This window comes from Miscanthus floridulus, chromosome 1, assembly GCF_019320115.1.
Source record: "Miscanthus floridulus cultivar M001 chromosome 1, ASM1932011v1, whole genome shotgun sequence".
NCBI lineage: Eukaryota > Viridiplantae > Streptophyta > Magnoliopsida > Poales > Poaceae > Miscanthus > Miscanthus floridulus.
Window position 1 is genome coordinate 189,920,498 of NC_089580.1, and position 60,948 is coordinate 189,981,445.

Here is a 60,948-nt window from a genome sequence, read left to right on the forward strand (position 1 = left end):
GGTGCGAGGGCTCGCTCATGGCTGCCGCCGACCGCAAGGGGGGTTGGAAGCCCATCGAGGGCACCCTAGACCACTTTGAGAAGCTGCTCAAAGGACCATGTTTGAACCATGCTTTTCCTATCAAGCATCTATACAAGGACTGCAGTCTCATAAAGCGGTTCTTTTTTAGAGGCTCCAACAAGGGGGAGCATAGGAAGGACCCTAAGCCATCCACAGACGACGCCGAGGGGAAAGATGACAACTTTTTGACACTGGATGGCTGCCTCATGATCTTCGGAGGGTCAGCGACCTATGACTCCAAGCATCGCTAGAAGCTCACGCGTTGTGAGATCTATATGACCGAGCCGGCCATGCCTACCTTCCTTCGATGGTCGGAGTCCGTCGTAACCTTTGATCGGACTGATTACTCAGAGAGCATCCCACAACTAGGAAGATATCCACTCATGGTCGACCTGATCATTGGCATGAAGCAGCTCACCAAGGTACTAATGGATGGAGGCAGTGGCCTCATCATCATGTATGCCAAAATGCTCGACACCATGGGCATTGACCGATCACGCATCCGACCAACTGGAGCGCCTTTCCATGGCATCGTGCCTAGAAAGCAGACCATGCCAGTTGGGCAGATCGATCTGCCCATCACCTTTGGGGATTCGACCAATTATAGGACGGAGACCCTTACCTTTGAGGTGATCTGGTTCCACGGAACCAACCACGCCATCCTGGGACATCCATGCTATGCAAAGTTCATGGCCGTACCCAACTACACCTATCTGAAGCTGAAAATGCTAGGACCATGCAGGGTCATCACCATCGACACCTCCTTCTAGTGTGCCTATGAGTGCGAGGTCGAGTGCTGTGAACACGCTACGACAATCATCGCCTCCAAGGAGCTTGCGGCCATAACGAAGGAGGTCGCCAAAGAAGCACTTGACCCCAAGTAGTTGGCTGGGTCTTTTGAGCCTATAGAGGGCACCAAGGAGGTCCTCATAGACACCAGTGGCTCCAAGGGCAAAGTGGTGCGCATTGGCACCACACTTTCCTCTGAATAGAAAAGCGCGCTCGTCGACTTCCTCCATGCCAATAGAGACATCTTTGCATGAAAACCCTTGGACATGCTAGGCATTCTAAGAGAAGTCACCAAGCATGCCTTGAAGATCAGGCCAGGCTCCACACCGATGAAGCAGCACCTGCGTCGCTTCGATGAGGAGAAGCGCAGGGCCATCGGCGTGGAGATTGCGAAGCTTTTGGCGGTTGGGTTCATCAAGGAAGTATACTACCCTAAGTGGTTAGCCAATCCCATTCTGGTATAAAAAAGAGTGGGAAATGGAGAATGTGTGTCAACTACACGGGTCTCAACAAAGCATGTCCAAAGGATATGTTGGGTTCATAAACCTGGGGTCCCTCATGGATTGGCTTCCCAACAAAGGCTTGGCCCAGCAGATGACATTGTGAAGGACGCGCAACTCATGGACTGGCCTAAACACCTAAAAATAATAGACCAGAAGGGCGATCCAATCTCCGACCGGAAGGCCCCGCAAAGGAGGAATAATGCTCGCTTTCGATTCTGGCCCTCCTCTCCGACCGAAAGGCCTGGCCAAAGAGGAACATCGCTCGCTTCTGACTCTGGCCCGCCCCTCTAACTGGAAGGCCAGACCGAATGCCGCTTCCAAACTCCAAACTGCATCTCCAAACCAGGGACGCACCGAACCCCTGCTTATAGCTCTTCTCTGACCAGCGCAGTCAGAGCCAACTAGGACCAACCGACTAGGGATGCCCACTCAGTGAGGACTAGGAAACATATGGAGCAAGTAAGGTAGGGCACTCAAGTCAACCACAAGACTGAGGAGCATACCTTTACAGCTACAGGATAGTACTGATAGGACATATTAGAAGAGTGCCCTGCAACCTTCTAGGTATGTCAGAACAGTGTTGTGGGCGCTGACATTTGCCCTACAGTGTTGTGGGCGCCTACAACAACTACCATACCGGACGAGCACGAGCACGGTAAAACCCTTGCATGCCTTTGGGCATCAGCAGTCTGGCAGGCACTGACGTCTACCATACCAAAAGAAGATGACGCAAACCTCCCACATGCGTCTAACATCAATAGTGTTATGGGCGCCTACAATCGTCTTGTACCCAACGACATGGGCAACAAGACTCAGCATACGTACACTCTCTCCCTTTCGCTTTTAAGGTCATCCCCTTCATCTATAAAAGGGATGCACTCTCTCCTAATAGGGAGATCGATCAGTTCACTAACACACAACAGCATAACCACTAGGTTCAAACCTCGAGCACATGTTCAAACACATAGCACATAGTGGAGCTCCCGTCACTCTCGGCCCTTCAATCCAGAGTCCGACCAGACCTCTCGTACCCCCCATCTTTCTCCCTTTCGTTTGTAACCACACAACAAACTTTGAGCACCTGGGCTCAGGAATAAAGTCACCGACTGACTCAAACTAGATGTAGGGCATGTTGCCTAAACAAGTATAAACCCTGTGTCATTGAGTGCTAGGCCACCTCCGATCACAACATACAACAAAACTACAAATATTTATGTGTTGGTCATTTTCTGCACCGATAGTTGGTGCCGTCCGTGGGGAAGACGATGTACGTTCACACTTTTTGGTCATCGGATGGCCCACTTTTCCACCATCTCCACCATGGCGGGCTCAAGCGATACGACTCGCACCGGCTCACTGGAGTTTTCTGCAATCCCACCTATTGGGATGCGAATTCCACCCGTCTTCGAGCTACCCTAGGCCTTCCTCTTTAGAAGCCTGGACTTCGTCGCTGACTGGCTCGGTGTACTATACCTCTGTGAGGAGGCAACCATCTCGGTGCCCGTCGGAGGGGCGCCCTCCGTCAGCTCCGGGACACCCAACGACTTCAACGACGAGGTGCCTATGCTTCATTCTGAGCAAATGCTCTGCTCAAACCCTACTGTGAGTAATGTACATACTGTTATTTACTCGCTATTTACTATCATTCGTTGATTATCCGGAGGGACCCCGTTGTGTTGGGTTATGAGGATGCTACGCTAGCCAGAAAACAAAAAATTTGACCTCATAAACTAGGATCTACTGCTAGTTATAGATCATGGGATTACCACAAGACGTGCAGGTGCAGTGGAAGTGACTCGATGTAGTTGTACGTGTCGTAGCAGTGCCATGCAGTTGCAAGGTCGTCCATACGTCCATCCCCTTCTTGTGGTTCATCCTTGTGCTCCAGATGCAGCACCTCCAAGGTATCCACATGTACAGGGAGGAAGCGTCGTGCCTCCAGACTGCTAGGTCTGCGAGGAGCAGCAGGCATGGGCATAGGATGGGCGGCAGCTACCAAGATGGCATGGATACCTAGCCCCGTTGCCCACCCCACTTATTTATAGGCATCCCTAATGAGCTCCTGAGTTAGAGGCCCATTAGTAACCCTAAGCCTTGTCTAACTCGGATCCAATCTGAATTAGGCTTTCAGCCCCTTAAGCATGCGACCCTATGGGTCCACGCACACATAGACATGGCCCGAGTACTCCTACTCGGCCATTAGTTGATAGCGGCCTCTAGCAAGGCATGTCAACTCCTATGCATACACAAAGATCATATCAGATGAACCACCACAAAACCACATACTTGTTATTCCCTTGCCTCACGATATTTGGTCCAACTCATAGGTTAACACTTAATCCAAGCATGGCCATGCATTTCTTGATCTAATCAATAGAGTGATCTAGTGATATCTCTCTCATATAGAGAGGGGCAAATTCCTTCTTGATTGTCTATGTCTCATAGCATGTTTCCTGACAAATCTAAAAAACCACCTTTATAACTACCCTGTTATGAAGTAGCGTTTGATAGTCCCTAAGTAGGTTGTTTCACATCTTGAATACATACAACAATCTCAGGTCTAAGGACATAACGTACATGATGTGAATAGAGATAATAACAACATCTCACATTGGGTCAGTCCAGCCCCATGTCATACATGTGCCCACATTATTAGTTTGACATCCTCCATGTCTATTACTTGTGAAACATAGTCATCAACTAATAATGTGTTGATCCATTATTCATGTGTGTCCTCACATGAACTCTGATCAGGGACAACATTAGAATAACCATACAAGTAAAAGAGTTTCACAAACAATTCACATAATTGCTAATCGATACAGGTTGTCTTTAATGGAAATTCAATGAACTCATAATATATCATGGATACAAGACAATATAATCATCTCTATGATTATGTCTAGGGCATACTCCCAACAATCTCCCACTTGCACTAGAGTTAATCTCGAAGATATCTAATACCCATAACTCTCATGTGCGCCTCATGCTTAGGCTGTGGAAGAGCCTTTGTCAAAGGATCTGCAACATTCAAATCTGTGTGTATCTTGCACATCTTGATCTCATCTCATCTAACGAACTCTCGAATGAGATGAAATTTCCGCAATACATGTTTGTTCTTTTGGTGATTCCTTGGCTCCTTAGCCTGCGCAATTGCCCCATTGTTGTCACAATGTAGATTCAATGGGCTAGATGCATTCGAAAACACACCAAGTTCAATGAGGAACCTCCTCATCCAAACACCTTCCTTCGCAGCTCCAGAAGATGTAATGTACTTGGCCTCTGCTATAGAATCGGTCACCGTCTCCTGCTTGGAACTTTTCCAACTTACAGCACCACCATTTATTGTGAACACAAAACCTGATTGAGAATGTGAATCATCCATGTCAGTTTGGAAGCTAGCATCGGTGTAACCATTTACAACGAGCTCCTCCTCACCTCCATAGATTAGGAACACATCTTTAGTCCTTCTCAAGTACTTAAGAATGTTTTTAACAAGAGCCCAGTGACTCTCTCCTAGATCAGCTTGGTACCTGCTCACAATACTTAGAGCATATGAGACATCTGAGCGAGTACATATCATGGCATACATGATGGAACCAACTGTCGAGGCGTATGGAACCTTACTCATGTGCTTCCACTCATCAGCTGCTGAAGGACATTGTTTATCGCTAAAGCGCATACCATGTGACATAGGCAAGAACCCTTTCTTGGACTGTTCCATGTTGAATCATTTCAACACCTTATCAGTGTACGTATCTTGGCTTAATCCTACAAGCCTCTTTGATCTATCTCTATAGATCTTGATGCCTAAAATGTATGCTGCTTCTCCTAAATCCTTCATAGAAAAATTATTACTCAGTGAAGTCTTTATAGATTGCAACATAGGAATGTCATTCCCAATCAATAATATGTCATCCACATACAAGATCAGAAATACAACAGCGCTCCCACTTTCCTTCTTGTAAATACAAGGTTCTTCTTCATTCTGACGGAAGCCAAACCCTTTGACCACTTCATCAAAACGAATGTTCCAACTCCGAGATGCTTGCTTTAACCCATAAATGGATTTCTGAAGCTTGCAAATTTTTCTAGCATTGTTTGGATCAACAAAACCTTCGGGCTGTATCATATACACGTCCTCATCCAAATTTCCATTTAGAAAGGCTATTTTAACATCCATCTGCCATATCTCATAATCGAAATAAGCAGCTATTGCTAGAATGATCCGGATAGATTTAAGCATCGCTACCGGTGAGAAAGTCTCGTCGTAGTCAATTCCTTGAACTTGCCGAAAACCCTTTGCAACAAGTCAAGCTTTATAGATGTGAACGTTTCCATCCATATCCTTTTTCTTTTTATAGATCCATTTGCACTCTATGGGTCTAACCCCATCAGGTGGGTCAACTAAGTTCCAAACTTGATTGTTTCCCATGGAATATATCTCAGATCTCATGGCACTTTGCCATTTCTTGAAATCTAGGTCCATCATTACTTTCGTATAAGTCACAGGTTCGTCATCGTCTAACAATAACAAATCCCCACGCAACTCATGGATTCTTGCTGACCTTCGTGGTTGTGGCGGTGTTTCTACTGCCATGGGTATCTCAACTTGTTCTGCTACATTAGCATCACTCATAGAGTCCTTCCCAACTGGCTCATCTTGAACTTCTTCAAGATACACCTTTTGTCCACTTTTCTCTCTTTTGAGAAACTCTTTCTCTAAGAAAACACCGTTCCCAGCAACAAACACTTTGCCCTCTGATCGGTTGTAGAAGTAATACCCTAAAGTTTCCTTCGGATATCCCATGAAAAAGCATTTGTCTGACTTGAGTGTTAGTTTATCTATCATAAGTCATTTGACATAAACTTCACAACCCCAAATTTTCAGAAAAGATAAACTGGGACTCTTACCAGTCCACATCTCATGTGGTGTCTTAACTACGGACTTAGACGGTACCCTATTCAATGTGAAAGCGGCTATTTCTAGAGCGTATCCCCAAAATGATAATGGTAGGTCTGACTGGCTCATCATAGACCGAACCATGTCCAACAAAGTCCGATTATGTCGCTCAGACACGCCATTTTTCTGAGGTATTCTAGGTGGCATAAGCTGTGGAACAATTCCGCAACTCTTTAGATGATTGCTAAACTCGTGGCTCAAATATTCGCCTCCACGATCAGATCGCAAAGCCTTAATTTTCTTGCCACGTTGATTCTCTACTTCACTCTGAAACTCCTTGAACTTTTCAAATGACTCAGACTTATGTCTCATTAAGTAGACATAGCCATATCTACTAAAATCATCAGCGAAGGTTATGAAGTAAAAGAATCCACCTCTTGCTGTCGTACTCATTGGTTCGCACACATCAGTATGTATGAGTTCCAGCAAGTCTGCCGCCCTCTCAGGAAAACTTGGGAAAGGCGTCTTGGTCATCTTGCCCAGTAGGCAAGCCTCACATGTCTCCTATGATTCAAAATCAAATGAAGTTAAAAGCCCATCAGAATGGAGCCTCTTCATGCGATTCTCACTTATATGACCTAAACGACAATGCCACATATAGGTAGGACTTAACTCATTAAGCCAAGGCTTTTTAGCACTTATATTATAGACAGGAGCATCCTCAAGATTTAAAATAAATAACCCATTCACAATGGATGCAGAAGCCACAAACATGCCATTTTTAGAGATCACACAGCCATTGTCTTTACTCACAAATGAATAACCATCCTTCATCAAACATGAAGGTGATACAATGTTTTGACTTAAACTAGGAACAAAATAACAATTATTCAACTCCATAATAAATCCTGACGGGAGGTGGAGTTGCATCGTCCCGACGTTCAACGTAGCAACTCTTGCATTATTACCCACGCGGAAATCAACTTCTTCCTTTTCCATGCTTCTACTTCTTATCATTCCCTGTATCGTATTGCAAATATGAGCAACTGATCCGGTATCAAATACCCAAGAATTAATATAAGAATTAGCAAGGAAAATATCTGTAACATAAATAGCAAGTGTACAAGCTGCGGGAGTACCTTTACTGCTGCGATCCTTTATGGATTCTAGGTACAGCTTGTAGTTCCTCTTCCAGTGACCTTTCCCATGACAATGAAAGCACTCAGCATTAGCAGATGGTCTAGCCTTGGGCGTATGTGGGTTTGGCTTAGAGATCTCATCTTTAGCCTTGCCCTTTTTCTTCTTCCAAGAATTGCCCTTCTTCTTAAACTTAGGCTTGTTTTGGACCGCTATCACATGGCTACTGCCAGCACCTTCCTTGATATCAGCCTCTACTGTTTCAAGCATGCCACATAATTCATTCAAGCCCTTCTCCACCCCATTCATATGGTAGTTCATGATGAAATTTCCATAGCTGGGTGGAAGAGACGCGAGAATAAAATCAGTAGCTAATTCAGGGCCAATTGGGAAGCCCAGCTTCTCCAACCTCTGAGTGTAACCAACCATTTTGATCACATGTGGCCCAACTGTTGCGCCCCCTGCTAGCTTGGTTTCAGCAAAAGCCTTTGAGACATTGAACCTTTCAGTCCTGGCTTGAGTCTGAAACATATCATTGAGCGCCACGATCATATCATGCGCTGCATGGTTATTGTCAAACTGCAACTGCAGAGCTGGTTCCATACAAGCAAGCATAAGGCAACTCATTTCAAGATCAACATCACATGCTTTCTTATAAGCGTTTTTTTCTGCAGTAGGTGCACTATCAGCAGGCTCTTCTAGTAATGGGGTGTCTAGAATTTCTTCCTTTTTCTCAAGCCTGAGAACAATTCTTAGGTTGTGGATCCAATCCACATAGTTTGTTCCATTCAACTTATCTTTCTCAAGAATTGAACGCAAAGTAAATGGTTGATTGCTAGGCACCATTTATCTACAACAAAAGTAATGCAAAATACTAAGACAATGTATCCAAGACAGAGTAAACAATATTAAACCTTTAATAGAATCTACTCCCACTAAGATCAATATCCCTCTCTTGAAACTTAGTGATTCAAGACCCACAACTAACAAGTCTACTAGTGAGCTTTAGCATCATCGCTAGAAGACATGGTAGATTGGTAAGCAACTCTTTGCTAATCATATCACATATGACTCTCGTTGTTGGGTAGCATCTCTATGCTTTGGTGCCCAACTACTCATGCTCCAAGGTCCCTAACCGTTAGGATGACCTTGTCCAAGTAACCAACCCTTCTACTATAAGTATCCGATACGAACCTGTCTAGTCAAGGAAAACCAGTGGCACCCTAATTTCATAGACCCACCATCGATTGTACAAGACACATGACAGTGCAAGGTTTGGGGAAGCATTTTAACTTAAACATTGCTGAGGGATCGTTCTACTTCACCATCGCATGTAGACAAAAACATTATCGCATGTGAAAGTAGAACATAGTAAGAACGACATTAACACAAATATGACATGGTATAGACCATTGTTCCTTTGGGGATCTCCATCTCCATCGAACTGTTCCTCATGATGATCTCCATGATCCATGTATGCCATCCTTCAGTGATGAGTCCACCAAGACTAGCTATCACTAACGCAAGGCAGTGAAGAAAATTACATAGTCGCGAATAGGATCATCATAGTTTGGCACGCAGGCCATTACATCAAATTGACAATATCTTTATGGCTCCAGCCATATTGTCATACTAACGACATGCAAGCCATGAATTAATTACATACATGCATCACATACACATAAGGGCTATACCAGTCATAAATTCCTACAAAACAGAGTTAATCGATTCCAATGTCTAATCTTAAAACATCGAAAACACCATCTTCCCAGTCATTTTTCACAAATATAATTTCAGCAAAACCACCAAAGGGGGTGAGAATCAGATGTAAAAAATTTTTCTCTACAATTTTTGTTTAAAGTTAGTCTCAATCCGAGGTCGTATGCAAAAGTTATGGTTGTTTTACCGAACAACACTTTTTCTTGCACCCCGGCACCCGGCAGTAGATCCAATCTATCACCGTTGCGCATCACATGTGCTCGGTACTTGACCTAGGTTTGATTTGATCAATCTGATTAATCTCCATCTTGCCATGACTAGATTTACATGTATCACTTAACTCGGATGGCGGAATTCTGACCGGTACGAGTAGATCGTTATAAGACCAACACGGTAAAATCATGAACCATGATCAGAGACTCATCTACAACCGCGTATATCTCCATATGCACTCATCCGAACCTATAACAACGTAGTAACCTAGCTCTAATACCACTGTTGGGTTATGAGGATGCTACGCTAGCTGGAAAATAAAAAATTCGACCTCATAAACCAGGATCTACTGCTAGTTATAGATCACGGGATTACCACTAGATGCGTAGGTGTAGCGAAAGTGACTCGATGTAGTCGTACGTGTCATAGCAGTGCCGTGCAGTTGCAAGGTCGTCCGTACGTCCATCCCCTTCTTGCGGTTCATCCTTGTGCTCCAGATGCAGCACCTCCAAGGTATCCACGCGTATAGGGAGGAAGCGTCGTGCCTCCGGACTTCTAGGTCCGTGAGGAGCAGCAGGCGCGGGCATAGGATGGGCGGTGACGGCTACCAAGATGGCATGGATACCTAGCCCTATTGCTCACCCCACTTATTTATAGGCATCCCTAATGAGCTCCCGAGTTGGAGGCCCATTAGTAACCCTAAGCCTTGTCTAACTCGGATCCAATCAGAATTAGGCTTCTAGCCCCTTAAGCGTGCGACCCTATGGGTTCACGCACACATAGACATGGCCCGAGTACTCCTACTTGGCCATTAGTTAATAGCGGCCTTTAGCAAGGCATGTCAACTCCTATGCGTACGCAAAGATCATATCAGACGAACCACCACAAAACCACATACTTGTTATTCCCTTGCCTCACGATATTTGGTCCAACTCATAGGTTAACACTTCATCCAAGCACGGCCATGCATTTCTTGATCTAATCATTAGAGTGATCCAGTGATATCTCTCTCATATAGAGAGGGGAAAATTCCTTCTTGATTGTCTATGTCTCATAGCATGTTTCCTAACAAACCCAAAAATCCACCTTTATAACTACCCTATTATAGAGTAGCGTTTGATAGTCCCTGAGTAGGTCATTTCACATCTTGAATACATACAACAATCTCTGGTCTAAGGACATAACGTACATGATGTGAATAGAGATAATAACAACATCTCACGTTGGGTCAGTCCAGCCCCATGTCATACATGTGCCCACATTATTAGTTTGACATCTCCATGTCTATGACTTGTGAAACATAGTCATCAACTAATAATGTGCTGATCCATTATTCATATGTGTCCTTACATGAACTCTAATCAAGGACAACATTAGAATAACCATACAAGTAAAAGAGTTTCACAAATAATTCACATAATTGCTAATCGATACAGGTTGTCTTTAACGGAAATTCAATGAACTCATAATATATCATGGATACAAGGCAATATAATCATCTCTATGATTATCTCTAGGGCATACTCCCAACACGTTGTCCCTGCCGCGACCGCCATGTGACCTATTCCCCTATGACCTTGTGTCCCCCATGGATGCGTACGCCTGGGGGCTCCGAAGGATGCTGGCGTCGCCCTTTCTCATGTCCAAATTTGTGGGGATGGCGAGCTATGCTCCCACCTGTTTCATCGACCTCATGGATGATGATGTTGAGAGTGATGGCTCCAGCATTGGTGATGTGGCACCGAGCTACAACCCATCTTGGGAGTGCACTATGGCGGATGCTCTAGGACAGCCACTGGTGGCAGCGGAGTCCTTGCAGACTCACACCCCTCCAGACCCTCATACGGGAGCCCTTGTGCTCGCACAAAAGCACGGTGAGGGGCTACGACAACGGCAGTAGAACCAGCAGCCACATGCGTCGGTGCGCTTAGGCTAGCAAGAATATCACCGCCATAGCAATGCTTCTGTGTGGCCTTCCCAAGCTGAACGACCCCTAGGAACAGGTGATCCACCGAAACCTCCAGACACTGGTGGAAACCACCACCGTTCAACAGGCGGAGAGCTCTATATCACGACACTGACTCACGGCCTCTCTCCCCACCAGGGGAGTGGGGACACACTAGACAAATCGCTCCACTCGCTCACCACTATAGCCACCGAGCATAGCATAGGAGGCCACATCTGCGCCTCGGTCTAACCTGGCGCCCATTCCGCACTGACCGCCTGTACATGAGTGGCTCGGGCCGAACCAAGACGCTCGTAGCATCATCAGCAACCGGCATCGGTCCTAGCATGATGATGATGTCCATCGAGCACAGTGATGGCAGGTGATATAGACCCTGGCCGAACCATCGCGAGGAGTGGTGAAACGCACCCCAGGCGTGATCATGGCTGGACGACCGGAGTCCTAGCCCGGATGGCCCGGGACCATGGGCCTTTGACTAACGCATCCAGAGAGCACCGTTCCCACATCACTTCAACAGAGGCTAGTACAAAGGCAAGGCCAATCGCGAGTGTCTAGACGAGGGCCCCTCCATGTAGAGGGGCAAAAAGAACAGGAAAGATCATCGCCGACCGGCCAACTCCACGTTGGTCGCCGTGGCTGATCACACGGGCAAGCAGCCCTAGCAGGGCCTACCGGACCACTTCAACGAGCTCATGGAGAGACCATGCACCAACCACGCCTACCCCATCAAACACCTCTACAAGGACTGCGAGCTCCTCAAGTGCCTTCTATGACAGGCTAGTGGGCCGAAGGAAGGAAAAGGCAAAGAGGCAACGTTCAAGAAAGGGGGCATAGCGAGCAAGGATCCGGATGACTGAAGGTCCCTATACGGCGACCGAGGTGATCTGACCAGGCACCTACCGACTAAAGGACGACAACGGCAATGTTCTCACCAACACTTGGTACAGCGAAACAGCTATGTCGTTTCTTCCCCTAAAATTCAGTCTTACCATTTTTACTTAAAGTTTGCTCCTATAAAGCACCCCAACCCAAACACTTTCGGCCTAGGTCGCTCAGGGGCTCCATGGGGGGTGCAATGTCACCCCTATTTTTACTATCATATGATAAATATATTTTCCCGAACGAAAGGATAGTCCGTTCCTTTAATTACCTTACGTAACTTTGCCCTAAATATTCCGACCGATCACACCCTACCTCTACCTATGGTTATGAGCAGCTGAGCCTCGCAGGCCACGCCCGTGCTCTTAAGGTTGCAGCCTACGGTGCGAACGGGCAAGTACAAAATAGAAAGAATAAAAAACAAAGTTATGCTAAGGTAAAAATACTCTTAAGGTTGCAGCCTACGGTGCGAACGGGCAAGTACAAAATAGAAAGAATAAAAAACAAAGTTATGCTAAGGTAAAAATAAGGAACGAATGGGACAAGCTTCTCCGAACGAAGTAGTTCCATCACAAAAAACACTTTACACAGGGGGCTCCCCCACCACATTATCTTTCACATTTGCTAAAGTATTTCTACTCTAAAAACTTCTACTATAGCTCCTTGGCGGAATCGGCTACCGGCTCGACCGATGAGGGTAGGGGTTGCTCATCCACCGACTAGGCAATGTTCGGCTTGGTTGGAGCCGGGGTGATACCCACTTCTGCCCCATGCTCCACGCCATTCGTAGGCTGGGTGACGTCCTCCTGACGCATGCTGGCGGCCATGTCCACATGGCGAGCATCCATCACCCACTGCGCGGAGACTTGCTCGGCCACCAACTTTGCATGAGGCAGCAAGCTCTCTCCGAGCGACTAGATGTCCTCCGCGCTCCAGCCGTCGGCATACCCGCTGCAGATAGTGGTGAAGTCTAGGTCCAGATGGTATGTCACCACCGAGGTCAACACCCCGACGTCCTATAGAATAGCCCATCGGTGATGAGGGCCTGAACCTTATCCGGAACCTCCACCAGCCGGATGGCGGGCGCGCTGGTACTGTGCGCTGACCTAAAGACCTCTGAGACGATGACCTAGGCAACATTGCGTATCTGGTCAAGTTCCCCCTCAAGAGCACATCGCTCTTCAAGGGACTTGTCCAGCGCCTCTGAATTCTGGCCAATCGTTGCCTTGGCCGTCTCCAGGTCCTGCTCCAACGACTCCACCTTTCCACCCAGCTCTGGAAGAAGGGCGACAAGCTCAGAAGCAAGCTAAAGGAAGAAACCAACACGCCAAAAAGCAGAAAAGGTACATACTGAGGTGGGCGTTCTCAAGGATGGAGAGTCTCTCCTTTTATCGAGTCACCTGCTCGCACAGTCAGGCATTCGCCTCCTTCGTTCCCATCACCCAACCTCGAAGCACAATCACTTCCTGGTCTGCCTCTGACCGGGCCTTTCACTCTGATTCTAGGGCATTCCGCACCATCTCTAGGATCACCAGAGATCTTTGGAGCACTACCTCGGTGTCCACTAGGGACTTCTGCAATGCCACCTCGGTCTCTGCCTGGTGGGCCTTCGCCGCCTCAAGCCCCCGCTCAGCGGGGGTCGCTCGCTCCGTCGTGAGCAGCTTTGCCGCCCGTGCCTTGTTCACCTTTGTCACTCGGTCTTAGGACTCACGGTGAGCGAACTCTAGCTCATGCTCGAGCTCGGCCATTCGGGCATGCTCCATCCAAAGAAAATGAGACTTGCGGCTCGACATCTCCTCTAGACCCTACAAAAAAAGAAGCAAGCGTGCTAGGGCAACTAACGAAAGACCAAGAGTCAAGGACAAACACAAAAAACACACCGCTATGGCATAGGGCAGGTCAACTGAGACCACCCGCTCAATGGACTTGACCCACTCCAAGGCCTCCTCCAGCTTCACCCTAGTTTGGGCGAGATCAAACTCCACCGCAAGTCCTCTCCCCCTAAGCACGTCCCAGAGCTAACACTCCTGCTTATCCCAGAGGATGAACCGCACCTTCCTCGAGTCCTCAAGGTAGGGCCACACTAGGTCGGTCTCCTCCAGCCCACTAGGGGGCCTAGCCAACGACCGAACCACCGCCAGCTGCTACGATGGTGCCGGTAGCTCCACCTCATCACCTGCTTCGCCATCGGAGGGGATCTCCACCACCTCGACTTCATGGGCCACCGGTAGATGTTCCAGTTCTAGCCTAGCCGCATCTCCCAGCACCTTCGGCTCCAACCAGGAGGGTGAGCCATGTGGACCTTTGCCCGGTGGGGCTAGGAGCCTGGTCTCCCTCTCCTCTTCCACCATAGCTGATGGAGGAGGGGCCGCAAGGGTTACCTCTAACACGGCCTTCGCCATCACCATCAGGATCGCACCAACGTTGATGTCGTCGCTGCCGCCATACTAGCAACCAACCCGACAGGTGCCGCCCTCGAAAGGGAAGGACCCGCCGCCACCACCCTGCTCTCCCCACTACTCGCAATGGCACGCTGCAAAGTGGGCCTCTAATCCTCCCACACGGAAGTTGGGGCGATGCTCAGCCCCATCAACATCCGGCCGCTATAAAAAAGTATAGATTAGCCATACTCTAAAAAACTCAATAGCGAGATAAAAAAGAAACAAAGAAAGGCATACCGGGATGTAAGCGGTATGACTCTGAAGCCCCGCCCCGACGTCAATGGGCCTCTCGGGCGAGGATTGCTCTCGGGTCGTGACCCATGCCTCCTCACTTCAACTGGGGGGGGATTCGACCCAACTAGCTCCTACTCAGCCCATGAGTCACCACGACCTTTGGCTCGGGGCACGCCGACTGGAGCAGCAGGTGGGGCATCCCCCCGTTGTGGGTCGTGCACTGGCGTCGGCCCCAATTACGCGTGGGTATAAGCCCACTCTCCCAACTGCCTGCCCTATCCCGTTGTGCCCACGACAGATGGGGACGAGGCCGGCGATGCCTTAGAAGGGCATGGTACCCGCATCCGCTTCGCCTCCTGTTCACCGACGGCGTCCGCACTCGTAGCATGCTTCCTTAGCACGGGAACATCATCGTGCCTCTCTACCTCTTGCTCGTCGCCAGCGGACGCGGCCGTAGGATTGTAATGCTCCACTGAGGTCACAACGACCTCCCAGCTTTCCTCCTCCTCAGAGAAGATCATGTCATCCCCCACCTCTGTGGAGTCCTCCGACTCAAGCTCTGACTCGACATCGCTCTGATTTTCCCCAGCCCGCACACATCGAGCGATCTCCATCTCCTTCTGATGCTTCTGCCAAGCCTCCTTGGCTTTCTTCATCTTCCTCTCAACTGTCGCCTCCTTCTGGGTGGCTTGCCGCACCGCGCCCTCGGGCCCCTTCAGAAGGTGCGGCTAGGACTTGTAAACTCCAAGTCCCTACAAAACGGGTGACTCAAAATAAAAAAAACAGGGGAGTAGAGGGTAAAAGTACATAGAGTGAGGAGAGGGAAGCATACCAGTTTGGACACCGTTGCAGCATTGAGGGCGTTAGGCTTTCCATAGAGGGTTTCTTTAGGCCTTGGCTACAGCACTCGGTCAACATGACTCCAGACCTCGTTGTTCGGTAGCTCCTCCGACGACGCATGGTCGGGGTCTATTGGGCTATTATACTTCCACATCGACCGTGTCCTCTCTGCCACCGGAGCGACCTGGTGGTAGAAAAGGGTATGGAACACCCGTACTCCATCAAGGTCGCACCGTACGAGCTTCTAGAGCTCCACCTCGATGATCTCCACCTTCTTCTTCTGTCGGCTGGTGGGGCCCCATGACCAGCTCTCCTGCTTCTCTGACCTCCTATCGGTGAAAGGTGGAAACAGCGCCTCCACCGGGTTCCTGATGTAGAACCACTCCCCGTGCCACCCCCAATTGGACTCATAGGGGGTGTACACAAGGTATGAGCCCGATGCGCTCGGTTTCTTCTACAGCGTGAAGCCCCCCACCAGCGCAATCATGAGCGCCTTCCCCTCCGACAAAGCTCACCTAGAAAATGTCCGTCGGAAGAGGTCCACGTGTGGCTCCATCCCAAGGAAGGCTCGCACATGATAACAAAGCCGATGATGTGCAGCACCCCGGTCGGATTGAGGTGTTGTAGCTCCAGGACCCACTCATTGAGGAGCCCGCGCAGGAACCAGTGCACGGGGTATCCTAACCGGCGCTCATGGAAGGCGAGGAAGGAAACAACCTCGCTAGCCCAAGGTTGTGGGAAATCCTCCCTCCTAGGAGCCCTCCAGTGTGCCACCTCCTTCGGTCGTAGAAACCCCTTCTCAACGAAGGCAGCTAGCACCGACTCCCTCACGAACGATGACCTCTAGCTCGACATTTCGCTCTGGGTTCACAAATGGGTCTATGAGTTTTCTCGCTCTCCCCTTTTCTCTCCTAAGAAATGCCATGGCGCTTAGACGCTCTTGGCAAGAAGGAAGAAGGAGAAGAGATGGCAGATGAGGAATAGGCAAAGGAATGGGGTGAAAGCCCTCTCCCTTCCCCTACTTAAAGAAAGAGGCATGATAGTTGGGAAAGGGCGGCGATCGGGGAAAGGCAAAATGATGGGGGCGAAAAACCCTCTCCCTTCCCCCATTCAATGTGGATGGGATACGATGGGACACGCCCTAACTGATGGAACACGCCCTGCCCAATGGAACGGTGCCTGGTTAGACGGGACGAGGCCTGGGTATGGCCCACCACTACCGCACGCTAGGTGCAAGAAACAAGGTGCCACTGCGTGCAGGTGGCCCTCTGCCTTCCCAGGCAGGACATGGAAAGGCCCAACTATGGGATCTCCGCTCAGGAGAGACCATCGGGCTTCCTGAGTTAATCAGATGGCTCAAGAAAACACCAAGAGATAGGTAAAGAGCAAAGGGTCGCCCCATGTGGGCCATGCTGACTCTATCACAAACGACGAGCGTAGATCCCAGTCGGACATTTCTGATTGGAGCTCTTCAAACCCCGTCACTCAAGTCATCAAGGTAACATTACCAACCCTCACTATTTCTTTATATAAACATTCATTCATCCATGCACGCATTCATTCATTCCATACATCCAAAGCAATGCATATGCAGTCAAACGCATCACAACGCTCCGTGTTGCATCATGAAGTGGCAGTTGTCTCATTCAAAATGAGCAATGACCGATCGAGGTTCGAAGGCCGGCCTACAAAGGGCTCGAGGCCACCTCACGTCAAATAGAACTAGGGGAGAAAATGCAGATGAGCCCCGAGCAGCCCTCACCTAGTCTACCCCGAAGTAGACAGGGTCATCTCAACCTTTTCGTTCGATCCTAACCTCACCAAACCCATAGAATCTCCATCGAGGGGAGGCCAGCGGGCCACCCGGGTCGATCTCTGAAATGACCCAAACATCTGCTGGGTTGCAGGTTAAGGAGCAGTGGAGTGCCATATGAGGGCTATGCTGACCCCATCAAGAACAACGGACCCAGACTTCACTCGAACATGCCCGTTAGCGAGCCCACCGAGCATGTCACTCGAGCCATAGAGGCAAGCGATGTTAGCTCAGCCCCTCCGGTTGTGAGAAACCATGGATGGGGTAATGCACAAAACTCAACCAACCCCTACCAAGCCCAGCAGGGCTTAGGGGCTCAAGACACCTAAACTGCCTCAGTTGCGCGCCAACGCGTGCGCCCGATGCCAGGATCCGCAAGCTCTATCTCGCCCAATCCCTAAACTACCTCGGCTACATCCGATGCCAGGATCCATGAGCTCTATCTTGCCTAATCCCTAAACTTCTCAGCTATGCCCAATGCTAGGATCCGCGAGCTCCATCTTGCCTGATCCCTAAACTGTCTCGGCTGCGCCCAATGCGTGAGCCTGACGCTAGGATCCACGAGCTCCGTCTCGCCCGATCCCTAAACTGCCTCGGCTATGCCTAACACCAGGATCCACGAGCTCTGTCTCACTCGATCCCTAAAAACTACCTCGGCTACACCCGACGTGTGCACCCGACGCCAGGATCTATGAGCTCCGTCTCGTCCGATCACTAAACTGCCTTGGCTACGCCCGACGCCAGGATCCACGAGCTCCGTCTCGCCTGATCCCTAAACTACCTTGGCTATGCCCGACGATAGGATCCGTGAGCTCCATCTCGCTCGATCCCTAAAAATTACCCCGATCCCTAAACTGCCCACTGACAAAACCACCCAAGCTATTCTGCCCAAATCGCCCGGGAGGCTCGAGGGCTCCTATCGGGTTCTTAAACCTAGGGTCCCTCATGGACTGGCTTCCCAACAAAGGCTCGCCCTAGCAGACGACATTGCAAATGACGCGCAACTCATGGGCCGACCCAAATAGCTAAAAATAACAGACCAGAAGGGCGATCCAATCTTCGATCGAAAGGCCCCGCAAAGGAGGAATAGCGCTCGCTTCCGACTCTGGCCCGCCTCTCTGACCAGAAGGCCTGGAAAAGAGGAATAGCGCTCGCTTCTGACTCTGGCCCGCCCCTCTGATCAGAAGGCTCGACTGAACGCCGCTTCCAAACTCTGAACTATGTCTCCAAATCGGGGACACACCGAACCCCTACTTATAACTCTTCTCCAACTGGCGTAGTCGGACCAACTAGGACCAACCGATCGGGGACGCTCGCTCGGTGAGGACTAGGAAACATACGGAGCAAGTAAGGTAGGGTGCTCAAGTCAACCGTAAGACCGAGGACCATACCCTGTACACCTACAGGACAGTACCAATAGGACATATTAGAAGAGTGCCCCGCAACCTTTTAGACATGTCAGAATAGTGTTGTGGGCGCCGACATTTGCCCTATAGTGTTGTGGGCGTCTGCAACAACTGCCATACCGGATGAGCACGAGCACGGTAAAACTGTTTCATGCCTCTGGGCATCAGCAGTATGGCAGGCACTGACGTCTGCCATACCAGAAGAAGACGATGACACAAATCTCCCATATGCATCTGACATCAACAGTGTTATGGGTGCCTACGATCATCTTGTACCCAACGACATGAGCAACAAGACTCAACATATGTACACTCTCTCCCTTTCGCTTGTAAGGCCATCCCCTTCATCTATAAAAGGGGATGCGCTCTCTCCTAACAGGGAGATCGATCAGTTCACTAACACACAATAGCAGAACCACTAGGTTCAAACCTTGAGCACACGTTCAAACACATGGCACATAGCAGAGCTCCCATCACTCTTGACCCTTTAGACCAGAGTCCGACCGGACCTCTCGTACGCCCCATCTTTCTCCCTTCTATTTGTAACCCCACAGCAAACTTCGAGCACCTGGGCTTAGGAATAGAGTCACCGACTAACTCAAACTGGACATAGGGCATGTTGCCTGAGCCAGTATAAACCCTATGTCATTGAGTGCTAGGCCACCTCCGATTGCAACGTACAGTAAAACTACAAATATTTACGTGTTGGTCATTTTCTGCACCGACAGGATCTGTTTCCTTTGCCATGCATAGACCAAGTAGTCGACTCAACCTCAGGGTGTGAAACCCTTTGCTTCCTTGATGCATACTCTAGGTACCATCAAATCATGATGAAAGAGTCCGACTAGATCGTGGCATCTTTCATCACCCCATTCGGATCATTCTGCTACGTCACGATGCTGTTCGGTCTGAAAACACAAGGGCTATGTACCAGCGTTGTATGCTCAAATGTTTCAGGCACCTCATCGGGTGAACCATTGAGGCCTATGTGGATGACATCATGGTCAAGTCTAAATGGGTTGACCAGGTCGTAGCCGACCTAGAACAGACCTTCATGAAACTCCAAGCAAACAGCATTAAGCTCAACCCCGAGAAGTATGTTTTTGAGGTCCCAAGGGGTATGCTGTTGGGTTTTATCGTCTCTAAGCGTGGCACCAAAGCCAACCTAAAGAAGATCTCAGCCATCATGAGGATGGGCCCAATTTAGAACATAAATGGGGTACAGCGAGTTACAGGGTGCCTCGTCGTGCTTAGCGCTTTATCTCGCACCTCGGCGAATAAGGTCTCCCCCTCTATCAGCTCCTAAAGAAGGCTAACCATTTCAAATGAACGCCTGAGGCCCAGGAGTCACTTGACATGGTCAAGCAGCTTCTAACAAAGGCCCCGATCTTGGTCCCTCCGACCGACGGGGAACCACTTCTGCTCTACATTGCGGCCACCACGTAAGTGGTCAGCGCCACCCTGGTGGTGGAGCGAGAAGAAGAGAGACACACCCTCAAAGTGTAGCGTCCCATGTACTTCATTAGAGAGGTCTTATCTGATTTTAAGACTCGCTACCCCCAAATCCAAAAACTCTTGTACGCCACCCTCATCGCCAAGAGGAAGTTACGTCACTACTTCGAGTCGCATCTGGTGACAGTCATGACATCCTTCCCTCTCGGTGAGGTTGCCCAAAACCAGGATGCCACATGAAAAATCGCGAAGTGGGCACTCGACCTGATGGGTCAAGGCATTTCATATGCCCCTCGAATAGCCATCAAGTCCCAAGTGCTTGTTGATTTCATTGTAGAGTAGACCGAGGTCCAAATGCCACCAGCAGTTGTCGACCAGGAGTACTGGACGATGTACTTCGATGGATCGCTGATGAAGAAAGGCGCCGATGTGGGGCTGGTCTTTGTTTCACCCCTCGGGGTATGCATGAGGTACATGGTTCGCATCTATTTCCCCTCCTCCAACAATGTGGCCAAGTATGAGGCACTTATAAACGGCCTACGTATCACCATCGAGCTGGGTATCCAATGGCTCGATGTCCGGGGTGACTCCAAGCTAGTCATCGACCAAGTCATAAAGGAATATGGCTGCCACAACACCAAGATGGTTGCATATTACCAAGAGGTCTGCTAGCTGGAGGACAAGTTCGATGATCTCGAGCTCAATCACATCTCGAGGCATCTCAATGAGGTGGCTCATGCGCTGGCGAAAACGGCGTCCGGCTGAGAGCTGTTACCGACGGGTATCTTCGCCAATGATCAGTATAAGCCCTCGATCCGCTACGAGGAGCTAGAACAAGCCGGTGACGGGCCGCCTGCCCTAGGCTCAGGGGCTAACCAGTCGTCGGCTCCATCCAACCCCGAAGTCATAGAGCTTGATGAGGATGTAGCGACAGAGCTCGACCCTCAGGCCGACTAGAGGACGTCTTACCTCGACTACCTCCTCTGTGAGGCATTGCCAACGGACAAAACGGAGGCTTGGTGGCTAGCGCGTTGTGCCAAGTCCTTTGTCCTTATTAAGGGCGAGCTCTATAGGCGAAGCCACATAGGGATCCTACATTGCTGCATCCCCACCGAATAAGGGAAGTGGTTGCTGAGCAACATCCATGGTGGGGTCTGCGGTCACCATGCCGTTCCTAGAACCCTGGTCAAAAATGTGTTCCAGCAAGGCTTCTAGTGGCCGACCGCGGTAGCCAACGCTGAACATATCGTGCGCGCCTATGAAGGGTGTCAATACTACGCTCGGTAGACCCACCTACCGGCCTAAGCACTACAAACAATCCCCATCACGTGGCCGTTCGTGGTCTAGGGGCTCGATCTGGTTGGACATCTCAAGAGGGCACCCGGGGGCTATACGCACTTGCTTGTTACCATAGACAAGTTTACAAAGTGGATAGAGGCTCGACAATCTCCACGATCAAGTCTGAGCAAGCCATGTTGTTCTTCCTCGACATCGTCCGTCGCTTTGGGGTCCCAAACTCCATCATCATGGACAACGACACGCAGTTCACCAGAAAGAAGTTCCTATGATTCTATGACGAATACCGCATCCGCGTTGATTGGGCCGCTGTGACGCACCCCCGCACAAACGAGTAGGTCGAGCGCGCAAATGGCATGGTCCTACAAGGCCTCAAGCCTAGGATCTTCCACCGGTTGAACAAGTTTGGCGGACGATGGGTCACAAAGCTTCCCACGGTGCTCTGGAGCCTGAGGATGACCTTGAGCCGGGCCACCAACTATACACCATTCTTCATGGTCTACGGTTCTGAGGCTATCCTCCCGGCCGACCTCGATTATGGAGCACCGAGGGTCAGGGCATATGTTGAACAGGGAGCCGAGGAGTCCCTCGAGGATGCCATGGACCAGCTAGATGAAGCGCATGACATTGCCCTCCTCCGCTCGACCAAGTACCAGCAAGCGTTATGCCGGTACCACAGCCATCGAGTGCGGGGTCGGGCATTTAACATCGGGGACCTAGTGCTCTGCCTCGTCCAAAGCAACAAGAACCGTCGCGGCGGTGCTTCGACCAGGCACCTACAAGCTCAAGACCATCGACGGCGAAGTCTTCGTCAATGCCTAGAACATCGAATAGCTATATCATTTTTACCCTTAATATACACATACTTTCTCTTATTAGTTTTGCTACCAACTCCCCCATCTTTAGTCACACCCGACCCCAGCAACGGCAAGGGTCGGGCCTCACTCGGGGGCTGATATGAGCATATCTATCCGGTGGACATTCTCTATGCCTGATCCTTTCTCACGTTAAGACCCAGAAGCAAGGGTTGCGGAAACAGACGCTGAGTAAAATTGGTCGGACTAAAAAAAACCTACGCCCCAGCGGTTACGACGTTTTTCTCACCAGCTTGATTAGAGGTTTTTCCGCACCCCGAGCTTTCTAGCCTTAACTACGGAAATAGTATGTACTCATCTAAGAGTATATCCACCCGGTAGACATTCTCTACGCCTGACCCTTCCTCACGTTAAGACCCAGAAGCAAGGGTTGCGGAAACAGACGTTGAGTAAAACTGGTCGGACTGCAAGAAACCTACGTCCCAACGGCTACGGCGTTTTTGCTCACCAGCGTGATAAGAGTTTGTTCACCCGCACCCCAGGCTTTACAGCTTTAACGACAGAAAGGGTCAGAACACATTAACCTTTTTATACAAAAGGGGAGAAAGAATAAAAAACTGTTTGGCCATAATAAAATTTAAGAGCTTGTTCGCTTGTTACGAGTTCGCCGCCTGGCTTATCGGCCTAACTAAATTTTTGGGGAGGATGATCTCATCCTCTATCTCCGTAGGAAAGCCTTGTGGCAGCGGGTTACCTAGGTCGGTCAGACGGCTCGGGCCGCTGTTGAGAGACGGGCAAGGAGTAGTAGGATGCCCCATGCGGGTTATGCCGACTCCGTCACCAACGATGGACCTGGATTACACTCAAACATATCCGATAAGAGCTCCCCGAACCTGCCTCGCCCGACCTCCGGGGGCGAGCTCCGTCTCGCCCAACCCTAAGGCCATGATCTTCGCCTCACTCGACCTCCAGGGGTGGGCTCCGCCTCGTCCGACCCAAGGCCGTGATCTCCGCCTTGCTCAACCTCCGGAGGCGGGCTCTGCCTCGCTCGACCCTAAGGCCGCGATCTCCGTCTTGCCCGACCCCAAAGCCGCGATCTCTGCCTCGCCCGACCCTTGGGTTTGTGCTCCGCCTCGCCCGACCCCAAGACCGTGGGCTCCACCTCGCCAGACCCATTGGGTGCGGGCTTCGTCTCGCCCAACGGGGACCCATACCACCGCCAACCACTCTAGGTCCAAGCGTATGGTCCTGGGTCAAAACGCTGACACCAAGGAAGAGTTCGGCACGTCCCGATGTAACCCATGGCCACGATGGGCCATACCTGAGGATTCACATCAAGAACAGCGTCGAACGTATCGGTGTTGTTTTGCCTAACCCTCATATGAACACTGACAGGCGCGTTAGTTCACCACGACGTCCGCTAGGTTAGAGTGGAGTGCCTTGACCGACGGATGACGCCTGCGCATAGCGCCAGTGACGGATAGGACATCGACGTGGAGCCATCCCTATTGATATCTACAGGGTCGGCGGGACCCGCATGAAGGAAAAGAAGGACCCGGCGATCCTGGAGGTCTTCCTCTCTCTCTTTCGTTCTTCTCCTTTTCCTCCGCTATAATCCGCGTTTTTCCTTAGCCTATAAAAGGGAAAGCAGGACGCCGGATCCGAACCAATCGACCCATCAAGATTCGATACAGATCCGCACAAGAGCACGGCATGAACGTACAGCCGAACAGCGATTGAGCTCTCAGCACCCACTCACTCCTTTCACCAGAGATTTGGAATCATTTCCCTCTTGCTCGTTTGTAACACCTAATATAAACTTTCAGTGCCAGTAACACGAGCAGCAGCGACGAACTGAACGTAGGGACTTTCTGCCCGAATCGGTATAAAACTCGTGTCCTCTAAACACACCATCCAAGCCAGATACGTAATATTAGAAATTTATCGATGATAACTAGAAACACCGACAAGGATATATAGAAAAGAAGTCGGCGCTGAGCGGCGGCGGGAGACGCGGCTGTAGAAACTAGGGCGAAGCCGGCGGAATAAGTGAGAGCCGCTACAGTTGTTACGGAAAAATTACCAACTGATCCGAAACTGGGGACTTCCACGTCTTGGGAGTTGGGACATCGGAGCCACAGGAGCAGGACTCTCCACCGCGCATCCGATGGTAAGCTCGCGAAGCTATCCCTCCAGCCTACCAAGCAGCATGCAAACGGAGGGCCTGTAAGCTAAAAAAAAAATGTTTGGCCGAGGAGACACAAAGGGTAATCGTCGGATTATTCCGTTGTCAGAGGGGACGATTCGCTGGATTACTCAAGTGATGGAGGGACGAGCTTCTTGATCTTGTGTGTAAGTATCCTTTGAAAATTGACTTGGTCCTGCCGTATTTTGCATGAATGGCACCTGCAATTAATCAAACTTTCATCATGACATTGCTTTGCACATAGATTAGGCTTACCTTCCAAAAAAAATCGTCATTTTGAACTTTACATCGTTTAACCTGTTAGCTGAACTTTTTGAATTCTTCTGCAGATATTGGCAAAGCAACATGAACAACGTCAAAGTGAATAAAACAGCTCATAGAGAATCGGTTCGTGGTTTTAAGGTGATGGCTGTTTGATGCACTTTTTCTTGTTTGCTACAAAGTTCATGTTCCATGTGCGCTGAAACGTGTCCTTCAAACAGTTTCTTTTCAAGAACAGACTTGAAGTTCTGCTCCTGCTCTGATGACAGGACTGTGAAGGTTTCGGACTTTAGCAAGATGCCAAGAGGAAAAATATTAACTAGTAATGTTGCTAGATTTTTCTTGCAAATATTGATCTGACTTACCGTTGATCATTTGAAGTTATCATGTGATATTACTTTGTTTTTTCGTCAAATTACCTGAATTTCCCTTCAACTCAGCCAGGGCATGGTTGGGATGTTAAAAATTGTCGAGTAGCCTGTTTTGTAGGTGTCGTAGTTGTCACGCTTGACCTTCGGCAATCTGTAGCTGCCACAGAAAGTGTGGTGAGCAAAATCGAAGCCACACTTGTAACAAAGTTTGGCACGAAAATGAGTCTATGATGTATGGATAGAGTGCTAAGAAAGTGTGGTACGCCATAGCTATGGCATTGAACCAAACAGGTACCGAAAAGACTATGGTGTGACCAACCTTTAGCGGGGCAATGCAAGTTTTGGTCACGAACAAAACGTTCGTACTTGTTTCATTTTTTTCGCGAGTGGGATTGTACCCGTTTTTCTTCATACTTGTTTCATGAGTTTAATCATGCTATAAACTTATTCAATTATGTGCTCAATAGGTGGCAAAGACTATCTTGTGAACCTTTGGGATGCAAAAAAAGTGGCAGAGAGCTGAGCCTGTTATCGGTGTTCCTGCCACTTCCATATTTTGTTAATTCTTGAAGATCTGTGTTACGATATTGATCTGTATCTACAGCCATGGTCATAAAAAGATCGTACATTGTGTAAAGTGGAGTCAGAATGGGAACTAGGTACTGACTGTCTCAAAGGATCAGATTATTAAGGTCTGTGACTTGCACTTCTGTACTTTGGTCTGTTTTTCTTGTCTTCTTCAAAGCATTGTTGGATGGCAGTATACACTTCTGTAACCAAAATTCTAGTGCTGGCTATGGAGATGGCCAATCCATCCTTGTAATAAATAACTTTGTTTTCTGATGCCAGTAAATTATTAGTTTTCGCTACAGTTGCTAACTCTACTGCTAGTTCGTTTTGCAGCTGTATGATATTGTTAAGTAACATAGAGAGCAATAGTATAGCAAAGATGATGATCAACCGCGCAGATTACGGATTACCAAGAGTAGAGTTTGGAACTGATGCAGAAGCATAATTCGCGAGAAGACCGTGTCTGAAGCAAATTCACATGCGCAGATCGAGCCTGAACAAGACAATTCACATGCGCAGAGCCTGAACAAGACTTGCTCAGGATCCAAAGGTCACGGGTACGTACACATTTGTGTGACAAAACACGCTGTGTTCTTGACGCACGCATCCTCTCCGACCCGGCAAAAAGAAAAGCCCCACGACGACGACCGACCGATCGAGCTAGCTAGCTGGTACTGGTATACAGCAGGGACGCCTTGCACCTGAGCACGAAGCCGAGGAGCAGCAGCATGGCCAGGAGGCCGCCGGAGGACCCCCACACGCGGTGGATCCAGTAGGGGTCGAACCTGACGACGCGCCGGTCCATGAAGCACGTCACGTTGATGGCCAGGATGAGCGCGACGAGCACCGCTGGCAGCCACAGCGCCGACGGGCTGCCGTCCTCCTCCTCATCCTCCTCGCGCTCCGCCGCGGGCCGCCGGTCGATGTACAGCGGGGACAGCACGGCCAGGACCGCCAGCACGAAGCACACCAGCTTCTCCGTGGAAGAGGACCTCCCCATGGCGATCGACGAGGACGAGGTGCACCGTGCACGGCCTCTCGCGCGCTCTGCTCTCTCAGAGTCTGGTGCCTATGTAGCTGTGCTTCTTGAGAATGAGAATAATGTTTCTTTATGCTAGCTAAGCTAGGAGTAGGAGTCGATGTTTGGCGGCTGGCTGATGAAGATGAACCAACCAATCTTCAGACGCAAGGAGAGAACCTTTCGTTATTATATCTATCTATCTATCTCCAATCCGGCCGCATGGCTTTTGACTACTAGCTAATTGATTCCTATATATCATGCATGCAATGCAAAGGAACATATTCAGATTGTCTTGCATGATTTATGTATGTATCCACGGACTATTGGTGGGGGGCATTGGACTGTGACGTAAAGGAGATTCTTCAGAGCTAGTGAGCCTGGAATCAGATGCCCAGAGGCAAGTAGTGGTTCAAGTGCTCGACAAATAGTGTACCCTCGGGCCTAGGAAGGTCGAATCAGACGGTTCTCTGATCATCTATCTTGCTGGAAAGGATCGTCAAAGTAAAGCTAGCTAATAGCTCTATGATTGTGTGATCTATTCAACTTTATTGTTCTGGAAGATGCAAAGCAGTAGCAATTCGACGTCATAGGTTCGATCTGCAAGATTATATTAGTACAGCGGATTTGGGATATATAATCCGTACGGGGTACGGCCCCGTCCCGTTGAGACTGCTTACGCGTACGTGCTGTGTTGGCATTAGGGGCAAGCTGCTGTTTATTTGTGGAGTAAACAAAAACAAGCGTGAGCCCTAAGGTCGGTATCCAGTGCGATTGTTGAGGTGGTTTATTTCGTCTGAAATCATGAAATGGGAAGCCAAGCAGGTCAGCAAAGTAAGCCTGGGATGAGTAGTTCCTCAAAAAGAAGCGGAATAAGGTGTATCAAAAGGTCCTGCTACATACTAGCTTAGCAGTTAGCAATGCATGTCACAGGAGGTGCTTAACTGAAAGCACAAGGTAGGGGCAAGTTGACAAGTGTGATTATGTGATCAAAGTCCAGAAGTATGTATGCAGCCGCCCTGCAACTGCAAGTGAGCTCAACGTCACGCAGGCTGCTAACTTGCCAACAAAGGAAGACCACTTTTATTCCTGTTTGATTGAATACAAGCTCAATGTATTATTTTCTTTACCAACATCTGTCATTGTTTAGCTTCTCTTGCTTATATAGGAATGCAAGCGGATTTGTCCGCGGACCCATAAATAAATAGATTTATTTATTTTTTGTGTAGGTTCACAGACAAACCTGTTTGTATCTAAAAGTCATCCTAAGCATCCATATCTAAAAGTCGATTAGATGCCCGTCTCTAGAAATAGTAGCATCCAATTCTATGCGAACTCAGATGAAGATGAACTTTATATCAATTTGTAGCTCCTGACACGATCTAAAACTTTGTAGTTGAGAAGTTTTTTATTAAAACTGTTTAGAGTCCAAAAATGTTATTTTAACTTCTCAGATTTTAAAATGTGAAATCTAGATTTTTCAAACGTTGTCATGGTATATACCAAAGTTATAGATATCAATATAATCTTCAACTTTGTAGTTGAAACATTTTTTTTAATTTGAGGTTGTTTAGAGTCACAAATATGTGTTTTAAGTTCTTAGATTTTGAAATTCAAAATTTAGAATTTTCAAACCACCTTGAATGTTTACATGGTTAATACCAAAGTTGTAGTGGTTGACCCAATCTACAAGTTTATTGTTGATAAGTTCTTTATTTGAATTTGTTTAGAGTCTTAAACATTTGTTTTAAGTTCATATATTTTGATATTCAAAATTTTCAAACAATCTCCAATGGAGATACATCCTATATCAAAGTTGTAGCCCTTGACAAGATTTAAAACCTTATAGTTGAAACTTTTTTTATTTGAAATCATTTAAGGGTTGAGCTAATAAATGCAAAATTACAAAATGTTGATATAAAATGATAGCTGTCTATACAATCACAAATGAGTGTATAGTCTAGTGATAGAGAAAAGCTAGATGTGCTGAAGGTCGTTAATCCCAAAGATACTATTTTTTTTGTTTTTGGGTTTTCTAAAAACCATTAATAGAGGTGGGCATCTTAAAGTGTTTGCCTCTGTTAACTGATTCACAGAGGTGGCCACATGCCCATCACTGAAAATGACCATTTAATAGTGACAATTTGCCAGAAATGGATGCGCTGCCCGTCTCTGCTTAGTATAATGTTTGATGATTTTTGACCAAACCATTGTAATGATTGCTAATGTGTATCTCCAAGAGAGTGAAAAAAAGCCTAAAATTTGTTTGGCCTTGATCCAAAAAAAATAGATGTAAATTTATGACAGCAAAAAAGATGTCACGAATTTCCTCATTTTCAGCTCCCTCAACTGCCGTTCTATTTTAAATTAGTAGAAAAAATCATGTGCATGTGCTCTCTCCTCTTGCTTAGGTCAGTCAGAGTGAGATATAATGAGAGTTTTATAAATAATAAATAAACTATCAACTTAGAAAATATGCTAACATGATACAATATCGGTGAAGAAAAAGAGGATCCAAGTTTTATGAGAATAAAATGAGTTTCATTAGGATAAAATAGTTTTCCGAGAGAACCCTAAAAAAATTAAATACCTCCCATTTTTTGACAACATAAACGGATAAACTGAACCCCCCCCCCCCCCCCCCCCCCCCGCTGGCGGCCCACCCTAGCCAGCCGCTAGATTGCCCATTTGCCCCTGGCAACTGTTGGCCGGCTAGAGGTAACCGGAGGCCAGCCAAAAAAGGTCATATTGGATCACATAGTAGGTTTTTAAAGGTTTTTGGCACACAAAAATAGCATGATATTGGAGGAAATTTTTTTGGCACCGAAAAACATATGAACTTCGGTGAGTGTTTGGGGCAAACCCAGTGAGAGTGTGAACACAGATACTCAATTTTAGAGTGTTTTTAATTATGTGCATCTACCTCATAAATTTTGTAGATAAAACATATAATTTGTTAGGTTTAGTATTATATAAGAAATTAATGGTAGAGAAAACAACCTATAAAGCAGAGTAACCCTTATTTATTAGGCTACTCTTGTGGATCGAGTTAGACATACTTATTTGGTTGTGGGCTTTGGTGCATTGATGGGACACTGGCTTGTGGATGGTTGGGAGGGACCAACTTGATAAGCAAGACTCATGGGTTGTTGGAACGGGACCAACTATAAAAGTGAAAAGTGTTTGGAAACATCTATTTATCCGTTGAAATTATAGCACATGTTGCTCAATTCTATCCATACATTTTGGAAATCCATCAATCATCCCCCCGGTGCCCTCGTCACAACTGTTGTGCTCACCTTACACCATCCATTTGTTCCCTATCCATAAGCCATAATAGTATATCACCATTTCCGATGATATATACCCCTCTTCTTTATGTTGATTTTATTGTCTCCTACTCAATCTCCTTGAACCATGACACATCCCCCTTGGGTGAAACCCTAACTTTGCTAGGTTTTCGAAACACCAAATTGAAGTTCATGGATATGGGAGTTCAAAGTTGTTGTTTAACTTCATAATATGATATTATTTTATTTGAGGTATCATCTTCTTTTGGATTCCAATTTCCAAACTTAGAGATCCCGAATCACATGCGACTTTTTTAATTTTAAACTTGTTTCTCTGGTCCATTATTTGAAAATATATTCGAGATGGAAGTTCAATACATTCAGTGCAAGTATCAAATATATGATGTGATCTTCTAATCTAAGCGAGTTTCAAATGAGGTAGAATTCAATGCATTATATTAGTACGGAAGAGTGGGGTTTTTTCTTCTCCCGACACTCGACTCCTCTCGACGCGCTCCTCTCCTCCCCACACGGTGCTCTCCCCGACGAGCTCCTCTCGGCGGCCGTGCCCCTCTCTCTCTCCCCGACGCCCGGCAAGTTCCTCTCCGGCAAGCCCCACCCGCCCGCGAGCTCGCTGGACATGGCGGATCCGCCGAGGTAGGCCTCCTCCTCCTCCTTCTCTTCCTAGATTTGCTAGTTAGGGTTCCGGTGAGCATCCCCCCTCTGTCTTCTCCAACTCCGGCGGTATAGAAGGAGCCGACCGAGGGAAGGTAGGCAGGGAAGAAGGTGGGGATGGTGGTCGGGCGGTTTAGGGGCCCTGACAGCGGTGGAGGCTACCGAACCAGGGAGGGGCAGGGGCGTCATGGCGGAGCTCACCGGAGTTGGAGAAGATGGCGGCCGTGGGAGAGGGGGAGGGGAAGAAGGCGGCTGCCGCGGGCGCCCTAGCGTGCCGGAGCTCCGACGATCCCTAGCGCCCGCGGCGGTACTGTGGTCGACGGCAGGAGAGAGGAAGAAGATGAACAGTAGTGTCGTTGTGAGCCATTGAATGACCAGACCAACGGCCTAGAAATCGGGTGTTTTGGGGCCTTAAAACACTGAGTGCTCTTTAAACAGACTATTTTTTTAACGGTTGTACAGAAAACTTTGTCGTTAATCGTCACAAGGAGTACACTGAGAAAAAATGGTATCTATGGGTAACACATGGTCCATCGTGTAGGCCAATCATGTAGTCAGCCTAGCCGCCGCTCGCCATATCTGTATGGAAGACAGGGGGGCCAGCGTGACGAGTAGGACTAGATGAAAAGCTCTTAACTCGCTAGCTCGCTTGACTCGCTCGATAGTGGCTCGGCTCATTTGAATTTTTAATTAACGAGCTAGCTTGAGTCAGCTCGGTTAATTAACGAGCCAACTTGAGCCGGCTCGTGAGCTGCTCGCGAGTCAAAACATGCCAAGATAATTCACGTGACAACAACTAAAAATTGGCCCATGTATCTCTTGGCCTAGCCCAACACAATTTTAAGTGGTCCATATATCCCTTTCCCTATGGCCCACCACAATAAACACTAAAACCCTAGACCAATAGACCCATGGCCCTACAAAGTCACCCCACCGACCTACCTCATGGCATCATGTTCACGTGAGACGAGTCCAAAATTTATATGAATTTTGTTTATTCCATTTTAGATATGCATGTGATGTGTTTGTTGCCAACTTATGGTTATAACCTCTATGAACTGTGTTTTTATGCTTTGGCTCACAAGCCAAATGAGCTAGCTCCAGCTCGCTAATGAGTCGAGCCGACCTAGTTTTCTGGCTCGTTTGTCTAACGAGCCATAACAAATCGAGCTATAATGAGCCGAGTCATAACGAGACGAGCTAGCTCGATATCCAACCCTATTAAGCAGGGTTGGTTGTGTGCGGCCGAAACATAGCACTGCACAAATGAAGTGGCCATCCGCCACCGGTGAAACACGACCAGTAAACCATCGGACCACACCTGTCAGGCCCACAGGACTTGAAATGTCAACAGGAAATTTCCCATCGGGGGTTACTGCCCCATCCCCATCCTCGCTCGGGGATTTAATCCCCGCGGGGATCCCCATCCCCACATCAACTGCACATTGATGGGAGTGGGTGCGAACGACGCCGGGGACGGCGCCGGGCGGTGCAGTGTGGCGGGCTCAAAGGGGGTGCGTTTGTCCTCGTCGAAGTGATGGCCGATGCGAGACGGGTTGGTGAGGAAGGAAGGCATCACGGCTGCCGTCGCAACGGTGGTAGGAGAAGCGACCGGTACGCGTGGCCGTGTGACCGTGGCTGCGATGGGGGACGCGGAGGTGACGGTGCGGTCTGTGGCAGAACCACCCAAAATAACACGCTTACGGAGGTGCTCGTCTTCCACCAGACACTAAGCACCCCGAAAGCAAGCTACAATGGTCGGTATCTGTCGAGCACACCCCACGGGAGAACCCGAAAGATCCACATTTTTCCCAAGGATCCAATAATGAGAACGAGTTACAATACTTGTCCATTTCATACATCAGAGTTCTTAAAAGTTCATTATTACAATACCAAATATCAGAGTGCGGAATGATAAACAGCGGAATTTAAAATAAACATCTAGCGATAAGAACGAGGATCCGTCTGAGCCCACCAGAAGAATCCTCCACACAAAGGTACTTCTCATGCATCACCTACAACCAAGGTAAATAAACCCTGAGTACACAATGTACTCGCAAGACTTATCCGACTAGTGGGAATAATTTCCCGACTCTAAGGAATATGATAAGCTTTATGGTTTACTGGTTTCTTTTAGCAGAAAGCAATACTAATAGTGAGTTCTCATTTATGTATCATTATCAGCCATATTAAGTTATCATCTAGCCAGTCTATATAAGCACCCGTTCTACTTTCAAGCAAGAGTTGAGCAATCAGTTCTATTTCTTCTCCTTTCAACTTTCAGTTCTTACTACGGTGCTAAACCGCAGACAAGCCGTACCAGATTTCTCAGCGATTCGTGAATCAATGTGCCCAGCTGGGTGCCCCAAAGACACACGCCCCACTTGTACCCCAGGCACAAGCAGGACTAACCCATCACTCTCCTGTCCCGGGTGTCCAGGTCCCCGTCCAAACTTGGACTTAAAGCCCCCACTCCTGAGTCCCGGACTCAGTGCGGTGCAAGGACCTCCACCATCTCTGCCTCCAATCAGTCAGTCCGGAAAGAGCCGGATCCACGACAAGAGAGCAACAAGTCTTCCATGCGTCCATACCTAAGTATGTGCTCAGGACAATAAGTCTGTGACTTGCCTAGAGCCATATGCAACGACCGGTCCTTAATTGACACAGACAGAGAAAAAGTATAACCGAGCTATGCCCTGTTGGCCGCAGGACAGAACCCTTTACACCCACCAGAACCCAACCATATCCCTACCCAGTCACCATTTTTCTTTCCACCATTTTATCATGAGTGATCATATTTATCACCTAATTGCGAGTAACGGTAGTTTACCCACGCTACCGATATCCTGAGCATAGCAGCTACTCGACCTGTACTAGTAGGACTCATAGGTAGATATATTTATGCATGTAGTTTTCATAAAATACCTATAACGTAAATGCACAACATATACATATTCAGTGATCAGTAAAAATAGGGGTTATGCACCGGGGCTTGCCTTGGGCAGGCGCGGTGTCAGCAAAGTCAGTGACGGGCGGCTCCGGAACGTCCTCCTACACGAGGATCTCCTCCTCGTACTCTTCGACGACTTCGTCGTACTCCTGCTCGCCGAAGGTCACGACCTCAAGTGGCTCGTTCTCTATATGTATGCAGTGATGATGATGCAATGCTTAGTAATACAGCAACAACAACTCTTAAAATAAAAATACATCTACCAAGCTACTAAGCTAACTCTAATAACTAATACGCAAAGTTACCTATTATTCTCACTAAACAGGTATGAAACATTTCATGTATTATCTTAGCAACTAAAGGCATCCTTATTGTTAATATCAATTTACTATATATATAATAAAACAAGGTGCACTAGCTACCATGCATCACAAAAATTCATTCTCTAAATCACCATAATAATAATACGCATTTTGAAATAATAAAGTAACCCTAAAGGTATCACTAAACTGCATGAACTAAATACACTAACAGGTAGATCAAGAATTTTGGAATCTAACAAAATCTATTTCACAATAAATAAATTCAAATGAGCTCTAAAGTTGAAGAAAATGATATTATTGGAGAAGGCTAATCACGCAATTGAACTTGTTGACTTGCACATGGCTGTGGGTCTAGAAATAATGGATGAGACCATGGGTCAAGAAAATAATGGAGAAGGAAAATGAAGGAATTCTTGCAGGCTAGCTACCTCGGAATTGAACGAAGTGCCACCTACGGTGATCGATGTGCGAAGGCAATGCGAGAGGAGAGACACCAGAGAGCTTAGCAATTGCTTGCCCTGCGCGGAGCGGAGCAGAACCATATATAGCACTGGTGAGTGGTCACAACGAGCTAGGTAGTCTGGAAGCACGGAACGAGTTGGTAGGGTTGCTCTCTGGCTCTGTGCCGTGTGCGATGGCGTGGCCTCCAGCTGCTGCTGGCTGGAGCGTGCTGCTTGGGTCGTCTGTCACATACCGCGTTGAAGCGGCCAGCCGCGTGAGAGGGGTCATCTATTATATTGCCTGTCACCTGACAAGAGCCTATATCTAATTACTGGTCTGCTTATTCCTGTTTGTGAGAACTGTAATTAAATTGCAGGGTCTGCTTAGAATTACGTACTACCATTCAACTAAAATACATTTATCAAACTATAAAGATTATTTTGTTGCATACTGTATTGCTTAGCCTGGCCGTGCAAACTAGTTGAACCTGGTACTAATCTACTAGGAGTAGCTTAAGAAGTATTACGTGAGGAGAAGATGACACTAAAGTCTGTTGTGTCACTTCGTTTTTGTCCTACCGTGGACCGTGGTCGCTAGCAGACTTCGTTTAGCTTGGCAGCATCTTTAGACATCGGCCTTTCTTGGCAATCATTTCCAAGACCAACGCCAATTAAGTAGCTACAGTACGACGACGCCGACCCTAAATTACCGGACTTGCAGCGAGCGTGCCGGCCGGGGTGTAGTAATTAATTACCGTCGCATGCAGTCCCTGCGTGAGTCACGCTAGAAGTTGCTGCCCAAGCCGCCATGCACGATACGACGAAAGTATTGGCACTGCGGCAAAGTGTCAAGGCTTGCCAGCAAAGTGTACTGCAAGTGTGCTTCGCGGGCTGGCTCTGCGAGGGTGCTGTGTACGTGCTCAGGGGATTAGGAAGAAGATGAATAGCGAGAAATGGAGTTGGATCCGGATAACAATAGTGAGTCGAGCTGTGCTGGAGAGTATTTGGACAAGGAGTAAATTAGAGCTCAAATTGAGAATTAGTGCAAAAAAATTTAATTTCTTATTTTACCACATGCAATAATACATAAACATGATGCTCATGACATGGTTTAGTATTTTGATTAAGGCGTAACACCGAGGGTGTTACACGGTCCACGGGGTGCTGCGGCAAATGAGACGAACCTGGTCAGTTCATATCGGAAGGAGGAGGGAGCGGAGGAGCAACGGCGGGCTAGGGTTTGGCGGAAACTTACACGCCGGGGGTGGAGGGGAGCGGGAGCTCGAAGGGGATGGAGCCACCGTGGAAGTCCTTGAGCGTCATCGTCGTGACCGCCTTCTTCTTCGACATGGCCGCGGCCGGCGTTGTGGCCGAGGAGCTGGCCGCCGCCCGCGTCCTCTGCTTCTGAAGGACTCGAGGAAGGGCCTGGGGGACAGGGGAGGGGGTTGAGAATCTGAGAACGAATGGGAAGGATAATATTTGCCTTATATATGTACACATGAACTGAGCCTTCTCAGATGCGCCTTAAATATTTCGGGTCCCCGCGGGGAACGGGGATGGAGGCATGTATACCATCCCCGCCTCCGTCATACTCGATAGGAATGATTTTTTTTCTCATTTAATTTTCCACCCGACCCCTAATTATTGAATTCCCCGTGGGGAATCGAGGAACAGGCCCGTCGACATCTTTACACAGAACAAGCGAAAAGGAGGACAAATGCTAGTACTCCAGTAGCGGGCGACGCGGCCGCGAGGCAGGCAGGTAGACCACGCCGCACGCCAGCCAGCGGCCAGCGCTCGCCCCGCCTCGCTCCGGCATTTCCAATTCTCCCTCCCTGCCGCCGCTCCCCCGTCCTTCCCGGGACTCGCTACCCCGCCTCTCGTCTCGCGCACTAAGGGGCCGGGCCAGGTGCCTGTTGCCGGCTCGACCTCTCCCTCATCCTCGCGGGGGCTGCTGCTGCTGCCGCGAGCATGGCCACCGGCGCCGTCACGCCGCCTCCGCTGGCCAGCGCGCGGCGCGTCCCCCGTGGACGGGGCTTCCTCCACCGGCGTATCGCCGCCTCGCCTATGTGAGCACTTCCTTCGGTTGCTGTTGTGTTTCAGTTAATTCGGTAGTACACATCCGCTTTGCTGTTGTTGGAGAAACTCTCGTGGTGGTTTTAGATGCTAGAAATAACTGCAATGGAGGAAAGGGAGAAACTCTCGTGGTCGTCTCTCTGGAGAAGGAAGAGACGAATCAGGGGGATTTCAGGGCGTCGTTTGAGCATTGGGTTAGTTAGGTTGCCCATCCTTCACGCTAGACTCTGTGACTGGAAAGACTAGCCAATCAGTTCAATGCAGGATCACACTGTCTTCATTTCCTTCATTTGCGCAAAATTTGGCCGGTACTGGTTCATTGCGCCAATTCTCATGGCACGTGTTCCTTCAATCCAAAGGGTAAACCATAAATATGATGCGGCACTCTGTTTTTTTTAATGAAAAATAAAAGAGGAAAGAAAGGGGATAAGGATGTCCACAAGGTTGTAAAAATAGAAAAGAAGGAAAAATATGTGGTGGAGCTATTATAGGGTCTTGTAGTCTTGCTGGCTTTTTGGTTGCTTCTTATGGTTTGGTATGGTACAGTTCGAATGTTATACTCAACATTAGGACCACAATTGAACTTATTATTAGGTTCCACTGAAGCAAAGTCTTCAGTGATTATGTTCTTGCTTTTCAGTCATAGAGCTAGCGTTGAGCATAACTTCATGCTTAGATCTTATGCCTATTGTTCCTTAATGCATAGTCATTTTTCTACCCCAGGAAAGATGAATCCATGATTTCCACAGATGGTGGAAATGAGGAGACAGACACTGACAGCCTCAATGTTGCCAGAGGATTGTCTCACCCTGGGCTTTCCTCAAGTTTATCCAATAAGGCATCAGTGGTCCCAACCCCTTTGCTTCCTTCTGGACCATCTGATCTCCGGTTCAATCGTCTTCGACCCTCAATTGATGAAAGTGATTGCAAATACAAAAGATTATTTGGCTGCTATGTTGCTCGTGAGGCTGTAATCGATGAGGAATACTGGGTATTACTCTTGTTAAGTTGTTAGAACATATTGTTCATTTGTTCTGTTTAGCAGACATGGCTTCCGCATGTATTTGTAATGGATTGATTGCTAACTATTGATTACTAACATATGCTAGCTATTTATAGCTTACATAACGCCACCTTTTATTCAGTGACCTACAATTATGATTTACTCTACCTACGACTATGCCTTACAAGTTACATCTCTCCTTACTAATGATTGATAGATCGCTGCATGGTTTAGAGCAGAAGATCACTACGAAAATGAGTCAGGCAATCGGTAAGACTTTTATCTTTAAGGGAAGGGAAAGTTCTGTAGTCTTCCTTATTGTCTGTACTGCTATACATTTACTGTTAGCATGGTCCTTGCAGCTACTTTATCATTTTTTTTTTTCCTGCAGCTATGTTGAAAGCTTTAAAAGAAAGTTTGCATCAAAGGTACTTGCGTAAACAACTTAGTAGTGTTTTCTATGTGCTTAAAAGTAATTGAGATAGGATGTACATCTTTGTAACAAGTAAATGTTAAGAAATTACAATGACCTCTGTTCAAATAGCTTTGTTGATGCAACATTATAAATTATTCGCATTAATTTGTCACATCCCGATCATTCAATAGTTTCTGTTCTGGTTCACAAGTATCAGTCTGTCATCTCATTGCAGGAATTCCATGCATTAAAGAAGAGATGCAGCAAACAGCACGGAGAAAAGTATATCTGTTTTGTCGCGGTATGAGATAAAAATCTCTGTTTGATTTGTTCATCAAATTTGTCACTAGATCTTGGTTGCAGCATGTTTTGTTCATAAAGCATGTCGCAGGGAATCATGAACAAACCAAATGGTCTCTCTTACAATTGACTATGATTAATGAAAGCCTCACTCTTGGCAACTATCTCAGTTTACATTTTTAAAGCTGTCTTTACTGATATTTTCTTCATTTTTCCACAGCTGAAAATATTGGTGCCTTATGCTTAATATTGCAGGTAAAGAATGATGACCTCAGGCGAACTGTCCTGAATAGTGTTGTTGGTACCTTAGATGTATGTGTAAGGCATCCTCTACATGGGGAGAAATTTCCTGAGGTAGGGTATAATTGTACCTTCTCTATGTTTTTTTTTTTCTGCTGCTGTATTTAGAAGTTATATCTAGAAGTTATTCACAGGAGCCTGGAAAGTCGTCTCTTCACTGTCGAATTTATCAGCCTGATCAGCCAAAATTTGGGTATGTAACAAATGTATGCGTTGCTAAATATGCGAGGCGTCAAGGGATTGCCAGCAACATGCTGTTATTGGCCGTAGATGCTGCAAGACTCAACGGTACAGAAAACATTGAGCTATTCTAGAATAGCCTGTCCCAAATGAAAATGCACGATCCACTGATATCTTCAACCCATTACAGGTGCTGAAAATATTTACATTCATGTGCATAAAGATAACTTACCAGCATGGAGGCTCTATGATCAGATAGGGTTCAAGGTACTTGCCTTGTCTCAGTTTAATCCTGAAAATTTTCGTGAAGTTATAGAACTCTAAATTGAAAATAACACCCATGCAATTTGTTTGTAGATGGTTGACCTGGATGGTTCTCGTCATTCATCAGATCTGTGCTTACTCTCCTTCAGTTCATAGGGCTTGCTGACTAGATAGGAATAGAAGGGAGATGGACCCTAGTTCTATCTCCCTGTGCAGGGAAATGCCATCGGTCCTCGTGATTTGAAAAAGGCGGGATGGTATGTGCCAAGGAATACCTTCACCACCTTGTACATGATCAAAGTTTTTTCAAATGTTTGTGACTTTCGAGATTGTCACTAGATCGGTGACAGTTCTGATGCCCCAGAATGTTGAGGTATCTGCGGACCGAGCCTAGCTCGAGTGGCAAGTGCCCAAGTGCTGGTGCTTGCCGGCCGGAGTTCGATCCCCCCGGGGAGCAGAATTTCCGGTCTCGCACCCACGGGGTTTTCTCCGTTAAATAAATTTGCAGGTACTGTGTATCTGCAGCCTCATGCGTGGATGTGCCACAATGGTCAGTGTGACGCCTGGTGGACTTCGGATATCTCTCAGCCACGTGCAACCTCTTCGTGTAGGTGTAGGTCTAGCGTGCACACTAGTGTGTGTGTGAGTTTGTGTGCGTGTGGTGGTGTGAGTTGGTGTGTACGTTCAGATACTACAACTTGTACTCGAAGAGTTGAGGCATCAAAAAAAAGAATGTTGAGGTATCACAATACTTCAAAAGCTTCTGCCATGTATAGTTTGTGCAGCCTGCAAAGGGCAAATGTTTCTTAGTTGTTCCTGTGATTCTGCAATGAAAAAATGAAAATACATGATCTCGGTACCTGATACATTGACTGTTCTCTTGTTGCTGGTCATATAGATTTGTCAAGTCATTGAGCAACAGCTGAACATCAGCGCCTTCCATGTCTGGTAAACAGATCTAATGCTTCTATGGTAGCCACATGTACAAATCGAATCTGTTGCATTGCACTTCCTAGTGGGACGTGAGGTTTGTTACTTCGCTGGAGGCTGGAGCCGTGCCGAGCTCTTATCCTGGTAGAATTACAAAAAGATCACTTGTGAATGATGAATCCATCGTTCCACGGATTCATAAGTGGCGTGCAATTGGCATAGAACGATCAGATGGCCAGGACTAATGAGCCTTATTCAACGGCCTTTGCTTATAAAATTTGCTGAAAATTCGCAAATTCGAATCGAATTCGTACTCCTTAAGCAAAACCACTGACCTCGAACTCTCGAAGGCTCCACGCGTGTGGGACCAACCTACCTGTGTGGTTTATACGGAGGAGCACCAGAGTTATCTCCGGCTCGAACCCGAGTCCGGACCATCCCCATCCGCACGACACCGCATACTTGAACAGGACGAGTAGGGGTCATCGCCGACTCGCCGTGCTGCGGCGAGACCCAAGCCAACACAGCTCAGCCATGTCGGCGCGTGACCGCGAGACGGCCGAGGCACTGATGCGCCTCGCCGCCTCGCTGGACGGGGCGGTGCTCGGCCTCGGCACGGCGGCCGTCGCCGTCGCGTCGTGGGTCAAGTACCTCGCCGTCTCGGGGCAGCTGCGCCTCGTCGCCTCCGCGGCGACGGCCTCCATCGCCGACACCCGCTCCCTCCTCCCGGACGACGGCGACGAGTCGCGGATCGCCGCGGTGCGGGGCCACGTGCGGACCCAGGGCTCGTTCCTCCGGGCCCCGTTCTCAGGCGAGGCGGGCGTCGTTGTGAAGCACACCCAGATGGTGAGTCCCGCCGTCGTACGCTGGAGACTTGCTCGTTGCGTCCATCGTTCAGATTAGGGTTTACGCTAGTCCTATGCTGCGGTTCTGTTTTAGTTTTCGTCTTAAAAATAAATCTTCAAGGATTGGGTGCTTAGTGATGGCTCTCGTGGCAACGAGATAATAGTCGGTACGGAATTCAGATGAAGCACTAGCCGTTTTGGCCATTGGAGCCGTCATGACACCCTGTCTAGTGTAAATTCTGCTACACTAATTAGATTGAGGTCTCCAATTGGTGTACAAATTTAAACATAGAGTGATAGAGAGTCTCCCTTCTTCAGGGTTTCCCATTTTCTTTAGTGGCTTCCAGTAGTTTGGAGTTCCATGATTCCCTCCTGCAGGATTAGGAACTTGGGCAAATCTTTGCTAATTTGATGGTTTCCAGATTGGCTTGTGTGTTCGAATTTCTGTGATAGGAGAATTGTTAAGCACATTTTGAGAATACCAAGTCTTAATATGTTTTCAAGTACCTGATTTTGAAGTCTGTTATAAGCGAATGCTTATCTTTTTCCCTTTGTTGTTTTAAAACACTGGATCTGCCTGTTATTCTTCCTCTGTATCAATGTCTAACTAACTGGTAGTATGTGGTTTTGTACTTTGTAGTGTTTGTTCACAGAATGGAGAGGCATCTTTGGATGGACCTTTGATCTGCATGCTCTTCTTTTCAGATCATGGAAAGAGCAAATTGTGACATCTTTTAGATCGGTATTCCATCTACACTCATGCAATATTGTTATTAGGATAACCTTTACCTTGATTTTGACGGTGCTTCTCTTTCGCAAGGTTCCGTTTGTTCTGGTTAGTACTGAGTTAGGAAATCCTGCGGGAGTGGTGCATATAAATGTGGATAAGGCGGATCAACCGTTGCCTCTTACTACAGTGTTTCATAAACTTATCCCACTTGAGACGACTCCTTACACATTGTTCCAAACTATTATTGGCAATGGCTATCCGGTAAGTTCATTTGATTGCTGCATTAAGAACAGATATTTATCTATGCAATACTCAGCCCTGGACTAGTATCTCTCTTAAACTGTTATGCTATTTGTTCCATAGATTGCATTGTTGGATGAAGAAAAAATACTACCGATCGGTAAGAAAATTACAGCAATAGGACTATGTCATGTGAAGGATGCAGAAAGTGTTGAGATCACATCGTGCCCAGAGATCCCCTTTTTCTTGTAAGATGTTATTTGGTAATATATTTTTATATTCTTTCTTTCTTGCTGATGCCAATCACCATTTCTGCCTCTATGAAATTCCTTGTGAATAAGGGAAGGAGGACATGCATTCTCTAGGTGCATTTCCAAGTTTTTAATGCTTTGCCTTCATTCAGATCTGAGCTAACCAAGGATGAGATGCAAGCTCAGCTGGCTTCGCGTGCTAGGATACTCTTTTGGGGTAGTATTGTTTTGGGAACCTTGTCGGTTTGCTTAGTGGGCCATGCCATTTACAGGTATCTGTTATGAACTTGTTGTGTGAACCAATGTACCGAGATACTTTGCACATTCTCTTCTTGATGTTTCAAATTACGTCATTTTCTCTATTGCTTGAGTTATGCTGATTGATGCTTGATTATCTAGACTAGAGATATCCTGTTGAGCAATTTTAGTTTTTGCAGTCCTATGTGCTGACAATTTGAAGTTTATAATGTTGCAGGGGCTGGAAGAGAATCAAACTGCGGAGAGAGGCTAGGCAGGTACAACAGATGTTTGAGGAGGCTCAAGACGCTATTCGGGAAGATAACTCTAGTGATGACGATGAAGTAGGAGACGGGCAACTATGTGTTGTGTGCTTAAGGAAGAGAAGGAAAGCAGCTTTTGTTCCATGTGGGCATCTTGTCTGCTGTTGCAAATGCGCACTAAGAATGGAGCGTGAGGCTGAACCATTGTGCCCTATGTGTCGTCAGGACATCAGACTCATGATAAGAATTTATGACTCTTGAGGTAAATAGAAAACATCCTTTAGTATTTTATAAAGATGATGAGTCATTTTTTTTCTCTCAGTGCTCTTTTTTCTTACGATGTACTATTTGGACTAATACACTGAATAACATCGGTAGCCTTCTTGTTTGGTTGCTTCATTAATGACAAAGTTGGTTTTGGATACCTCATCCATCCGGTACCTAAATGTGTCATGCAGACTGAACTTTATTCCCTTCTGTCGGTAGAAATTGGTAACACATCTTCTGTATAGGAACAGTTTTTATTAAAAGAATAAGAATGAGCTTGTAACTATATTCGACAGTGTGGTCAGTGCGGTGCTTGTTCAAATTTATGATTATGCATCCTTATTGCTGCTCTATGCAGTACTCCTACTATGGAGAACCCCCTGAGTTTAATTTGTTCACAGATGAGACACCTATTTCTGTCCATTTCGTCTGAATTTTACCATAATCTAGGTAGCATATGAAATGAAGTTCAGAACTAATTCGTTTGATTTTATTTGCAGGTATGTTGCTGATAAGATCAACACGCTTCCTAGCTGACCCATGCAAACCTGAGGAGCACAACTGTTCATCCTGCTGCGCATTTTCCTAGTCTAGGCTACTAGCTGACTGGGCGACCTTGGATTTGTGAATATATGTTGACCCTCCAAATTATGCTCCTGATTGCCTGGGACAAAATAGCTTAGCTGAAGTCGTGAACTTAACGCAGAGTTACTTTTTGTTTGCTTTGCGCATATCTTTATCCATTATGTAAAGCATAGGGTTTGCTGCAAATAATTTTAAGATTTGGGCATTTTCTACTGTTTGATCGTCACCTCTAGTGCAGTGGAAGTGTGTGGGTTGCAAAAGATAATGCTGCTCGTCGTGATGAACACAATGATGTTCCAGCTCTACGGTAACCTGGCACCAGATGACAACGGTGTCCGTGCGCCGGAGCCTTGACGCTTGCCAGTTGCCAGCGGATAACATTGCCGAAGCTCTTTGGCTAAGCGTCAAGTCCTATTCTGATGCTGTATTAAGAAACTGTAGTATTAATAAAATTGTAATTTTAGAATAGAGTTAAGAGTGGAGTTTTTAAAACTCTAAAATTACTGACTGGTGACTGCAGTTCTAGCAACACTATGGTTTTCAAAAGTTTATTTACTGCATCCAATGATCCAAACGCTTCATGGCGTATTTTACTAAACCTAGGATCTCGATCTTAGCAACCTTGCGTAGGATTACGTATAATTGATTTAATGTATAATGCTCCATGATTTTGTTACAGCCGCTCAAGCCTGTTCGTTTGGCTGTGGCTTGTCGTAAATGATCATAAATTTTCAGCCGGAACAGTATTTTTCTCTCACACAAACCAGCCAACAGTACTTCTTCATGAACCAGCAACAATACGATCCAGCCAACCAAACATACTGGAGGATGCTGGCGACGAAGGCAGTGGCACCTAGTAAAGACTACTAGAAGGAAGAAACCTAGTAAAAACTACCAAGAGGAAGGAGGAAGAATAAAATGAATTCCGAGTTGTTCGGCTGATAGTTTTTGCGGCTGATAAGCCGGCTAAAGTTAATTTGTTGTGAGAGAAAAATACTATATCATGACTGATAAATCAGCTGATAAGTTAAAGCGAACAGAGCGCAACGGACGAATTACTAAGCAACAAGTCATCAGGCATGCATGTATGAGGCGGGCTCCAGCGTCCAGAGTCCGGAGCTCAGCTGGTGTTCCTCAGCTAGCTGCTTAACTCGTACGTCGAGTAACGTGCTACTAACGGCAGTCTGGATGGGATGTCACGGGGGTTTCTTACGCATTAAATGGAGTGATATATCAGCAAAAACTATTATTTTGCATGTATCGAGAAACAGAGATAATTAGAGGTTCAAACTAGCCAGCGCTGTTTCCCACGCGTTGGAAAACGTACTAAGCACGTGTTTAGTTCCCGCCCTAAATTTTAAAAAAGTATTACAGTACCCATCACATCGAATCTTGCAATACACGCATAGAACATTAAATGTAGACAAAAAAAACTAATTGCGTAGTTTAGTTGGAAATTGCGAGACGAACGTTTTGAGTCTAATTAGTCCATAATTGAACACTAATTGCCAAATAAAAACGAAAGTGCTACAATAACCCAAATTCCAAAATCCATCCAACTAAACACGCGCTAAACTTGCACTGAGCCGGTTTCATTTGTTTCATCGGATCCACTGTGCGGCAACGCTGGCGCGCTCTCTTTCCCCTTGCGTCAAATCTCTATCACTCTATGGCCCACCTGCTCCCTTCATATTTCTCCATTCCGTCAAATCTCCATGACCCACCTGCTGCTCTTCACGGGATTTCTCCATTTCTCAGATTTTTTTTTCTTTTTGCATTTGTTTATTTTGTCTCTACAGACTGTATGCATTTCGACGAATACGAGGAAAAATTGCACCATATCTCTCTTATCTCACGTCTTATCTCACATTTCACAACTAAACAGACTACAAATAAACACCGTTTTGGTGCAACGAGCAAGCCTCAGGTCGTGGGTCTGCTGCGATCCCACACTACGCGGCTCCCTGAGCTTCCCTCCAAATGTCAATCCGGTAGACCCCCACGCGACGAGACTTTATCAAAGAGAAAATTACACATTTAGGACTTCAAACAACGTGCTTCGTAAATATATGACTCCAAACATCGTCTTCATAAAAATAACCTTTAAAACGTTGGCTTCTTGATTTTTATGACATTATGTGTATGAAGTCTCTTTTCTCATCTAAATACATGTATTTATTCCCTAAAGTGACCCTTTTGCCTTCGGTCATTTAGATGACATTGGCTAGTTTTCCTGTGCTGACCGCCTGCCGCCGCCGGGTGGCTGACTTGCCGCTGCCTTGGCTCTGTGATCCGGAGCGGTATCAAATATTCAAAAACCACAAGTAGAGCACTACACACGCTACAGATTTCCTCTCTGCTAGAACTCTAGGAGCTAGCCCTCGCGCCTTGCAAGCAAATAAGCAAAGCACAGGACCATAATTTAGCACCATGAATGCTCCTCAAAAGTGCGATTCGCTCCACTATCTGTAAGCTATCCCAATCAACTCTTGCTGTATTTTCCACGGGCTCTACTTCGGACCTAACATAAATAATTAACAGCACAAATAAGAAAATAATTAAAGAGCGTACTGAACAAAAATAATAACTCAAATAATTAATGGCACAAAATAATTAACATAAATAATTAACAGCATAAATAATGAACAACTATTACTATCAGTACGATTGTGATTATTGTGAACACAAACAAGAACATAAATAATTAAGAGCATCACCTGAACGACAACTCAACTACAGGAAGATTATATTCTACTGCCGGAGGAGGAGTGGGCAGCAATGACCTCACCAAGGCAATCGCAGCGGACATGGCCACAAGCAGGAGCGACCTGGTCGTCCATGTCGGTCGCGGCCAGCCCTCCTGTCGGCGCGGCCCGCCTCCGGCCGGCGTGGACAGGCCTCCATCCGGCGCGGCCATGCCCTCGACGACCGGCGCAGACAGTCCTCCATGCCCTGGGCGATCGGCGCCGCCATGCCCTCGGCGACCGGTGCGGCCAGGACATCAGGTCCAGCGGCTTCCATGGGGGTTAGGGCGTCGGGAGGAAACGACGAAGGATATGAGACGGCGACCAGCGCGGCCAGGACTTGGGCGGCTGAGGTGGCTGCCGTCGGCGGCGACGGCCACGTCCAGGACTTGGGCGGCCACGGCCAGGACTTGGGCGGCCTCGTCAGGCTGCTAGGGCGTTGCGATCTCAAACGACGAAGGAGGTGCGATGAAACGTCGGGCAGGAGGTGCGATGAAACGTCGGGCAGAAACGTAGATGAAACACTCGATCGGCCAGAAGGGTAAAAGGGTCAGTTTAGGAGAGAAATACATGTATTATGAATAAAAAAGGATGAAATACATCTAATGTCATGAAAATCAAGAAGCCAACGTTAAGGGTTATTTTTACGAAGACAATGTTTGGAGTCCTATATTTACGAAAGCGCGTTGTTTAGAGTCCTAAATATGCAATTTTCTCAGCCACAATATGATCAACTGGAGTTGCTATTTGTTCTACTATGTAACCATTAGAGTAGTTTTGTTTACTGAACATTCCATATCCGTGTGAAATGAAGCTTAGCTTGTTGGACATTGCTAGACCATGAACAATAGTCATACGCCCCAATGATCTCTTTGTTTACAGCAGCAACATTACAGATTTACAATGTTTGAAGGCCGTGGTAAATGCTAACATTATTGCCCTTCGGGGTGACTATATACTTGCCACTCTATAGTTGGCTAGTAGATAAACTGTACACGAACATGCTACAGCTGACACGAATAGCTTGCTACTTTTACTTCTAACTCGGTTCAATTAGCCGGAGCTGGAAAACCAGTAAAGCACCCTCTATCATCCAGTACCATCTTGAAGCACTGTCCTTCGGCCAGGTCAAACTAAGCCCAACAATTCAGTTTAATCTTGAGCTCAGATCACCCTGCCGTTTTGCTGTGTTCTGAAACGACCCATGCAGCTGCAGAAGCAAAGAATTGCTGACGACAAAGATGGAGCTAAGGGCCATCAATCCCCCTGCGTGATAAATCGCCAAATATAGCGTCAGTACTAAAGCTCGATAACCCAATATGAGGAAAACATGGCATAACAGACAAAGTGCATAGTTGTCCTCAGTAAACATTACCTGAGAGAGACGGTGTCATGGCGAAATCATATTGTGGCAGTAACACTCCAGCGGCAATTGGAATGGCTACTATGTTATATGCCACTGCCCAGGCCAAATTTTGGTGAACTTTTGCCATCGTTGCCTTCGACAGGGATAGCGCATCTACCACCTGAGCAAAGAGATTGTTTGATCTCTGTTAATGGCACTTGAGTTATTCAGATGAGAGAACCATTACAACAAAGAACCTTACCTGAGAAAGTCTGTTGCCTAATAGAACAACTGAAGCTGCATCAGAGGCAGCGTTCTCTTTTGAGTGAGTTCGCATGGCTATTCCAACATCTGCAGCTGCCAAAGACGGCGCATCATTTATTCCATCACCAACCTGGACAACAGCAAGTACAAATCAATGTTGTTAGGAGTCAATGCAGGTAAAAAAAAGGGCAAGTTCAATAAAAAAAAGACAAGTACTTGACACAAAGTTGTCGGTGAGCAATTTTGAACTGTGTATTATCTCAAATTGAAACTTTTGTAGATATTTATACTTTTGGATGATACTCTTGGTCTATGAATCGCAAGTGTGGATATTTAACCTGTCCATGATAGAACACCAATAAAGCATTGAATTTCATTACCATTGCAACTCTGTGTCCCTTCCCTTGCAAAGTTGATATAATGCTTGCTTTGTCTTGTGGAGTTAGGGAAGACTTTATGTTTTCATCCCTGATTCCAATAGTCCTCCCGATGCTTGTCACTGCTTCTTCCCTATCCCCTGACAGTAGAAACGTTGTAATGCTTTCCTGCTGCAACCTGATGATTAACAAGACAAGTTTAAACATGCTGCACTGCTTTAACTATACAGATAAGGCAGTAATAGCTGCAAAGCTTGCATGCTACTTCAAAAATAACATTAAAAATATCTAAGGATCTTGAAGCAGCATTTCACGACGCCTCTGAGGATAACCCTATTGGATAAAGAGAAATGTATCTGTACCGAGAAAACACAGTTGAAATGCAAATAATCACTCCAGAAAATACCTCTCCACAGTTAAGTTTGCATCTTCTCGTAAAATATCTGATATAGCAATAGCACCTATAATTCCTTCTCCTTCACGACCAACGTAAGCAATTGACTTCGACTGATTTGATGATGATGCTTCACTTGACAACATAGACTCCAGCCGGTTTCTAAGGTTTCTCAGTTCAGTTGGTGATGCTTTAGTTTCAAAACGATCATGCACCCAATCCAAAGTGCCTACTGCAACTAAACTCCCATCTACTTCTGCCAAACAGCCAAATCCAGGCTCTGTAAGCTGACCACTTGTGATCGGAATATCTAGCTTGAGTAGTTCAGCCTTGTTCATTATAGCATTTGCAATTGGGTGCAATGCTGTTTTCTCCACTGCAGCAGCAAGACGAAGAATCTCTGTCTCCTCATATGCCAGAGAAGCAATAGAAGTAACTACTGGTTTTCCTTCTGTAAGTGTCCCTGTCTAGAATTGGAATAAATTGTTTGTAATGAGAAAAAACACAACATTGAGAATAGCAGTTTACCGTGAAAAATAAAAAAAGTCAAATGAAAAACCACGTACTTTATCAAGCACAAGAGCATCTATTCCAGCCAAACGCTCTAAAACATCACCTCCTCTAATAAGTAACCCTCTTTTAGCACCTAGTAAAAGAAAAACGAAGTGACAGGAAGTTATGGTAAACAAAAATATGCAATCAGGAAAGTTTCTGTTCAAAAGTATAGTGAGCAATTGACAATTAGAATAGGGATCCAAATTTTCTCATCAAAAGAGTCTACAAGTTTAGCTAGTGCCCATCATATTATCAAAGATCGGAACAAATGGATGGAAACAGATGGTATAGAAAGTTACCTAGGGAAGTTCCTATTAAGATAGCTGTAGGTGTAGCTAATCCAAGTGCACAAGGACAGGAAACAACCTGCAGGGAGTAAAGTTCACAAAATTAGTCCAAACAAACGCTTCAAACATGGTTTTACGAAAGAGATGAATGAGATTTCAGGTTTTGCATGTGAAATTATCACCATATTAAGGGTACATGTTAGTTGATCAACTGTGGAATCAGTCAATTTGATAAAATTCCAAGAGTTAGACTGAAATGCTGAGTTTTTTCTTCTATTAAAGAAAAACTATTACAGGGCCACTTACTAGTACATCCACAGCAAGCTTTATACTCAAAAGTAATGAATCCCCATCTGGGCCAGCAATATCATTGAAAAGAACCTCCGGAAATACGTGTGTGCCAATGTAATACCTTAGGGAGGGAGAGGGTTAGAAAAACAATATTTTTTAGTCACAACAGGATTTTCATAGAAGAAAATAAAAAAAACAAGAGCACACCAGAAGGAAAAGGTTGCTGCAGCCAACGTCATAACAGTATACACAAATGGTCCTGCAATGGAATCTGCAAGCCTTTGAACAGGAGCTTCACGTGCCTGGGCATCCTCAACCTGTTCAAGGATACATATATAGTTAAACACCCTTTTCTCCCTTCGTTTTACGCTCAACAGCAAAGAGTGTTTTTCACAACCATGCGGACTATCTTAGCTATTGTTGATGATGGTCCAGTACATGTTGCTCTGATCTTTAGCGGGCCATCCTTCAAAACAAGTCAAATAATAGGTTGTGTTACTTATCCAGCTAAGAAGAGTGAAAGGCATCTGAACTTATGAACGTAGTGGAACATCAAAGTTGAAGAAGTGACACAAAGGCATTGTAGTGAATTTTGTGAAGTGTATCTAGTTAAAGCATCCTTTGGACATCAATCAAGACATGACAAATGAGTGAAGAGCTTACTGATACACCAGTCACACTTTAGACAGAGAGCATATGGCAGCATTTTAGAGTAACGGGACATTCATTTTTTCAAGCACTTAAAAAAATAGAGTTGATTGGAAACATCTTACTGGAATCAGACTTAGGGTCATGCTTTCAGGCAAGAAGTTATACATACCCAGTTCACAGTTCCTGAAAATACAGGAAGCCCAGTCTCCTTGGCTACAGGCAAGGACTCTCCAGTAAGCATTGATTCGTCAACAAAACTTGATCCTTCAATAACATTCCCCTGCAAGAATGGGTTTCAGACGGATTAATGGGTTGATCGATAATACTGGCAAATAAGAAAAATGAAACTATAGAGTAGCTCCATACATCTACAGGTATAGTTTCTCCTGGCAGGACCAATATTGAGTCTCCAACACGGACATCATCAACAGGAACCTCGACAGTGATTGCATCAGAATCCAAACTAGTGTCCGCAGAAGGGTCATCACTTGAGGAAGTAACAATTAATCTCGACTGAGGTGATAACAGTGACTGCCACAGATCACCAGACATCATTAGTTTCAATGAATCAATTATCTTGCACGATGATATATGGTGCATTCCTTTTCTATCTGTCATTTTACGAAACAATAATTTTGCTATAGGGTTTGTGGAAAATGGAAGTAAAGATTATCCATGTTATCTTCTGTCTCTAGCACTGTAAAATGAAAAAGAAAAATGCTTCTTGCTGGGACAATAGTTATAAATCAATACTTACAATGAGCTCATTCATATCACTGGATGCCTTAAGCCTTGCACTTTCTTCAAGAGATCGCCCAAGAAGTACAAATCCAAGAAGCATAACCTGCATGCTACAAGAAAACTTTCTTCAACAAAATTTTGGCATGCAGAACAAAACTCACGACTCAACTGTTATTCAGTCAAATACCAAATTGGTTCGACTAATGTGGGAAAAGAAAATCAAGTTTCCATGTTCTGTGAATCGACACTGCTTTCGTCAAAACCATTGTAAGATCCAAGATCAGAGCAACACTATGACAAGAGCCAAAGATAAAAATTGCAGCTCAATCAATAGGACTATAAAAAAATTGACTCACCGGTTCATCAAAAAAGGTTGAATTCCACTCCAACTCAGGGTTCAGCAAGGACACCTTAAGAAATGCAAAGCTAAATTAGTATAAAACTATATGGTTGGACAGAAAAGTTGACTATAGACCCACTTACTGCACTGATAGCAAATGCAGCTGCAGAGCCAAATCCTACTAGAGAGTTCATGTTGGGGGAACCTTGCTTGAATGCTCTAAAACCATCAAACAGTATATCTGGAGGCACATTGAAATGATGTGACGAAGAGAAGCGAGTGCTGACAACGTGATGACATTTCATCCAACTTTAGTTTTGTTTCTTACTAATTCTTAGCAATTCGCGCTGGTCAGTTTCCTGAGTCCTAACTTCCTTAATTCTTAGAAATTGATTGAATTGATATAAAAACATATGAGTCGCTATCCGGTCGGCACAAGATTAAACAAAACAACATGTACACGAACGCACAATATGAGGAGACGTTGGGAACCGACTATACCTCTTCCAGGCCCAAGCAGAGCAGCTGTAGCAATGCCACATTTCACATAAGAATTATGCAACAAATCCAAAAACGTTCCTGCACCATGCACAGACCGATCGGAGGGCCATTAGCTCCAATATTAAACCTAACTTTGTCATGCCGAAAATCACATCACGCTCTGAATGTCTCGTGGTAGTTCCAACTCACCATGGCCGATATGGATACCGAGCGAGTGCAGGATGTGGGACGCGTGCGAGCCGCAGCAGAGCGCGACGAGCGTCCACGCGAACGCGACTCGGCCCCGGCTCCGCGCCAGGAGCTCCTCCTTCCTGGCCGCCATCTCCCTCCACTTGCGCGCACTCTCCCCGGCCCCCGCGGCCGCGCCCCCACGGCGCGCCGTGGAGGGGAACCCGCACTCCGTGAGCCTGGCCGCGAGCTCCTCCCCCGCGCCCGGCGGCGCCGGCGCCCGCAGGCGCACCGCGGCAGACTCGGCGAGGAGGTTGACCGCCGCCGTCTCCACCCGCGGGTCCGCTGCCAGGATGGCCCGCACCCGCGCCGCGCAGCCGCCGCACATCATGCCGCTCACGTCGAGCAGCGCGGTGGTGGCGGCGGCGGTCCCCTCCCCGGCCTCAGCCGCGTCGAGCGCGGCCGAGGCGGGCGACGGGTCGGCCGTGGCGCGGGGCTGGGCCGCGGGTGCGCCGCGCGTGGGGAGGCGGAGACGGAGACGGCGCTGGAGGGAGTGGTGGGAGGCTGGCGCCGAGCGCCGGCAGTGAACAGGGCGGAGGCGCTGGAGGGGGAGAAGACTACCGCCCGAAGCCGGAGGTCGGACGTGCTGTAGGAGGGAGATGGTGGCAGCGGTCGCCATGGAGACGATCCCGAGACCAGAGGCCTCCCCGGCGAGCGGCGGAGAGGGCGGTGAGTCCGCAGCTCAGGGCCTGGCGCCGTGTGGGAGAAGGGAGGCGGCGGACATGGGAGGTGGTGGTGGGAAATGGAGGAGGGGTGGAAAGGAGCCAGAGAGATCCTGGACTGGTGGTTGGTGCGCGCCGGGATTAAAACTCGAGGAGGGAGCAGGGAGGGGAGGCGAGGACGATGGCGACGTGTCTGCCGAGCTGAGGCGAGGACGAGGAGGGGGCTATTCCAATCCAATCCAAACCATGTGCTGGACGGGACGGGCCGGATTATGACCATCCCAGACATTGGATCAGGAAGAAACATTCTTAGATCTAGTTTAGTTTCCAAAAATTTTCATCCTGAACTATCACGTCGAATCTTACGGTACATGTATGGAGTATTAAATATAGACGAAAAAACTAATTATACAGTTTTGTTAGAAATCGCGAGACGGATGTTTTAAGACTAATTAGTTCATGATTAGCCATAAGTGCTACAGTAACTATCATGCGCTAGTGATAGATTAATTAGACTTAATAAATTCATCTCGCAATTTCCAGGCGAGCTATGTAATTAGTTTTTTTATTAGTATCCAAAAATCCCTTCCGACATCTCCGAAACATCCGATGTGACATCTAAAAATTTTCATTTCGCAAACTAAACACAGCCTTACGTAGACCTAGAAAACTCTGAACCTTTGCCTCATTTTTATATAGTGACACCATCGTCCTGTGAGATCGGACCGGTCCTTAGACCTGTGCTTTAGCGTGCAACAGATAAGAGGATTTTTTTAATCCTAACCTAAAATTTGCTCCTATGAGAAGTCAAAATCAGAACCTGAGAAGTACCGTCAGGATGCTCTAACTAGTTGGACTAAAGGTCCTTTAACGGGCCGGATTCTTCGTCTAGATGGGACAGGGCCCTAGGACCGGAGCCAGTGTGTCGCATTGAATGTTTGACACATGCATGAAGTATTAAATATAGATTAATTATGAAACTAATTACATAGTTTGCGACTAATTTTCGAGACGAATCTTTTTAAGCCTAATTAGTCTATGATTTGACAATGTAGTGCTACAGTAAACAAGTGCTAATGCCGGTTAGTTAGGCTTAAAAATTTCGTCTCGTGAAGTACTGACCGATTATATAATTTATTTTTTTATTAATTTCTAAATATATCATACAACGTCCTCCCGATATATCTTCTAAATTTTAGTCCCCCATACGAAGACCGCGCATTAAAAGGTCGCGCGAGTTCCGGATTCGTGACACACGGCTGCACTGCACTGAAGTAAACGTGACAGTGTCTGTCAGGGGAGCGTGACCGCGCTGCCGATTGGCAACGCGCCCGGCGGTTGCCCGCTGCCAAAGGAGGCGGTCACATGTTCATATCCTAGCTAACCAAAGTCGTAAGCATTCTCACTCGGGGTTTTTCACGTTTCATCTCCGAAGCACCAAAGTGAACACCATTCTGCGGGGTTATTTCAGCCCCGCCCCGCCCCACCACTCCACCGGTGTGGCCCGCTACGGTGTTTGATTGACGCGAAAGCTTACACTGTCACAAAAGCAGCTTCAGACTCATTTCCGAGACAGTGGCATTCAATTTTTCCGCCACAACTCCCTCAACTATATCATTTTCGGTCTGTTTGGTTCATCTAGTATCTACTAAATTTAGTAATTTTTAGTTACTTTAATAACTTTTTAACCAAACACTATGACTAAAAGCTACTAAAAGGGTTTTCGTCATCTCTAATAACCCTAGAGTTAATAAAAGTGACTAAACCATCTAGTAGCTACTAAAGTTTAGTAGCTCGAACTAAACACTCCCTAAATCATGGCAGAGTGTGGCTTATAATCAAACACGCTCTATGCAGTTGTAGTTGAACTGACCATAATGTTATTGTAGCTACAGTAACTTAACATAGTGTTCTACATTGATCTCGAGTGTATGCGGGACTAAAAGTGCCAGAACTTAGAACCATTTTCTTCCTTGCTTCGTCGCACATCCATGGGTTAAGAAATAATTGTTTATTTGCTCAGCCAAGCAAGAAGGCTACTCGATTCTTGTATTATTATTTTTATTTCAACATCGGTCCACACGAATGGTATGACTTCATGCTTCAACAGTTCGTTTGGCCGTGGCTTGTCGTAAACAATCGTAAATTTTCAGTTGGAATAGTATTTTTCTCTCACACAAACCAATCAGCAGTACTTCTTCACGAACCAGCAACGATACGAACCAGCCAACCGAACAGGCTGTTTGTTTCTTCTTTCAGCATCGGTGTTGTGGCTAGTCTTAGATGATGAACAAATGCAATTGTTTGTTGAAGCTTGCCGAAAGTAAGAGTCAACAATTTATGTATTTTTTTCACACTCAAACGAAATATTCTATTCTCGAAGGGAATGGAAAATTAGAGCATCTCCAATATCATAAATCTCCTTCTAATTCTTGTTTTTTAGAAAAATTATAAAAAAACTATCTCTAGCAACATCTAATCCATCCTCCTGTCTTTTAGCGCCTGGGAAAAATTGTCCGAACCGCGTAAGGTTACGCGCCCTAGACATCGGGCGTATCGGTCTCCTCCTGCGCCTGTTTCCCTCTTGACGCGGTGTTTGGCACTGAACATCCCTTCGCACGCGAAGCAGAGAAGGAGTTCGTCGCTGCCGCCGTCGTTTGGAGAGGAGTTGATCGCCGCCGTCGTTGTGTGGATCGAGATCGCAAGGAAGCCCAGCACAAGCAGCAGTAGCCGCCCCTGACCCTCCCCGTGGGAATGGTGGCCGAGGAGCAACTCGTCGAGAATACTAAAAGGCAGCAGCAGGAGCAGACCCAGAAGTAGCCGCCGCCGCTGCTGCCCCAGGCCGATGCTGCTGCCATTGCCGGGTGCGACCTGTACCGGAGGCGTTGGACGTTCGATGCGGCCGGCGAGAAGGCACCGCTGTACCACTAGTGGGAGTGCGAGTTCCTGACGGAGCAGGTGACGTGCATGCGCAACGGCCGCCGCGACGACTCGTACAAGAAGTGGCGGTGGCAGCCCGACGGATGCGACCTGCCCAAGTACCGTACGGCTGGGAGGCAGACACGGCCAGCTGGAACTGCATGGCGCTAGGGCACGACGATGGAAGAAAGAGCGGCGGCGGCGTCGAAGACTTTCGCGCGAAAAAAAATGCCGCAAAAAAATTACCTAAGTGGGATGAAAATTTTAATTTTTTAGGAGTGGAATATTGAATACTATTGGAGATAAGCTTTTTTTTTCTTTCAATATTTTTAGGAGATGAAAAGCATAGTGTTTTGGGGAGAAAAGTCTAGGAAACTGTTAGAGATGCCCTTATATTATAACTCGGAATACTACATTCTTAAATTATATATGGAAAAACTTGAAAGAAAAAAGAAACAATATCCTATCCATCTCCTTTTGTCGTCTTCTCTAGTAGCTTTAGTTGAGCGCGTGTTTAGTTTCAGGAAGTTGGAATTTGGGGCTACTGTAGCATTTTCGTTTTTATTTGGCAATTAGTGTTCAATCATAGAGTAATTAGGCTCAAAACGTTCGTCTCGTAATTTCCCACCAAACTGTGCAATTAGTTTTTTTTCGTCTATATTTAATGCTCCATGCACGAGTCACAAACATTCGATGTGATAAGTACTGTAGCATTTTTTGAGAATTTGAGTTGGAACTAAACAAGGCCTGACAGATCAATGCTCAGATGAACAGAGTTCCATTGAAAACCGAAGTCATAGTACCATTTTCATGCCAAATCTAGTGACCACCGTTAAAACACTGGATATAACGTAAGATCGAATGTTTCGGAATTAGGGGGTGTTTGGTTCCATGGACTAAATTTTAGTCTATGTCACATCGGACGTTCGGATGCTATTTAGGAGAACTAAATATGAGTTAATTATAAAACTAATTACATAAATGGAGACTAATTTACGAGACGGATTTATTAAGCCTAATTAATCCACCATTAGCACATATTTACTGTAGCACAACATTGTCAAATCATGGACTAATTAGGCTTAAAAAATTCGTCTCGCAAATTAGCCACAATCTGTGCAATTAGTTATTTTTTATCTATATTTAATACTTCATGCATGTGTCCAAACATCCGATGAGACAGGGACTAAAATTTTCCATAAAGAAACCAAACACCCCTTAGACTCAGACACATCTTGCATCTAAAATGAAAAGAAAAAAAAAACATTGACGATTAAATCATCGGGTACAGGCGTACAGCACATGCTGTAGAGTCAACGCCTCCAATCTGAAACGATGAAGTGGGAAATTACTCTAGTAAGTAGGGGAATTAGTTTAAATTTGATCTAAATCTTATCAGCAGTTAGTTACTACGGAAATAGCGTTCGGACCTGACTCTGTCCGGACACGGCTCGCCAGGAGCGGGCCCGAAAAAAAAAACAAATCTCTATTTCTTTGTGTTTATCCACCCGTTTCTCCCGAGCGCATAACTGCTCACATCCTACTCCTTCATGCTTATCTGCTCGGTCTAAAACCAACGTGGCTGCTCATCCGTCCGCCCCCTTCTCCGGTGTGTGCTCATCGGGCTGCCGCGCCGTTTCCTTTCCCTATCCCCGGTCGCGCCGCGTGCTCTCGCTCCCTACGCCACTCACCTGCGTGGCAACCACCTGCTTCGCTCGGCGTGGCTGCTCATATGTCCGCCCTCTTCCCCAGTGTGCGCTCGTCGGGCTGCCGTGCCATGCCATTCTCTCATCGTCGGCTACACCGTGCGTCCTTGCTCCCTGTGCCGCTCACCTACGTGGCAGTCACCTGCACCGCTCCCTCGCCATTCGTTTGTCGCCTATCGCAGTTGGGCGTGCCACTGACCCCGCCATGGCTGCTAGGGCACACACGACGTGGCACCTCAGGTCTTCCCCGGCCTAGCCAAGGGCACCGACGAGCGTGGGCGGTGTTGGTGGTGCTCGTGTGCCGCGGTTCGCTGTCGGCGTCCACCCCGACGGCCGGAATCAACTAGCCCGGTCTTCCCTCCCCTATGTTGCATATGTGTGTTTCAAGTGTTACAGACGTTTCATATGTATGTTGCAATTATTTTATCTTGATGTTGCAAAAGTAGATTGGGGGATGTTACACATGTTGCATATATTGCAAGTATTTCAGAGGCATATTGTAAGCGTTTGTTCAAAATATTTTATCTATTTCCAGACGTCTGTTGTTGTATATGTTTCACACATATATTGCAACAGTATATTCTAAATATTTCAGTTGTTTCAGTCTTATGTTGCATCAAGTAATTTCATGTTGTAAGTTGTAAATGTGGATGTTTCGTGTGTGTTTCACACACATGTTGTAAGTGCGTGTTTTAAATGTTTCATCTATTTTCAGGTGCATATTGCATTAAAAAAAAATTCATGTTGCAAGTGTTTTATGCTGTACAGCGGGGGCGAGCGGACTGGGCGCCCAGCGCGCCGGGGGGTTGGCGAACGGGACCGCGGGGGGCTCACGGACTGTGGTGCTACAGTCGGGCTGTGCTACAGACGGTCGAAATCAACTAGCCCGGCCTTCCCTCCCATATGTTGCATATGTGTGTTTTAAGTGTTACAGACGTTTCATATCTATGTTGCAATTATTTTATCTTAATGTTGCAAAAGTAGATTGGGGGATGTTACACATGTTGCATATATTGCAAGTGTTTCAGAGGCATGTTGCAAGCATTTGTTCAAAATATTTTGTCTATTTCCAGACGTCTGTTGTTGCATATGTTTCACACATATATTGCAACAGTATGTTCCAAATGTTTTAGTTGTTTCAGTCTTATATTGCATCAAGTGTGAAAAGATCAAGATGCCCAAGAGAGGGGTGAATTAGACTAATTCTAAATTTTTTTGCAATAATTAAGTCCTATGGCTAGCCCAATTAACCCCTTATGCCTAGAAAGTGTTTCTATTGATCTACCATACAAAAGTTTAGCAACCTATGTTCTAATCCTATTCTAGCATGTCAATTCTATGAATGTAAATGACAAGAATTGAATTACTCAAAGTAAATGCTCAAAGTAAAGAGAGAAGTAGGAACGCAGCGATGTTTTACCGAAGTATGGAGAGTCGCCACTCTCCACTAGTCCTCGTTGGAGCACCCGCGTAAGGGTGTAGCTCTCCCTTGATCCGCGCAAGGATCAAGTGCTCTCTACGGGTTGATTCTTCGACACTCCGTCACGGTGAATCACCCACAACCGCTCACAACTTGAGTTGGGTCATCCATAAGCTCCGCTGGATGATCACCAAGCTCCCAATCACCACCAAGCCGTATAGGTGATGGCGATCACCAAGAGTAACAAGTACGAACTCTCACTTGACCACGACAAGCCTAATGAGAAGGGTGGATGCACACTTTGCTACTCTTGCTTTCACTAATGAGGGCTCTCTTTGGAATTCTCAAATCTCAATCACCTCATTAGGACCTTGCTCTTCTTGGCACTCTCAAGGTGTTTCTCAGTTGTTGGAATGAGCAAAAGTACCCCCTCACACGAATAGAGGAAGTGTTTATAACCTTGGTAAAAAACGAACCGTTATGTGCCTCTGCGGGGTGATCGGACGCTCTGGTCAGTTCTTCCCGATCTCCAGTGATTAAGTTGTGACCGGACGCATCCGGTCACGATTTTCCCACTCTAGAACCTTACTGGAGTCGATCGGACGCAGGCACCCAGTGTCCGGTCACTCACCTCTCAGCGTCCGGTCACACCAGACGAAATCACCTTAATCAAATGAACTGACCGGACTCTGCGCCAGCGTCTGGTCACTCTGGAACCAGCGTCCGATCAGCATTTGACCCTCTATTCACTTCCAACTCTCGATCATACGTGAATGAAGTTTGTTCCAATAGATCTAAGGGCTTTTTAGGAGTTACCTAGTGCTAGATTTAGCAAGTGTGTACCACACCTAACTCACTAGACTCACCTAGGTTAAGCTATCCGTCCATATCCCCCCTTAATAGTATGGCCAAAGGAAAAACAAAGTCCTAAACTACTCTAAGTGTCTCCTCAACACCAAACGACACTTAGAACTAATCCATCCTTAACCTTGTCGTCCATCCTTTGAAAACCAAAATAATTTCCATCATAGGGGCATGACCACCATGATAGCCCAATCGATCTCTATTACCGTGACCTAACTTAATTGTCTCTGCAAAATACATGTTAGTCATAGTAATCACGTATTGTCATTAATCACCGAAACCCAACTAGGGGCCTAGATGCTTTCAATCTCCCCCTTTTTGGTGATTAATAACCATACCACCTCGAGTATGTGAAAGAGATGAGGTTTTTTAATATGCTTGGTTCATATAAGCTTTTGACAATAAGAACAAAAGTTTTAGACAAGCTTATATGACTCAAGCCAACATGATGTACTCAAAGGATATGAAATAAGCAAGAGTACAAGTGATAAAGCTCATTTGCATCGAAGTTAAAACGAGAAAGCAAAACAAATGAGCATAACATAAGTGATATGACATATAAATAATTCAAAGTAGAGAGCGCACATGTCACATATCACATAAATATCACGATCACTTTATCACACTTAAGTAGTTCAATGCATAATAGTAGACATAAATGCAAAATGTATCACACATAAAACTCCAAATGTAATAGATAAGCTATAAGCTAATAGATAGACTCCCCCTAAATGTATCGCTCCCCCTAAGATTAACATACTCGATCCCTCTCCTCCTTTGGCGTCAAACGCCAAAACCTAAGGGTCGGTCGGCGGGGCTACAGCGGACAAGTCGGGCGCTGAGGTGCGAGTTGGAATCGTGTGCCATCATCATCTGATCCTGAGCTCTGAGCAGTCTAACCCTCTATAGCTAGAAGCGATGCTAAAGTGGTCTGGGTCGGATCAGGGATAGGTGCGACTTGAGACTCTATAGGTATGACTGTAGCAGGCGGCTCTGATAATGCAACTAAAGAAGGGAGCATCTCTGTAGTCCCAATAATAAATGCAACTGTGGAAGGACCTAGGACATATAGCTCTAGCAGAGTTGGCTGCCCTGTCAACTCACTGAATGAAGCACCAAGGCTCCTAGAAACTAGGGTGAGCACTGATGAACTCTGAGGCGGAGTAAAGCTCGTATGAAGAGGAATGAATTGTAGGGCTAGCA

The 60,948-nt window shown here is 46.7% G+C and overlaps 5 protein-coding genes across 5 annotated transcripts; 3 read left to right on the forward strand and 2 right to left on the reverse strand.

Moving 5' to 3' along the window:
* The first annotated feature begins 443 nt into the window (after window positions 1–443).
* LOC136468660 (uncharacterized) lies at window positions 444–830 on the forward strand. Its single transcript, XM_066467154.1, has one exon. It carries the CDS (start codon window positions 444–446, stop codon window positions 828–830), a length of 387 nt encoding a protein of 128 aa, XP_066323251.1.
* A 25,460-nt stretch (window positions 831–26,290) lies between these two features.
* On the reverse strand, window positions 26,291–27,127 carry LOC136506495 (uncharacterized). The gene has a single exon (XM_066501420.1). The coding sequence runs from the start codon at window positions 26,872–26,874 to the stop codon at window positions 26,539–26,541; it is 336 nt and encodes a 111-aa protein (XP_066357517.1). The 5' UTR covers window positions 26,875–27,127; the 3' UTR covers window positions 26,291–26,538.
* Window positions 27,128–36,233: 9,106 nt separating this feature from the next.
* LOC136551730 (GCN5-related N-acetyltransferase 6, chloroplastic-like) lies at window positions 36,234–39,969 on the forward strand. Its single transcript, XM_066543273.1, has 9 exons — window positions 36,234–36,639; window positions 37,370–37,637; window positions 37,867–37,919; window positions 38,041–38,077; window positions 38,300–38,365; window positions 38,620–38,718; window positions 38,799–38,952; window positions 39,035–39,111; window positions 39,202–39,969. Exons 1-9 carry the CDS (start codon window positions 36,542–36,544, stop codon window positions 39,262–39,264), a joined length of 915 nt encoding a protein of 304 aa, XP_066399370.1. The 5' UTR covers window positions 36,234–36,541; the 3' UTR covers window positions 39,265–39,969.
* A 476-nt stretch (window positions 39,970–40,445) lies between these two features.
* Window positions 40,446–43,668, forward strand: LOC136551723 (E3 ubiquitin-protein ligase SPL2). Its single transcript, XM_066543262.1, has 7 exons — window positions 40,446–40,884; window positions 41,524–41,625; window positions 41,704–41,874; window positions 41,977–42,101; window positions 42,257–42,376; window positions 42,580–42,866; window positions 43,372–43,668. Exons 1-6 carry the CDS (start codon window positions 40,573–40,575, stop codon window positions 42,863–42,865), a joined length of 1,116 nt encoding a protein of 371 aa, XP_066399359.1. The 5' UTR covers window positions 40,446–40,572; the 3' UTR covers window position 42,866; window positions 43,372–43,668.
* Window positions 43,669–47,034: 3,366 nt separating this feature from the next.
* On the reverse strand, window positions 47,035–53,014 carry LOC136551738 (copper-transporting ATPase PAA2, chloroplastic-like). Its single transcript, XM_066543282.1, has 17 exons — window positions 52,136–53,014; window positions 51,947–52,024; window positions 51,589–51,686; window positions 51,462–51,515; window positions 51,122–51,208; window positions 50,731–50,895; window positions 50,534–50,644; window positions 50,111–50,179; window positions 49,921–50,030; window positions 49,729–49,834; window positions 49,435–49,501; window positions 49,147–49,226; window positions 48,593–49,047; window positions 48,190–48,364; window positions 47,808–47,939; window positions 47,576–47,726; window positions 47,035–47,466 (listed from the first exon to the last, which is right to left on the reverse strand). The coding sequence occupies exons 1-17, from the start codon at window positions 52,791–52,793 to the stop codon at window positions 47,348–47,350; spliced, it is 2,715 nt and encodes a 904-aa protein (XP_066399379.1). The 5' UTR covers window positions 52,794–53,014; the 3' UTR covers window positions 47,035–47,347.
* Between the last annotated feature and the right edge of the window lie 7,934 nt (window positions 53,015–60,948).

Bases quoted from the DNA above. Each gene is read 5' to 3' on its own strand.
- LOC136468660 (XM_066467154.1), top strand. From the start codon at position 444: ATGGTCGACCTGATCATTGGCATGAAGCAGCTCACCAAGGTACTAATG.
- LOC136506495 (XM_066501420.1), bottom strand. From the start codon at position 26,874: ATGGGGAGGTCCTCTTCCACGGAGAAGCTGGTGTGCTTCGTGCTGGCG.
- LOC136551730 (XM_066543273.1), top strand. From the start codon at position 36,542: ATGGCCACCGGCGCCGTCACGCCGCCTCCGCTGGCCAGCGCGCGGCGC. The intron at 38,366-38,619 runs GTATGAGATAAA...TTAATATTGCAG, and splicing joins AGTATATCTGTTTTGTCGCG to GTAAAGAATGATGACCTCAG. The intron at 39,112-39,201 runs GTACTTGCCTTG...ATTTGTTTGTAG, and splicing joins ATGATCAGATAGGGTTCAAG to ATGGTTGACCTGGATGGTTC.
- LOC136551723 (XM_066543262.1), top strand. From the start codon at position 40,573: ATGTCGGCGCGTGACCGCGAGACGGCCGAGGCACTGATGCGCCTCGCC. The intron at 40,885-41,523 runs GTGAGTCCCGCC...TGTACTTTGTAG, and splicing joins TTGTGAAGCACACCCAGATG to TGTTTGTTCACAGAATGGAG. The intron at 42,377-42,579 runs GTATCTGTTATG...ATAATGTTGCAG, and splicing joins GTGGGCCATGCCATTTACAG to GGGCTGGAAGAGAATCAAAC.
- LOC136551738 (XM_066543282.1), bottom strand. From the start codon at position 52,793: ATGGCGACCGCTGCCACCATCTCCCTCCTACAGCACGTCCGACCTCCG. The intron at 52,025-52,135 runs GTGAGTTGGAAC...TGCATGGTGCAG, and splicing joins CGGTATCCATATCGGCCATG to GAACGTTTTTGGATTTGTTG. The intron at 49,048-49,146 runs GTACGTGGTTTT...TTCCAATTCTAG, and splicing joins ATGCTCTTGTGCTTGATAAA to ACAGGGACACTTACAGAAGG.